The following is a 72,089-nucleotide window of genomic DNA, read 5'->3' on the forward strand; positions in this document are numbered from 1 at the left end:
TTCAATTAAGTGGGCAGCCAGAAGTAATTTTCGATCAAGTGTAATTTGACTAAAAGCAGTAGACCCATATATGTACATATATATATATATATATATATATATATATATATATATATATATATATATAAAACAACACAAAGACACACACACATACATACACACACATCACACACGCACACACTCACACACTCACACACACACACACATACACATACACACACACACACACACACACACACACACACACACACACACACACACACACACCTCGGCATTCCATAATGGGTTTAACTTTGAGGTTTATAAATATGTTTATACACACATTTACATGCTCTGTTAAAACAGCTTGAAGATAAATTAAATAAATTTAAATGTCTGCAATGGCAGCATCTTTATTTTGAAGCAGCAAGGCATTTTAAGGTTGTCCCGACGGGGTCTACGGATTCTCAAAATGGCCTTGCATGATGACAGCCTTTCAGAACTGGTTAAACATTGTCAAATGCTTAATTTACACCTCAGCTTTGATATATGTGCATACTTATTGAATATTTCCATCCAGAAGAAACAGTATTGTTTAAAGAGATTAATGCTAAATATACTTATATTAAGAAGAATTTCACAGTTGGGGTGTTTAATAAACTCTTAGATGAAATGTTTGGTGTCGTTATACATTTTGAACAGAGGCTTAGAACTGAAAAAAAACAAGAAGCTACAATGAGATTGGCATGACTTCCAACAGGGTTTTGTGTTTTCTTGGCCTCTAGGTACTGTTTTACAGAATAATAGGACCACTACAACTGAAACAGCACAACAACCAATGAGAGGATGTTCTGACATGACTAGTCCAATAGAAAACATCAACTTCACCTCCGGTGATGTCATTAATGCTAATTCAGGAAGTAACTCATCGTTACAGACTTCAGCAGCTGTGATGTGCATTCCAGGTAATGCAAATGTTACTGTTATCAACTCAAATCTCTCAGTGACAGCTTTACGAGTTAAGGAAACAGTTGGAATCCAATTTGATAATGTGAAAGTAATGGGGGGGTCTATATTAAATGATCGAACTTTCAAAAGTTCGACTGTCATATGGTTGACACCATATGATCAATTTTTGAAAGTTCAAACGTTTTAACGGAGATCTCCGTACAGTATAGAATGGGAAGATTTCCCTTTTCTGCACTGTAGTGCGATCTCAGAGTTGATATATTTAAAGAGCAGTGGGGCTTGTGGGGGGCGCAGACCCATATGTGAGGTGCCTCCCTGCTTAAAACATTCAGGTAGGTTATTTGTGTAGTTTATTTTTTTTTATTAGATTTTTGAACTTTTAAAAGTTCAGTGATATGGTATCAACCATATGACAGTCAAACTTTTGAAAGTTTGATTAACAAATATAGACTCTGGATTGGGAAATACCCCAAATATCTGTGGAACAGCTATACAAGCTAAAGAAACAATGGGAATGTGAACAAATGTGATCATTCATGAATATGCTTCAATGAGTTCTTCATTGACTGCTTCCACTGGCACAGGAGAATGAAAAATAGAACTTGATTCTGTCAGTACCTCTCAGTTTGGTAGAAAAGAGATCAGAATAGATGTGCAATCCACTTCTAAGGAATTATGACAAGTTGGCACACTGTTTTTATCTGAGCCCCTTCCAATTCACAAGGAACACAGGAAGGATCGTTCCCACAGCAGAATAAGGAGAGGAAAAAAGGCACAAACAGCCAAACGGAGTTGATGGGGTCATCCACTAAGAGCCGCAAACAGGTGAACTACTCTATAAATTGTGATCTTTTTCTTTAACAAAAGAACAAATTAATTTACTCAATAAAGCGTTATCCTTTGTACCGGCAACCAGAGCTGATTTGATTGAAACTGTTTTAGACTTAAAACTATTTGCCAGGCATACTATGATTAGCTTGTTATATCCGAATAAAACAGCAGGATTTAACTCTTTTAAGAAACCAAGTGTTTTCTCACCAGAATTGAAACCTGCATTGGATGCATTTGTTAATTTATGTGAGGATGATCTAAGATGATCCTTGAATGAGAAACATCAAGATAGCTTTTCAGAATTTGAGTTATAAGGAAGCTTTAAGTCAGTTAATTAAAGCCCCACAACTTGAGATACATCCGGCTGACCACGGGGATGGGATAGTAGCAATGGATAGATTAGTGTATCACAAGCAGATGCTTAATATGTTGGATGATGTTGATGTGTATGTTCACCTGTAAAAATTTCAGGTCACAGGACTTATTAATAGGGTGAATTTTTATTTATATGATCTATTAATGATGAACTTGATTGATTATGATCTGTTTAGTTATTTTACAGTAGAGTATCCTAAGATTTCAATAATATATGGCTTACCGAAGATACACAAAAATGTTAGGGATTCCCCCCCCCACTTTCAGCCTATAGTTTCTGGGAGAGGATGGCTCACTGAGCCACTCTCTATATACATTGAAAAATAGTTGTGGCTTGTTTTAGAAATTGTTTACACTGTGATAAAAGATACAAAACATTTCTTGAATTTTTTTACGTATGGTCAAAAGATATTCTATTAAGTGGTGATATGTTTGTGACACTTGATGTCAATTCTGTTTTCACTGTATTTCTCAATGATGATCAGACTGAGAATGTTAGACCTTTTTTAACTACAGGGGATGTTTTTTCTAACTCTAAATTTATGTTGATTTGTACGCTACTCCGACTAATTTTAGAAAATAATGTGTTTATCTATGGAAGACAGCACTTTTTACAGAAGGTTGCGGTGGCGGTGGGCATGGCATGTGCCAACTCGTATGCAAACTTTGTTTTAGCACAGTGGGAACAGCATTTGTTTTTTAATGATTTGAGCTTTATATCATATGCATTACTTTATAAATATTTTGTTGATGTTTTTTGGTATGGAAGGACTTCTATGAGGCTTTACTAGACATTGTGAAGTTCTTACATGAAATGATCACATTTTTGACGTTTAGTATGCAATCCTTTAATGTTACGATAGATTTCTTAGCTGTAACGGTTCACAAGTATATATTCAGGAAGCTGAATACAAGGATTTATTAAAAACCATGCAAGAAGAACAGTCTTTTACATAAGACTAGCATACATACAAGACACATTCCAAGGAATGTTTTGAAAAGTCAAATACTTAGAGTAATGACACTGCATACAGATGAGACACTGTTAGAAACAGCCCTTAATATCCTGAAATCAGATTTTATAAATAGAGGCTATAATAAGAGTGAGATGGAATGGTCTTTAGAAGAAGCATGTAGAAATAAGGATGTTGTGGCGAAACCACATTTCTCAGATTTTTCTGGTGACACATCTTTTTCTGGGCCAACTGTTGATAGTAATTCGATAAATAAAATCACACTTACCTCTTCCAGTGATGTTAATGTGATGTGTGATGTTATAAAGAAGAACTGCATGTCCTTATGATGGACCCAGAATGAAGCAAAGTACCGGGACCCTCAACTAAATGTGCTTTTAGGAATAATAGAACACTTAAACAGCGTCTGTGTTATAGAACACAGTCATCTGGTATGAGAGTGACTTCAGAATGTAAGGGCATCTATCCATGTTGGTCCTGTAGTGCTTGTTAGTATATATGGAGTGTAACCTCCATTAGCCATCCTAGATTGATGAAAACCATTGAGTTTGTTTTTTATGCAGACTGTGCTACTAAGAATATAGTTTACACGGCTATGTGTGTAGCATGTGAGGGGTTTTATGTTTGTAGAAATAGCCACACTTTAAAAGAGGATATTAGAGCATTACAATGATATTAAGAACTAGAAATCTAGTAATGCGATTGCACAGCATGTGTTAGATAGTGATGGTGCACATTCTTTCAAATTTTTGGTTTTAAGTATTGTTTGTGAAAATATAAGGGAAGGAGACTTATGTAATGAAACAGAGTTTTGTGAACTACATTGGATTTTAGACTTTAGAGATAACATTAGTCCAAGTCTTAATAATTATGTCTGCTTGAAACCTGCTTTGAAAAACAGATGTCTACATCACTAAGTTAATTGATCTGTTGTTGTCATGTGATCTGTACCTAGCTTTAATTGGCTGTAGCTGTATTTAAATATTTGTATGCACTGTTGTTTTAACATATCGTCTGAAGAAGTGGAGTATCCGCGAAAGCACTCACCAATTTTATTTTATTATTATTATTTTATTAAAGCTGCTCAGCTTTGTGGACATCTGTTTTCTGTTCATTCACTTTTATTTGGATATTGTCCTGGTCTTCTCTGTAATCGTTTTTTGCCTGACATGAGAAAAAAACACTCCATGCCAGAAAAAAAGTTGAGGGATTATAGCAGACCATGCCGAATATCTATTCAGCAGCTGACAATGAATTGCTGTAATCCCATTGAGGCTGTGAGCCTATAGGTGTCATTTAGAAACTCAGGCTATGTTGTTACCACCGAGGTGGATGAACAGCAGCTGTGGTTGACCGACATAGAAAATGATGCCACTGATAGTGGACCACAAATGGTCCCATCACATACTCAGGACACCTTTCCAAAATACTTGTAGAGAGACTGGGTCCAAACTTAAATTACCCTGCCAGAACAATTACCAAATGCTCCAGTAAAATGTACATCTTAGGTATCATTTTAGGAGCTACACAGTGGTGCAGCAAATAGCTTTGCCACCTAACAGTAAGAGGTTTCCTGGTTAATTCTCAGCTGGGGTGACTTCGGTGTGGAGTCTACATGTATTATCTGTGTTCATGTGGGATTCCTCCAGGTGGTCTTGTTTTTTCCAGACATTCCAAAGGCATGCAGTAGCTGGTTCGGTCATTCTAAATTGTCCATAGGTGTGAGTGTGTGTATGAGTGTAAGGTATGGAAAACAACCGAGGCAGGGCTAGCCACCCAGTGGTGTGAACCTTGGCAGCAGATGACTGTCACTGTTGAAGTAACACCCTGACCCATGTGCAAAAATGGAAAGAAGGGTCTATGGATAGTTCGATGTATGGAAATCACAATTTATCTCCCCATTTGGGCCTTTGTCCATTATAAGCCTCCCATCCTGTCTTCCTTATCAAAAGTAAAGATGTACCTCACTGAGAAGTCTATGTTTTTGCCACTTTATTCTCTTATCCTTCATAAACATTATGATTCCTTCTCCTTCTCTGACCTATTGCATCCATACCGCTCAACCTTTAAAAGCAAGACATCTGGACAAAGCCACAAATAATGGGGGGGACAAAGGCCAAAAAATAGGGACACTTTTTAAATATTGCTCTTACAAATTTAGGAAGTTGATAGAATAACAGGTTTTGCATTAGCATGAATTTCTGAAGTATATTAAATCTGAAAATCAAATGTCTGCCACAATTTTGACATCAGTCCTCGGCGACTTGACAGTGAATGGCCAGAAAACTGTAAGTTTATGAGAAAGAGACCAAAATTAAGAGTAAAAAATCTGGACAGTCTACAAAAAACCTGGACAGCCAAGAGCTATGATTGCATCTGCTCCTTTTACTGTTGATTTTGTATGTCAATTGAGAGAAGCATAGAAAAGAAAACAAACATATATAGTGAAACAATATTTGTCTGATGAGCATGCTGCAAAGTTCCAGCACTTATGTGACTTAACTAGCCGTGGAGGGTCTGATCCTGGAACTCCATGTTTCTAGGCAACTGGCTATGAGTATCATGTCTGTTATCTACCAGGATCTGATCTGTCTGAGTCTATATTAAGTATAATGTAATCTTGTCTGTCATTATTGAGAATTCATCTGACAACTGACAATGCTTCTTTCCTCCTACTGCAACAGAGAATTCACGACGTCCTCCTTTGGTTTAACACATTAGTACTTTCTTTCTCGATTTAGGGATCTACATATCTAGTGCTGTCCGATCTTCACTACTGTGATCCAAATACCAGCACTAGATAGTTAGATCCATTATTATTTGTCTTATCATTAAACTCCATTCTAAAACTACCACCTCGGATCAAGCTGCATTTCTTAGCGGCCATTTTTCTCAGCATATCCACAACACCCATGGAAAAACATTTTGGAAGGGACAGAGAGGTAATATCACATACCAAAGGATGGGCATTTGGAAGGTGAGAATGTAGTGAATTTTATATGTATAAAGAAGAATATTCCCAACCTGACCTTGATTTACCATGATGCGTTTTTTATTGTTAAAACCTTGGTAATCAGAGTCACTTTTTCGGGGAATGATACAAGTTTGAGGGTGTTTAGTAATGAAATGGAATTTCCCTCAGTCCTGTAAGAAATACAGCTAATTCTGGGTTACTACTTTTTGAAGAAGGAATTTTACAAAACCGTAAACAGAGACTAGTGGTGGCAGCAGTGTTTCCATGTCAGGACCCCCAGTGAAAGTTGCTTATCAAATATTAAATCTTAACTTCCAATAGGTGGAGCCTAAGTCTTTTGGCAGAAGCAAATCAAACAAATGTTCATATCTCTGGAACCATAGGGGTTTGGTAAGAAGTATAAAAGGCAAGCTCTTTAACACAAACTGTTTTTAATGTGGTAGCATTCTTTAGGTTCTAGGCCTTAAATCAAATTTTATATGTCACAGTAAACAGTAACTATTACACTTGTAATATTTTGTAAACAACTACAATATCTCAGCAACCACTCTAGTTACAAACATACTGTCAGCAGCATTTTATTCATCTATCCGAGAGCTTTGATATGAGGCTAAAGAATTCTGTCTGTGTTAGTTTGTTGTTGAGATATTTAGAAAAATGTGAAAATTATATGTATGCAAATTAATATTATAAAAACAACAGTTAATACCCATTTACCTGCACTAGATGGAGGACAAATATTAATGCAGTTGATTTTGCCAATGTTTGAGCTTTAACATGAAATATTTTAAAACCTTCTCTGTAGAATGGGTTTGGAATTATTGATGCAAGTATGAACAAGCAATATTTGCCACCTAGAGGCATCAATAGGAGTAATTAAGATGCACCTGGAGGCATCACTCGGATGTAATGAGTTAAGAGGCAATGAATACCAGCACAAAGGGAGCATCAGTATGGAAAAGTTATGTAGTCTCCAGCACACAAATATATGGCCACACACACACACACACACACACACACACACACACACACACACACACACACACACACACACACACGCACACACACACACACACACACACACACACACACACACACACACACACACGCATATACCCACACACGCACACACACTCGTATATATACACACCCATGCATGCGTAGCCACACACACACACACACACACACACACACACACACACACACACACACACACCTGCATACTCATATCATGTATTCATTTAGTAATAAAATTAAATAAAAAAATGGCTAGTAAACAATGGCTGCCTCTTATCTCCAGCCTCTAAACCCTGTTAAAGTTGGTTTCCTCTATAGAATGTGGATATAGCCTTAGAAGCCTGTATGAATAGACTTATGAAGTGTTGCTTTAATTTGTTTTATAAGGCTAATTAAAAGGATTTATAAAAATGAAAGGAAATAATTAAATGCCTCCTTTACACAAATTAACTGATAGAGGAAAGGAGCTATGTTTTCCTAAAAGTATTCTTAAATGATAGGAAGTACTGAACAGAAATGGTCATTAATACACTATTGTCTATTAACTGGAACTTCCTAAAAATCCTCCTCTTAGATGATGCTATAAATTAATTCAGTACAACTTTTCTAAATATCCTAAATAGAATAAAAACAAATAATGCAATCTGGCCATCCAAAACCAGTAGAATGCTAGTGCAGGATAGCAAAAAAGCATGGAAAGAAGGGCAAAAATATAAAACACCTTGTGACATCCATGCAGTGGCCCAGTAACCAAGGAGGTTCAGTCCTCACCACGAACAACAGTGAGGGGCATCCACATTGGGAAGGATAACAAGTACACACAGTACATTGGGAAGGATAACAAGTACACACACAGTAAAGTACAATTTCCCTTAAGAGCACACATACATCACAGTCAGTCTGGTGCTGGTTTCTCCCTTTCTCTCCAGATCCCAAATAAGACTCCCCACTTTCACAGCTATAGGGTACAGATCTCAGACTAGAGGTCAAGCTAAAACCGCCATCACTCTCTCTGTGCAAAAAGTGCTTCCTGTCCCTGCCTAAGTAGCTTACACACACACACACACACACACACACACACACACACACACACACACACACACACACACACACACACACACACACACATGAGAGCACACACACACACACACACACACACACACACACACACACACACACACACACACACACACACACACACACACACACACACACACACACACACACACACACACACACACACACACTTTAACATATGAGTTATATACAAACACGCATATACTCCTGGGGAAGGCTGGCACAGGTTTTCCAACTATACCCCTTTCTGCCAGTCTATAAGGTATTACCAGCTGCCACAAACCACTATCAGCTACTAATAAGACCTTTACCAAAGGGTGCTCAATTTTACTGTGCAGTATTATTATCCAATTAGTAAGTGTGGCCAGAACTTTTAAGGCTTATTGGAGTGGCCTTGTACAGTATCACTATATACATGCAATGTACTCTAGAGCTTAAATTATCTCTACACAAAACAGCCACAGTTGAAAGGTTTAAAAATATTTAATAATAAATAATAAATTACAAGACAAATTTCCTCAGTTCAACACAATGCTAGTCAAGAGTTTAGAGATAACAGGAAAATGCTTAAAATAATACTGAAGAATAATAAGACATAAATATAGAAAACAGCTAGACTAAACTTAATATTTTCAATTTCTAAGAGAGAAACTAAAGTCTAAGATCTTACTTACATACAGAGCAAAGGCAGAGTACTGGTGAGTTGATGTTCTTCAGACAAAATCCACAATGCTCTATCTTTCTGTCTGAGATCTCTTAAATTGGTAATACATCACTGCTGACTCATTTTAGATTACATCATTCTTCTCTGGTTCCCAAGCTAACAGAAACTCAGAGTTTTAACATTTATTTGATCTTGCATCTGGCCAGGAAACCACAGCAATAAAAGTCATTATATATGTTAAATCTAGTAATTAACTCTGGTCTCAAAACAATAGAAATAATTCCTTCATCCAGACATCCCATCTCTGAGCCCTGGATCAAACAGTCATAAAATGCTTTACTTTATCAGCTTTCTTCCAGCAGGGTACACTGTGGTTACATTTTGGAAGTTCAGAACATATAGCACTGTTTTTCTTTTTATATTTGTAAAACCAGCCTGTGGATTATATTAATATTTACAAATCACATAAAGTTATTTGCAAGACTGTATCTGGTTGGGCTGGCAGCCTTTCAGTTTTTCACATTTCTCCCCTCTCTGAGAACTCAAACTAGTTTTTTCAAGTGACCCTTGAGAAACGTTGCTTGAGAGGGTTAGGTCTATCTGAGGATACCTTACCCCATTCCCTGTCTTGATAGCCCATGTGAGTTAGCATTGCTAATCCCACTGCAGTGCTGCACTGACATATATGCTTGCAACCCTGGGCTCCATGTTAGCAACTTAGCATTTTGCTGGCTGGTTCGGTGTAACCATGTTAGGGGATTATGATCTGTAACTACAGTGAATTTTCTTCCATACAGATAAGGCTGAACTTTCTGCAGTGCCCACACAGCTGCATAGCATTCCTCCTTGGCTTGGAGCCTACAGCTGAGGTAAACCACTGGGTGCTCTTCTCCCTCTGAAGAAATCTTGCTAAGTACAGCTCCCACCACGTGGTTCAAAGCATCCACCTGCGCAACAAATTCTTTGCTGTTATCTTGACTGGCTAACACAGGGGGTCCCACTAAAGCTCCTTTAAGCTTCTGGAATGCCTGCTCACATGCTGTGGTCCGCACTACCTTATCTGTCCTGTTTCTCCTTGTCAGGTCTATGGTACTTTAACTGAGGATGAACTTTCTGTAGTACCCTGCTGTCCCTAAGAATGGCCTCACCTGCTTTTTGGTAACAGATGCAGGCCATGCCTGAATGGCTTCAACTTTGAGAGGTTCTGGCTTGATCTTACCACTCCCCATTTTATGTCCCAGGTAGGAGACCTCTGCCATACCCACCTGACATTTGCTCAGCTTAATAGTCAATCCTGCCCTTTGTAGTCTTCCCCAGCACCTCCCTGACACGTGGAAGGTGCTCTTGCCAGAAACTGCTGTAGATGGTAATATTGTCTGGATAAGCAAGAGCAAACCCTCCTGATCCTGTTAGCATATGACCTATCAGCCTCCGGAAAGTTGGTGGGGCATTCTTCATCCCAAAGGGCATCTTTGTGAACTCATACAAGCCAAAAGGAATCTCAGAGGCTGACCTCTCTCTAGCACTGGGAGTCAAGGGCACCTGCTAGTAACCCTTGGTAAGATTAGTGGTGGTAAGATACTTATACCCACCCAACTTCTCAAGGGTCTCATCTGTCCTAGGCATGGGGTAAGCATCTGACTTTGTGTGACTATTGAATTCCCTGTAGTCCACAGAAAACCTGTTGTTGCCATCCTTCTTTGGCACCAGCACCACTGGGGAGGCCCAGGGACTGTTGGACTCTTGAATTTCCCCTAGTTCCAACATATCCTGTATCTCCTCCCTCAGAGTCTGTTTGACTCTCTCAGGTACCCTATAAGGGGCCTGCCTAATAGGACTTTGGGGGTCTTGTATCCATGTGGTGCTGCACCAGGTGGGGTGCACCCTGGTTTCCCAATGAACATGTCCCCAAACTCCTGTAACATTGCTCAGATTTCTCAAACCTGGGTAGGAGATAGCTGCTGGGACAATGCTACCCCTTCCACTGAGGTGTCAGTCCGAGTCTCACTGAGGAGATCAGTCAACAGATCTCCCCCAGACTCCTCCTGCAATCAACTGCTAATACTCAGCATAAGGGCCTCCCTATCATGGTAAGGTTTCATCATGTTAACATGGTACAATTTGTGCTCCTGCCTCCTGCCTAGCAAATCTACCAGGTAGTTAAAATCATTTACCTTGCTTACCACCTTGTATGGTCCCTCCCAGGCTGCTTGCAGATTGTTGTGTCTGATAGGAATGAGAACCATTACCTGCTGCCCTACAGCATGCTTCTAGCTCAAGCATTCCTGTCATACCAGACCTTCTTCTGCTGTTGAGCCTCTACCAGGTTTTCCTGGGACAAGCCCATGAGTTCTCTGAGCCTTGTCCTGAGATGTAGGACATATGCCACAACAGAGCCCTTGTGAGATTCAGCCTCACCTTCCCACTCATCACAAATTAAATCTAGAGGCCTCCTCATCCTATGCCCATACAACAGCTCAAAGGGTGAACAACCTGTGGATTCTTGGGGAATGTTTCTGTAAGCAAACAACAGATGGGGCAAATATTTGTTCCACTCCCCCTTAAATTGATCTGAAAATGCCTGTATATAGTCTTTAGTGTAGAGATTAACCTCTCAATAAGACCATTAGTCTGGGGATGGAAGGGGGTGGTCTTTAGTTGCTTCACCCCACAGTACTTCCACAGACAAGCCAGCATATCTGACATGAAATTGGATCTGCTGTCAGTCAGTATTTCTTTCGGGAAACCTACCCTGCTGAAAATCTCTAACAAAGCATTTGCCACCTGTTCTGCCTCAATGGAGGACAAAGCTACTGCCTCAGGGTATCTTGTAGCATACTCTACTACCACTAGGATATACTTTTTCCTTATGGAATTTGGGGTAGTCAGAGGCCACACAATATCCATAGCTACCCTCTGAAATGGCTGCTCAGTCACAGGCAATGGCATCAAAGGAGCTCTCACCTTGTATCCTGCCTTGCCTACCTTTTGGCACTGCTCACAGGTCCTTCAGTACCCTGTTACATCTCTGGAAATTCCAAGCCAATAGAAGTTCTGCATAATACATCTCTTTGTACATTTTATGTCCATGTGACCTTCAAATGAAATATCATGGGCTATGACTATAAGCACCAGATGGTAGGCTCTAGGCACTCCCAACTGCTGTATTCTCTCACCTTCTAGCCCTCCCTTAGCGGTCCACTCTCTATACAGTAACCCTTTATCCTGGTATACAGATTCCCCTTTCCCTTGAGAATCAGGTGCCTCACTAGCTACCTGCCTCAGGCCTTGCAATGTAGGGTCTGAAAGCTGAGCCTATCTTAACTCTCTTTTTGTAACCCTTCCCAGCTCCCCTTCCACAGGAAGTCTGGCATCCTCTGACAGCGGAGTCTCACTGTTAGCCTTGGTACTTCTACTCACCTCTATCTTTGCAGTCACTCTGTCCAAGGGAGCATCACTAACCACAAGCAGGTGTTGCTCACCTTCAGTCTCACTGCTACAGAGTAGATCCATCCTTGAAGTAACCACCTCACTAGTTCTGGCTGCAAGTATGCAGTCTGTCTGGGTCTCCACCAGGCTACTAGACCCACATCCTTGTCTCAAAGCCTGACTGCGTGTAACTGCATAAACACATGGTACTGCCTCATCAAAATCTTTCCCTTTCAGGACATCTGCAGGATGGTAGTTTGGTACCACTATTATCTCAAGAAAACCTACTATTGGCATTTTGCCTTTCTCACATACTGGCTCCCTCACATTTTGTTCCCCACCCTGCCTCCATGGACATCTATATGCCACAAGGCCCCATTGGTTGGATTCAAAATATTTGATCCTACGTCCTGGACATGTAGCTGGACTAGTAGCTTCCCCTGCTACTGGCAGATTCTGTTGGGGCAGTCTGGGCTTCCCACCATGGGTTCCTTTAGACCCATGAACAGTACTGGGGGCCCTTTCCGGTGCAGGGATGCCCTGCTTGCTAGGTATAGGTCTCCCTTCTTCCCCAACTCATCTGAACTAGCACATTGTCTATCAGCTAACCAGATCCTCATGTCATCAGGCAAAGTGCTAAGGGCTTGTTCCCTCACCAAAAGGTCTGCCAGCCCCTCAAAAGTGGTGACCTGACATCCACTCACCCACCTATAAAAATAAGTGCTCAGTTCTGCAACATATTCATACACAATTTCTTTTGCCTTACATTTATGCTCACAAAACATTTTCCTATAAGTTTCAGGTGTTAGCTTAAAAAATTCTAACAGACAATTCTTAACAGCAGTATAATCAAAAAATTAATGATCAGGAAGTTTAGACAACACAGTTACAGCTTTACAATGGAGTAAGGGGGTCAGGAACCGTAACCAGAGCTTTGGTCAACATCATACTGTTTACATACCCTCTCAAACATATGAATGAAACTATCAAAATTATCCCCCCTCTATAAACTGCGGAAGAAATTTACTGACCTTTTGTGCTTCTGGGGTCAAGTTATTCCCTTCCCCATTATCTCCATGACTCTGGCAAAGAGCCAGCATCTCCTTTTATAGGTTCATAGGTGTGTACTAGGCTAAGGGCTCCAAAGCCTTTACAAGCCTAGCCCATAGGATTACCCTGGCATTGTGCCATCTGACCTTAGTTCCCAATGCCTCTGTTGAGAAGAGCCACCGGAGTGATCCCCAGGGTGAATTTTCTATTACCCATCCACTCATCAAGATTTCTCTTGAAGAGGGCTAGTGAGGTGCTATGTTTGACATGCATGGGAAGGCTATTCCACAGTATGGGTAGTCTCTGGGTTATGAACCTGACCCTCCAGCACATTCTATTGATTGTGATAATGAGGTTGAGGTCTCTGGAGCATTTGGTGTGGAGGGATTGGGATTTCTTTAGATGTAGCATTTCTAATAGAGCTGGCTTAGACACAGCTTTGTAAGTCAAGCAGAGATCGCCTCTAAGTAGGCGATAGACAGAGAATAGTTGTAGTTTTTTGAGTCTGTCCATATAGGACAAATGTTTAAGGCCTAGGATCCTCTTTGTGAGGTCCTTTTGCGGCCTCTCGAGTTATTGCAGGTGTCTAGTGAGGTACATGCCAAATGGGGCGTTGTACTTGATGATTGGCCTAATGAGGGAAGAGTAGAGGGAGACAATGACCTCCTTCTTCCTGGATGCAAAACCCTTAGTAATGAGATGTGCCACATAGAAGGACTTTCTAACCACTGTGGCAATGTGGTGGTCAAAAGAGAGGTTGCTTTCAGCCTGTGTTTCCAGCTCTCTTATAATGCCTTCTGTGTTCAGTGGGCTACCATCAATGTGGTAATTCATGGGAAATGTTTTCTTCCCAAAGGGGAAGACGACGCATTTGTTGGCATTGAGCTTAAGGCTATGGTTCTGACACGAGTCGTTAGTCTCAGTGAGGCCTTTCTGTAGGATGTCAACATCACTTGGGGAGTTAATAATGGCTCCCAACTTGCAATCATCTGGGAACTTTGTCAGCCAGGGTCCCTTCATGCTGGCCTGGACTGGTCGGCAGTCTGACTTGGAGTTAGCTACTTTCACACAGTGGGTTCTATCTGTGAGCGAGTTTGCAACCCACCTAATGATATAGGGGTTGATGCCTAGTTTAGTGAGTTTTTCTATGATTCCTGTGTGGGGAATGGTATCAAAGGCCTTGCCCAGATCAAGTGCTGTCTCTCCTTCTCCTCAGCTTCAAGGCATAGCAGTTTCTCATTCTCCTCAGCCTGTTGATGGCCCAGTCTCTCTACTGCTTCTCTTTCCAAATGTCTGGCCTCCAACTCAAGTCTGTTTAGCTCCAGATGGATTTTTAAGTCCTCTGTAGAAAAGTTGAGCTGTCCATTCTCGGAGTGTTGTACATTTCCACGGCCAGTCTGATTGTCTTCCTAACTGCTGTTTTCTGGTGCAGCTGTGACCAAAGCTACAATCATGTCTACCTTAGATAGTTTTCCATGCACCACTCCCTTAGGCTGACACATCTCAGCCAACTGGCTGCTTGTCAGCTTGCCATACTCCTCTGCTGACATGCTTGCCTGCTCACCCTAACTAACTAAGCTAACAAAAAAAATAAAACAGTTGTGAGCTGAACTCTGAATATTCACTGCATGGCTGATTTAGAGTACAAAAACACCTTCAGTGATCACTGTACACAAGCTACAGGAATTCACTATCCACACCACTACAAGCCAATTGCCAACCAATGAATATGTGGTATGGATATCCCACCACTGCCAACCAATTAATATGTGATGCCTGTACACTAGGCCAGTAATCAAGGAGCCTCAATCCTCATCACTACAACAGTGAGGGGCATCTACATTGGGAAGGATAACAAGTACACACACAGTAAAGTGCAGTTTGCCTTAAGAGCACACAGAGATTACAATCTGTCTGGTGCTGGTTTCTCCCTTTCTCTCCAGATCCCCAATAAGACTCCCCACTTGCACAGCTATAGGGTACAGATCTCAGCCTAGTGTTCAAGCTAAAATCTCCAGCAACCTCTCTGTCCAACCAATGCTTCATGTCCCTGCCCAAGTAGCTAACACACACACACACACACACACACACACACACACACACACACACACACACACACACACACACACACACACACACACACACACACACTTTAAGATATGAGTTATATACAAACACACAGACACTCCTGGGGAAGGCTGGCACAGGTTCTCCAGCTATGCCCCTTCCTGCCAGTCTATAAGGTAGTACCAGCTGCCACCAGCTGCTAATATCAGCTACTAATAAGGCCCTTACCAAATGGTGTCTAATTTTACTGTGCAATATTATTATTCAATTAGTAAGTGTGACCAAAACTTTCAAGGCTTATTGAAGAGGCTTTGTATAATATCACTATATACATGAAATGTACTCTAGAGCTTAAATTATCTCTACACAAAACAGCCACAGTTGAAAGGTTTAAAATATTTAATAATAATATAACACAAGACAAATCTCTTCAATTCAACACAGTGCTAGTCAAGAGTTCAGAGTTCACAAGAAAATGCTTAAAATGATACTGTAGAATAGTCTGACATAAATATAGAAAACAGCTAGATTAAGCTTACTATTTTCTATCTATTTCTAAGAGGGTCACTAAAGTCTAAGATCCTACTTACATACAAAGAAAATGCAAAGTACTGGTGAGTGAATGTTCTTAAGACAAAATCCACAATGCTCTGTCTTTCTGTCTGAGATCTCTTACATTGGTAATACATCACTGCTGACACATTTTAGATTACATCATTCTTCTCTGGTTCCCAGGCTAACAGAAACTCAGAGTTTTAACATTTATTTGATCTTGCACCTGGCCAGGAAACCACAGCAATAAAAGACATTATACATGTAAAATCTAGCAATTAACTCTGGTCTCAAAACAATAGAAATAATTCCTTCATCCAGCCATCCCGTCTCCGAGCCCTGAGATCAAGTAGTCATAAAATGCTTTACTTTATCAGCTATCTTCCAGCAGGGTGCACTGTGGTTACATTTTTGAAGTTCAGAGCATATAACACAGTTTTTCTTTTTATATTTGTAAAAACAGCCTGTGGATTATATTATTTACAAATCACATAAAATTATTTGCAAGATTCTATCTGGCTGGGCTGGCAGCCTTTCAGTTTTTCACACACCTCGGTATCTTGAAAACTTTAGAAAACTTCACAATTTGTACTAAAAATCAAATAACTTAAGACAAGAAACTATAACTTTCAGACTAATACTAAACCCAACCCTAAAACATTTTGGACATCTATTAAAGAAATCTTACATCCCAGCCAAAAATTCAACCCAAACTCCTCTCCTGATAACTCAACACTTGAAACTGTAATACAGTTCAATTCTTACTTTATAGATAATACAGCATCACTAACCAAGAACTCCTCAGCATTTAATACCAGCCCTGCCCAACATCCACATATCACCACATCAACATTTACCTTCAAACCTGTGTCCACATCCCATATAATATCACTCTTAAACAAACTTATAGCATGCTCTTCTTTATCTGATGACTTTCCAAGGAATTACCAAAAAATTGCAGCCAATAGCATTGCCTATCCTATCTCAATCCTTGTAAATAGGTCATCCCAGGAATCCCACATTCCATCACTCTGGAAAACTCACACATTATCCCTCTCCGCAAAGGATGAAATTCAACAGACATTAATAACTTTAGACCTACAACAATCTTATTTTCCCTCACTAAAATACTTAAAAGATGTAAAACAATTGCTAGACTATTTCATACAGGAAGAACTATTGTTCCCTATAAAACATGGCTTCCATCCTTCCCATAGTACTAGCACTGCCATTCTAACCTATATAGATACTGTCAATAAAGGTAGAGATTACGGCAAACTAGTCTCTTCCTTATTTCTAGACTTGTCTAAAGCCTTTCACAGTTTGTCACAGCAAACTTGTACTTCAAATGTCCTCACTAGGTCTCTCTCAGCCCACCCTTGTTGCTCAAAAGCTACCTGTCCAATAGGTATCAGTAAGTAAAATGTCACTCCACGCTCTCTCCATACTTCCCAGTCACCATTGGTGTACCACAGGTCTCCCTTCCTCTTTAAGATTTTCACCAAAAACCTCTATACATCCACACAACAAGCCACCCTAATATAGTACTCAGATGATTCTACTCTCATTTGCATATCTGACAATATGATACATCTCCAAAAAATTACTCAGGAATCTTTAACAACCACTGAAACTTGACTTTGTAACTCACAACTCATGCTCAACCCAAAAAGACCAAAATGCTACTTTTCCTAATATCTTCTTTCCCATGAAAAAAAAATTAAAGTCCTCTCTCTTGATAATACAACAATTGAAGTCACCTCTCATAGCAAGTTATTAGGGGTGGTAGTGGATGATAAGTTTACATTCGACCTGCATGTACAACACAGTGCAAGAAAAACTCATCAAAAACTAGGGATGCTTTACAGAGCCCAACATGTTCCCACCGACACAACTAAAACTGCACTTGCCACTACTTATCTCTTCCCCCACACTACTTTATGATGCGCCCATCCTTACTATACTCCAGGCTTCACAAAAATAAAAACTTGAACAATGCTATAACAAAGATGCTAAATTTGCAACAAATAATGCTTTCAATACCCACTACTGCATGGCAATAAAAAGCCTAATTTGGGTAGAACTGCCTCATCAACTAACATGTACACAGTTTCTTACCACCTATAAAATTATCCAACATCCGTCTACCTTTTTAGCACTAAAAACATTTTACACAACTATGTTCCCAGTGAGTCATTGGAATCCAGTGACTAATTCTGTCTGTCTATAAACCTATCAAATCTGCTGGGCATTGTCAGTACTTGTACAAGGTTACTAAGGCCTGGAACTCCTTACCTTTATCCAGTAAGTCAATACCCTCCCATCTTTCAAAACCACTCTGTAAGTCTTCCAAGCTAAAAATCTGGCTCTGCTCTTGCTCAAAACCAGGATAAACTATAACCCTAAATGTGAACAAATGCAGTGCCTTTTCATTCGTTATACCTCCTTACTCTCCCTTTTTGACTTACTTCCTTACTTCTATCTATTTGTCTTTCCTGTCTCTGTTTCTAAATATACCATAAGCCTGGTTTCCCTCAGTTCATATTGCAATTCCTGTTTGTATTAGGAAACCCGTGGTGGTGGTGCTGTGGTAGCGTTGTCGCCTCACAGTATGATGCTGTCCGGTTCGATTCTCAGATAGAGCGTCTTCTGTGTGGAGGCATGCGTGAATGGGCGTACCTTCATTGAAGGTTGTGCATCAGGCCTAGCAAGCTGGTACATACAAATCAACTGCCAATCATTAGCGGACCGGAGTTCCGCTGTGGTGACCCCTAACCGGGAAAAGCCAAAAGACACATTAGACTAACCTACCTTTAGTTTCTCTACAAACTGTCTAAAATTTCTATAAATATTAACTGATTGTCATATAACTTGTATTGAATCTTTACCATTGTTTTTATATTATTACTAATTTATTAAAGTTATTTAAACTCACAATGTTTTATTTTATTTTATTTTATTTTTGAAGATTGTATAAATATTGCTCTTGCAACATTTTGTAATAATTTATATCTTTTCTCCCTGGGCCTCCACTGAAAATGGGATTCTACCCATCAGACCTTCCCCATAATCACATATCAATAAAGAAGCGAACAAACAAATATTCATTCCTGGAGCAGTAAACGTAAAGACTCATATCAATAAACAAGCAAACAAACAAATAAGTAAATATTCATTCCTGGAGCAGTAAACTTAAAGACTAAGAAGATGGTAGACAGACTGTAATCAGAATTTGAAAGGAATGTTCTTAAGTGTTTACTTGTTTAGGAAACCACACAATTAAAGTTACATTTGCTTTGGACTTCTGAGACTCTCAATCTAACTTTTGAATATAATATGACTGTTGAGCAGCTTCAGAGCATCACAGCCATGAAAAAATACATTAAATAATTAGATTATTTGGCGACCGTTTCTCCACACAAATAGTCAACTCCTCCCTGGTTCGATCCGATCATAAGCTAATCACCTTGGAAATCCCCCCCCCCCCCAACAAAGGTAACCATCATGAAAAACTTCTCCAAAGCTACGTTTGGGCTCCTAAAAACAGAGGTGGCTAACTTCATGGCACCCATGCAAATAGAGAATAGTTGCATGACTGCCATATCATACACAAATGCACTGTACAAACATGTACACAAATACATAGATCTTGCCATACCCAGTAGAACTAAGATGCTCTCCTCAAAAAAAAAAAGGAACCCAATCTGGTGGTCCCCTGCCATAAACAAACTCTACAGCAGAAGGAGGAAACTGATGCGGAATAAGGTGAAGTCCCAAGACTGGAAAAACTCCCTTATCAGCCTCAGTAAAAGGTTGAGATCCCTCATCAAATCCTCTAAAGCTAGCTATGAAAAAATATTGCAGCAGATAGTATAGACAATCACAAGGCCTTCTATAGTTATATAAAGAATCTCCTTGGCAATACCCAGATTTGCTCTGAGCTACTGCACAATGGTATCTCCTATACCAAGCCAACAGATATTGCAAATATACTGGCGAACAGATTCATTGCTAACTTTACCCCTCTCACCCCCCAAAGGACTAATTACAATACCAGTAGATTGCCAGGCACCAAGTATTACTGCTGCACAGGTTAAAACAGCACTGTCCAAGGCCAAAAAAACACCTTCTATGGGACCTGAAAGTGTCCCTGGCTGTGTTCTACATGAACTACAGAGTGAACTAGCACCTCACCTCTGTGCCCTGTTCAATCACAGCCTCACCTCAGGCTTTGTTCCCACTGAATGGCGTACTGCTACAGTCATCCCTCTCCACAAAAGAGGAGTGACTACAGACCCCCGGAACTTTCGCCCCATAGTCATCCCATTTGGGAAAAAAAAACACCCATGAATTACCACATAGGTGGCAGCCCCCTTAATACCGAAGAGGTACTAAGAGATCTGTGGACCAAGGTAAATAGTAATCTCTCCTTTGACAATCATATAGCCAAAGTAGTTAGGAAATCCTTCTATGTAACCCATTTAATTACTAAAGGGTTCGCATCTAGAAATAAAGAGGGTATAGTGCTTCTCTACTCGTCACTCAACAGACCCATTATAGAGTACAATGCCCCATTTGGGATGTACCTCACAAAACACTTCCAACAGCTAAAAAAAACACAAAAGTACCTCATCAAGAGGATTACTGGCCTCAAACATATGTCCTATGCAGCCCGACTGGAAAAACTCCAGCTGTACTCAGTCGCATATCGCTTACTCAGAGGTGATCTCTACCTGACTTACAAAGCCATGTCCAACTCCAAATTGGTGGGCATGCTCCAACTAAAAAAATCCAAGTCACTGCGAGCCACTCACTCTAGTGAGCTAAACCACGCCACAACAATAAATAGACATGCTGGAGGGATAGATTCCTGTCCCATGCTTTGGAACAAAATTCCTAACTACATTAGGCAGAGCCCCTCACTAACACTCTTCAAGAGAAACCTTGACGAGTGGATGGGTAACAGAAAATACACCCCTGGGATCACTTCATTGGCTGTTCTTGACAGAGGCTCAGTTAATTAATCAATGGGGTGGCGAAAGCTGACACACTCTAGCTAGGCTTATAAATGCCCTCGGGCAGATAGCCTAGTACCTACCTATGAACCTATTAGTCTGACGAGTCTGATATGTAAAACTATAGAACGCATCATCATTGACCTAATAAACAAAGATATAGGGAATCTCCAAACTCTGGATCCTACACAGATTGGTTTTGTGAAGGATATATCATGCCTGCTCAACTTGGTTGACTTCTTTGAGTCAGTTGCCAGAGCTGTGGATAAAGGTAAGGTGGTTCATACAGCCTACCTTGATCTGGCCAAGGCCTTTGATACCATTCCCCACTTAGGAATCATAGAAAAACTTACTAAGCTAGGCATCAACCCCTATATCACTAGGTGGGTTACAAACTGGCTCACAGATAGAATCCACAGTGTGAAAGTAGCTGACACCAAGTCAGACTGCCAACCAGTCACTAGTGGAGTCCCACAGGGTTTGGTCATGGGTCCTCTCCTGTTTGGTATCTACTTCTCTGAAGTCCAGACCAACATGAAGGGACTCTGGCTGACAAAGTTTACAGATGATTGCAAGTTGGGAGCTATTATTAACTCCCCAAGTGATGTTGACATCCTACAGAAAGGCCTCAATGAGACCAACGACCAGTGTCAGAATCATGGCCTTAAGCTTAATGCCAAAAAACGTGTCTTTATCTCCTTTGGGAAAAACCCAGTTCCCTTGAATTAACACATTGATGGTAGTCCACTGAACACAGAAGGCGTTATAAGAGATCTGGGAACACAGGTTGACAGCAACCTCTCTTTTGACCACCATGTTGCCACTGTGGTCAGAAATACTTTCTATGTGGCACATCTCATTACTAAGGGTTTTGCATCCAGGAAGAAAGAGGTCATTGGCTCCCTCTACTTTTCCCTCATTAGGCCAATCATCGAGTACACTGCCCCATTTGGCATGTACCTTACTAGACACCTGCAACAACTGGAGAGGCTGCAAAAGTACCTCACAAAGAGGATCCTATGCCTTAAACATTTGTCCTGTATGGACAGACTCAAAAAAACTCCAACTATTTTTTGTCTCATATCACTTACTAGAGGTGATCTCTGCTTGACTTACAAAGCCATGTCTAACCCAGCTCTGTTAGAAATGCTTCATCTAAAGAAATCACAATCCCTCTGCACCACACGCTCCAGTGATCTCAACCTCACTACCAGAATCAACAGAGCAAGCTGGAGGGACAGGTTCATAACCCAGAGAGTGCCCATGCTATGGAATAGACTTCCCATACAAGTCTCACAGAGCACCTCACTGGCCCTCTTCAAGAGAAATCTTTATGAGTGGATGGGAAAAAGAAAATTCACTCCGGTGATCACTCCAGTGGCTCTACTTGACAGAGGCACTAGGAACTAAGGTTGGGTGGCATGATGCCAGGGTAATCCTATGGGCTAGGCTTGTAAAGGATAATACGATACAAAAGTGCAGGTCAACACCACGATGAGTAAAACGAACCTTTACCAAAAATATGAGTGCTTTCGCGTGCCCACAGCTGCACGCTTCTTCAGATGATTATAACATCATAGTGAAACCATTCACTATATATACAGAAAATATAATTGCTAAATATGTTTAGTCCAATTATTCAATTATTGTTCAATTATACTATTTGAAATGCCCATTCATTTAAAGCAGTAGAGCAGAATTTGACAAAAAATAATAAGAATAAACATGGTTGTTACACCATATCCCCGATCATTATATTAATCTCATCAAATGATCAGCAAACACCATAAGTAATGTTGAATGTCTATACATCTATCTAGATTACCCATATCTAATAAACTTTCAATTATTTAACAAAAGCCAGCATATGTAACATATCCAACATTTAGAAAAATATATATAAACGGGTTAGCAGCAGTATGAAAAAATATATATAAACGAGTTAGCAGCAGTATGAAAGAAATTTTTGATGTGTTAATTCCTATTCCACAAATAGATTTATATTAAAATTATTAAAACAAATATATATATATACAATTTTGTAAATAAATAAATATCCATAAATAATTAAATATATATATATATTACAATTCATAGCTATTAAGTAAATAATTCAATAAGAAAATAATTCAATATCCGTTTATTATAAAATTTTTTAAAAACATATATTTAAAACACAGATTGATAAACACTTATAGTTAATATTCATGCAGTGACGAATGTTTATAAATACTCATAAAATCATATAGGTGCTTTTATAGCTATACAAAATAATTTAATGGTCTATTGAAATGATTATCAGTGTATGAGACTTTATGTGAAATGACCATAATGATGTTAATCACCATGTAAATAACTAACCATATAATTATATAGTTAATAATAGAAGTAAAGTTAGTTCCTGCATATGTAAGCTGTATTCTCTTGTTGTAACAATACACTTATGTTATTAGAAAATAGATAAGTAACAAGATATATACCTATATATAAATATATTATTATTAATATCTTACTAAAAATATATTTATAAAAATATTTTTCATTATTGTTACATATTTTCTTCTATAATTTTAATAAATATAGACTATTTAGTTAATTGATATCTTATTATAAAGGACTGGAAATAAATATGTATCCAAAACATTTATATATATTCTATATTTCCTAAAATCAAATATATATATCAATTTGTTTATCAGGTTCACAAAATTAATGATATTTGCGCTTTTTCAAAAATGACCTAATACTAATATAACTGTTTAGGCCAGGATATTGCTGTGCCCGAAATCTAAAAATCCAATCCAATTCTAAATTTTCCAAATTATTAAAATTATCCCCTCTTCTATTATTTATCGGTCTTTTTTGTATCACCCTGAACCCAAATTTATGTGTTGGAAATTCTATGATATGTTTTGAAAGGGCATTTTTGGAATCTGCTTTCTTAATGGCATATAAATGCTCCTGTATCCTGTCTTTTAATTTCCTTGTCGTCATCCCAATATAGAAGGCAGGACACCTCTCACATGTGGCCAAGTATATTACATTATTGTCTTCACAATTGGCAGAACATTTAAATTCAAATGCAAATGATAATTCAGGATGCACAAAGTCTTTGTCTGTTGAAATCCATTGACAGGAACTGCATTTTCCACACGGATAGGTACCCGTAGATGTCCTACAATATATCGTATCATTTAACTTCTCATTGCATAGTATCCTTTTTAAATTTTTCATATTTTTATAAGTAAAAGTAGGTTTTTCACCTACTATTCTTTTGATTTCATTATTTGTAATCAGTATAGACCAATGCTTACTAATAATATTTGTTAGATATTTATTATCACTGGTATAACTAATTATGCATCTAACCTGTTTAGAATCTTGTTGTTCATATTGCTGTCCTTCTAATTTGGATCTATAAAATACTTTTGTAATCTGTTTCGATCCATTAATAAAATTCTCTTTTATAGTAGCCACTGTTCTTGGATTATATCCTCGATCTATAAATAATCGTTCTAATTTATCAAATTCATCACTACGTTCATTTTCATTTTGGCATATTCTATATAGCCTAGTGTATTGTCCTCTCACAATATTATTAAAAATAAATCTTGGATGCATACTTTCATGTTGTAGTAATGTATTTTTCCAACATTTTTTCCTATAAAGGGATGATGTTAATTTTCCTTTTCCATCTTTTTTAATATGCAAATCTAGAAAATTAATATTGGAGTACGAATATTCAATTGAAAACCTTAAGAAATCAGTTGTTTTTTCTAGATCATTAATGAAAGTTTTTAATTCATTTGGACTTCCATCCCATACTAGCAGTATGTCATCTACAAATCTATAATAGGCAATCACCTTACAATAATCAGGATGTGTGAATAGGTTAGTAATTTCCCATTTATAAACTGCCAAATTCGCATAAGTATTCACGCAGGGGGTGCCCATGGCCACCCCCCACTGTTGGATATAAAATTGGCCGTTAAACATCATTACATTATTTGTAAGAACTATTTCAAGTAAAGCATTTATTAAAATCTGTTCATGATTATTGTAAGAAGAAAGTCTATTCAATAAAAATCTTATTGCTTCAAGTCCAAACGTATTGGGTATAGCTGTAAATAAACTTTGAACGTCTAAAGTGACCAATAAATGTTTATCCTGAATTTTTCTTGATAAATTATTAAAATTGTTAAGTAGCTGATAAGAGTCTTTCAGGATGGTCGGAATTCCATTAACCAATGGTTTTAATTTTCTTTCAATAAAAATAGAAATATTTTCTGTAACCCATTGATGTCCAACTACTATGGGGCATAATGGTGGTGGTATGATGCCTTTGTGCATCTTGGGTAGTCCCTTAATATATGGTATAGTTGGATGTTCAATGAATAAGAACATATAAAAATCATAACTGACTTGTCTTGTTAACAATAAGTCATATATATTCTGATGGACCTCATATATTAACTTATCTACCACTTTAATATCTATTTGTTTATAAGTATTGTCATCTTGTAATAAAAGTCCCATGTAGTATATGTAATCTTTTGAGTTCAAAATAACCATCCCTCCCCCTTTATCAGCAGGTCTTATTACAATTTCTGAATTGTTAGCTAAAGCATTCATTGCAGCTCTCTCATCATTAGATACATTATAAAATAATGATAAAGATCCTTTTCTATATTCTGAATAATGTTTATACAAATCATTCTCACATGCCTTTAAAAAACAGTCTAAACAGGGATGCAAAGCAGGTGTAAATGCGCTTTTTCTTTTAAAGCATTCAAAAACATTCTGTGTATCACTGGCATTATTATCTTTCTGTGTAGTTGATTTAAAAAACATTTTCAAAGCAATACTACGTACAAACATTCGTAATTCAATTAATATACTGGATATGTTACCTATTTGTGCTGGTATAAAACTTAATCCCCTATCTAATAGTTTGTAGTCCGTTTCTGTTAACATGAGGTCAGATATATTAAATACTAAGCTATTCAGTCTCTTTGCCGACCCCTTTTGTTCAAGGGCTCTTCCGATGGTCTCCTTTTTCTTCTCCCCAGGCTCGTTGATCTTCCTCTTGTGTCCCTCCTTTGCCGAACCGGAAGCGGTAAAAAAGAATCTATGTTGGTTTGTTGTAACTTTGGTTTCGCTCCTAGCCCCAGGTGAGAGGCTAAAGCCATTTGATTAGGAGGCGGTGTATTGATGTCATCAGAAAAAAATGGTCTATGCCTATCAACTGATGGTTCCGTGCTGCGATCACTGGCTGTGGCTACATTTGTTACATTTGTTAAAGGGGAAATGTCAGACATTTCATTCATGAATTGTCTCTCATTCACATTCGCCATTTCGGCTCTTTCGGCTCTTTGTATTCCTTCTCCCCGGTTAAATCTGGACCATACAAAGACCTGGCCACTGGCAAAGTCTTTTTGGTCCCTTTGTAGTTTTCATAATTTAATGGCTTGTAGTCTCTCTCCATACGCACTGACTTGGCCAATAAGATTCTCAAGTTTACTAGAAAACATTTCCCCTTTAAATCTTTTAGTTAGATCTTTATATAGCACATCAGTCTTTTCACTCAGATCATTTTCTATAGGAAGAAAATAGTCGATCAATAATTTAATATAATTAAAGCTAAGCTCTAAGTTCATTTTTTGCCAGCTTTTAAGAAGTTCAGGATGGCTGTTGCCGTATGACGGCATGCAGAGGACCCTCATTCCTCTAGGGACCACTTTAAAATGAAGGCACGCCTCCAAATGACGGCGCTGCCAAATTAGCCTGAATTGTTTGTATAAGCTGTTTTCAAGTTCTCTGTACAGCGGGATAAAATCATTCAATAAATTGACAGTACCTGTTTCCACAACATTATTCTGTGCCAGTAAATCAGCATTAAGTAAAGGGTTAGCTTTTAGTTCCATCAGATTGTTCCATTTGGCATTCACCTGAGTTCTTTCGGGAATGTAGTCCAGTTCCAGTGAAGACCCTTCCATCGTGTAGAGAGCCGGTAAGCAGCGAAATAAGACCAACAGTAAGAAAAAATAGCAGACCTCTCCCTCGAAGTTAACCAGCATCCAAAGTCCAAAGGATAATACGATACAAAAGTGCAGGTCAACACCACGATGAGTAAAACAAACCTTTATTAACAAAAATATGAGCTTCGGCTCCACAGCTGCATGCTTCTTCAGATGATTATAACATCATAGTGAAACCATTCACTATATATACAGAAAATATAATTGCTAAATATGTTAATTAGTCCAATTATTCAATTATTGTTCAATTATACTATTTGAAATGCCCATTCATTTTAAGCAGTAGAGCAGAATTTGACAAAAAATAATAAGAATAAACATGGTTGTTACACCATATCCCCGATCATTATATTAATCTCATCAAATGATCAGCGAACACCATAAGTAATGTTGAATGTCTATACATCTATCTAGATTACCCATATCTAATAAACTTTCAATTATTTAACAAAAACCAGCATATGTAACATATCCAACATTTAGAAAAATATATATAAACGGGTTAGCAGCAGTATGAAAAAATATATATAAACGAGTTAGCAGCAGTATGAAAGAAATTTTTGATGTGTTAATTCCTATTCCACAAATAGATTTATATTAAAATTATTAAAACAAATATATATATATATATACAATTTTGTAAATAAATAAATATCCATAAATAATTAAATATATATATATTACAATTCATAGCTATTAAGTAAATAATTCAATAAGAAAATAATTCAATATCCGTTTATTATAAAATTTTTTAAAAACATATATTTAAAACACAGATTGATAAACACTTATAGTTAATATTCATGCAGTGACGAATGTTTATAAATACTCATAAAATCATATAGGTGCTTTTATAGCTATACAAAATCATTTAATGGTCTATTGAAATGATTATCAGTGTATGAGACTTTATGTGAAATGACCATAATGATGTTAATCACCATGTAAATAACTAACCATATAATTATATAGTTAATAATAGAAGTAAAGTTAGTACTTATGTTATTAGAAAATAGATAAGTAACAAGATATATGCCTATATATAAATATATTATTATTAATATCTTACTAAAAATATATTTATAAAAATATTTTTCATTATTGTTACATATTTTCTTCTATAATTTTAATAAATATAGACTAGTTAATTGATATCTTATTATAAAGGACTGGAAATAAATATGTATCCAAAACATTTATATATATTCTATATTTCCTAAAATCAAATATATATATCAATTTGTTTATCAGGTTCACAAAATTAATGATATTTGCGCTTTTTCAAAAATGACCTAATACTAGTATAACTGTTTAGGCCAGGATATTGCTGTGCCCGAAATCTAAAAATCCAATCTAATTCTAAATTTTCCAAATTATTAAAATTATCCCCTCTTCTATTATTTATCGGTCATTTTTGTATCACCCTGAACCCAAATTTATGTGTTGGAAATTCTATGATATGTTTTGAAAGGGCATTTTTGGAATCTGCTTTCTTAATGGCATATAAATGCTCCTGTATCCTGTCTTTTAATTTCCTTGTCGTCATCCCAATATAGAAGGCAGGACACCTCTCACATGTGGCCAAGTATATTACATTATTGTCTTCACAATTGGCAGAACATTTAAATTCAAATGCAAATGATAATTCAGGATGCACAAAGTCTTTGTCTGTTGAAATCCATTGACAGGAACTGCATTTTCCACACGGATAGGTACCCGTAGACTTGTAAAGGCTCCAGGGCCATTAGCCTAGTACACACCTATGAACCTATGAAAAAGAATTGAGCAGAAAGTGCATCTCCTGTATTTTATTGTCAACAGGGATGACATCTCAGATTCACCAATGTAATGAGGGATCGTGGTTCACCATTCAAATTTGATATACTTTCTGCTGTGCTATCACCTTGTGGGTGGAAATTTTATACGGCATGCTTACCAACCAGCTCAGCTGCAAAAATAGAGCTTAATCAGCAAAGGAAAATTGACATTATCTGTAGCTTTGTGGGAGGGTATTTATTATGTCATATTCAGTTAGATGACTGCTGGATCCAAGGTACATATGGATGAAACTCTGTGACTCAGGCAACATGGAATGGATTATCAGTCTGAAAACTGCTGTAGCCTGTCAATGTGGGATTAGCAGTGAGTGGCTAGTACTGGGTTACCTGTCCTGGAGGAAGGAAAGTTTCGTAACCAGAAGTTCTGCTGGCATCTATCAGTGAGCAGTTGAATGCACCAGATATGCTAAGAGATCAGACAACAACATTCTGAACTGTAACTGGGGTGATGTGTGGGGTAACATCTGCCTATGAGTGGTGTCAGCACTGTACTTTATACTTCTGTGGAGTAGAACAATGAACAGGAGACTGGAAAAAAAATGAAGACAGGGACATAATGCTGAAAGCCCTGACCGTTGCTTGAATGATGACCTCTCCAAAGAGCTGGAAAATGAGAAAACATGGGATAAAAGGCATCGAAGAGAACACTTACAAAGAAATCTATATAAAAATTTAAAAGAAAATAACATGATAATCAGTAACATTAAATAAAGTTAAAAATGAGGCATACTTTTATCAATAGGAGTTAGGGTAAAGCCAGCATTTAGCTTTATTTAAAGATGTCATTGGTGATAACACAACACCTTTTGTTGCATTCCGTTAACAATGCAAGGCCTTGAACACACAGACTGATACAACATGCTGATGGTGTTCAATGAAACACCCTCTTAGATTCAACATGGCAGAAATGAGGCAGAAAAACAGGGGGCTGTACCTGATTTGGGGGGGCCAACAGACATTTTCTTTTCATTTAATAACTAGCATATGATTAAAAAATAAAGCATTGATATAGCAGTATTTTACTCAACATATTCTGCCAATATAGTCCAGATATAAGAATACAAATAAATAGATAAATAGATAGATAGATAGATAGATAGATAGATAGACAGATAGATAGATAGATAGATAGATAGATAGATAGATAGATAGACAGAGAGATAGATAGATAGATAGATAGATAGATAGATAGATAGATAGACAGACAGACAGACAGACAGACAGACAGGCAGGCAGACAGATAGACAGACAGATAGATAGATAGATAGATAGATAGATAGATAGATAGATAGATAGATAGATAGATAGATAGATAGATATGAAATCATTTTCATTTTTTACATCTCTTACAGCTTTGCCAAGTATGAGTCTGTAAGAGAGGAAGACAGGCTAAGGTTCTTCTTGGGCCTCACTTGCACTCAGAAAAGCATCCATTTCATCTCTTTAGATCCTCATAACCCAAGTCAGTTCTCATCCCTAGTTTATAGCACATGCAGGTTGTAACACTGAGATGAAAGTGCACCATTCGTATCGCTATATACAAGTAGATGGTGACAATGAATCTAAAGTACTTTTTCTACCATATCATAAAGCACATGAAAATGGTAAAAATGAGATGAAAGTCCTCTAATCATGGCCAATAATTTGCATGAGCTTTCCATGAGAATCTTCCACAGTAGTAGAATTTGTAGTCATACACAACATCACCTGGATAATCACAGACACCTGCAAAATTGTGTGTCAGTTTGTGTACAGTGTAAATAGTTTTAAATTTAAAACTAATCAGAAATGTAAATAGCTTTCCATTATGGCCCATTTGATTATTTGGCCATTGCACTGAATGCAGCAGCTAATAATGAAAATCCATTTGTGTTGTGTAACAACTTTATGTACTAGTTGTCGGAAAGCATTCCCTCAAGTGACTCCATTCAGTGATTTTTATGAAAAAATAAATAAATTAGTGGTTTAGTGCTCTCCAAAATAAAAGCACAGTAAAGGTCATGCATCTCTTAATTTACCTTCTTGGATGATGTGTTTGGCAAAATTGATGCTATTGTTCGCATTTGAGCTTTCCCTTATAATTTTATAATCATAATTTTATCTCACAGAATTGTTATGTAGATTGTAACAGGACAGATAGTCTTTTACATGATATTGATGGTGCAGTAGATGCAGGAACAGAAAATAATTATAACTGCAATTATTAGTTCAGGACAAAACAGGAACACTGACCATTCTGGTGAAAATACATTATATTTATATGGACTATACATAGAGTCTACTTTGTAATACATTAAATATTGGTCTTTTATTGTGACTTAGAGAGAAGTAGAGAAAGCATTCACTATAGTGAAAAATATTTAATTTATCATGCAGGCAGACACATAGATACAGTATATCATTGTTTCTGACTATGGATTTATTATTTTGGTTCTTTTTCACTGGGATGTTATAATTTGTTTAGTCATCTTTGGACTAAGACATTTTCTATTTTTTTTATCTTTTTATAAATGTCCTGTCGTGAGAGTGGTCTTGCATTCCTGATCTGAGGTTTTTATGTAAATTTGATTAGTTGGTTATGCTGTGATTTTATTGTTTGGTAAATTTAAATTTGTTCATCCTAATGGCGCTGCATTTTATTTCTGTGTCATTGATTTATGAGGCTGCAATTATCTTTAATGGATTCTGCATTTTTCTGCTTGCAGTATGGAAAGTCTGTTCCATGTGTGTCTACATGTGTATATGTGCGTTGTGAATGAGGCTGAGTTAAGGAGGCTGTATATGAGGTTAGAATGCTAAAGAATACAAAATGACCCACAAACTTTTGCTAAACAAAAATGTATATTTATTTTGTACCTGAGCACCTTTTCATCATATCACATTTTCCACATGCACAAACATTGAAGCACACAAACTCACACACATATCTGGTTGGAATCATCCGGCTTTTTTCAGACATAATAACAACAGTTACAAAAAATCTATACTGAACAAGTCTGTTCAAAACAAAGTAGTAGTCACAACGCGTATATATACACCAATCACAATTAGCCCCATTTACCAGCTTGACAGTGCAATGTGGTAGCAACATATCCACAACAGTAAGGCAGCAATTTGTCTATGTAATGCTAGAGGAACACTGAGACTCTACTTGGAAAGATAAATAAGATTTTATTTGTTCTTAACCTATTTTAGTGTTTACGCGTCACATGTGAATTTAAGGTCCAGCGCAAGAAAAATCATAATTGGTGCAAGATAAGTGTGTGCGTGTGCGTGTGTGTGCATATGTATGATATTACATACTACAGTTTAAAGTGGCAATAAGTCCCCACACCAGTGAGCGTGTGTGCATATGTATAAAATCCCATACTATAGTTTAAAGTGGCAATAAGTCCCCACAGCACAGACAGTAAACTTAACATTTGAACTATTTTATATGTCTGAAGTCTGTTCACAGACGTCTGCCCTACAAACGGTGATTCGATTTTCATCCACTGATAATAACCTGATCCCAGTGCTCAGATCGCTCTTTTCCTTGTGACTGCATTTGTAATACTGTAAATGAAATGTGGAAAACACAGAATATTTCCAAGCATGTTCTTTTTTCTGCACATTGTATTGCTTCAGGTGTACGGGTTTCATCTTTTTAGGATCAGTGCATCTCCTATCAGCAATTTAACTCACAATTCTTCAGAGTGGAATGCACAGTATAAAGGATAAAGTAAGGTAACCTATGAATTTTTTTCCAGAAAAGAATCACACTAGCGATATTTCTATTGTCAAGTGACTGTGTGATGAAAGTAGCTGGAGTAGAACTAAAACATGTTTTCTTAAACAAAGGATGTTGAAGAGTACACCCCTGGTTTTGAATAGTGGGAGTTGGCATAATTGTTAAGGTATTTACCTCACTGACAGGAAGTATAGGGTTTGATCCTCACCTTCTATGTATTAACAGTGCATGAAACCTGTACTATACATATGCATTCAATAAATATCAGATAAAATCATATCAGAAATTGTATGGAACCGAGAAAGTAAAAACTGATGCATGCACTAATACTTATATTCTACTGAATGCAGTCTTTTCTCTGTATTGTGACATGTCTTTTTGTGACTAGAATCTTACAATGGAATCGCAGGGTAGATTATTTTACTGTGGCCAACTTATCTTCTGTTTAACAGGTGGGAGTTGCATAATTGAGGGATATTGAGCAGGAGGATTGGGAAATCAGAACTCTACAAGTAATAATATCAAGATATGCTTACCTTTTACATATGAAAGTTGATTTGTTTATTTCACAAAAGTAATGTCACCTGGACCTGCATGACATAGGTTATAAAACTGGATCCAATTACCACTTACATTGTCAACATTATAAAAGCAATGAAGATGACATCATGTAGAACCTAGTAAAATGTTTTTATGGACAGAACCCACATGGTTAGAATTGCTGGAGCCATGTCAGACTCCAAACCAGTTACAAGTGGCATCCCACAAGGCTCAGTCCTGGGACCTCTCTTGTTCTGTATATATTTCTCAGTGGTACAGGCCAACACGGAAGGACTGTGGCTGACCAAGTACGCAGATGACTGCAAACTGGGCACCATAATCAATTCTCCAGCCGACACAAGCATCCTCCAAAAGGGCCTCATAGAAACAGACAACTGGTGCCAGAGCCATGGCCTCAAGCTAAACGCCAAAAAGTGTATAGTCATCCCCTTTGGCAAAAACAAAGTGCCCACAAATTACCACATAGGTGGTAATCCATTAAGTACAGAAGAAGTCATTAGGGAACTGGGGACCCAAGTTGATAGCAATCTCTCATTTGATAACCACGTGGCCAAAGTGGTTAGTAAAACATTTTATATAGCCCACCTAATCATGAAGGGGTTCACATCTAGATCAGGGGAGGTCATCGTGCCTCTTTACTCATCCCTCATCAGGCCCATAATTGAGTACAATGCCCCTTTTGGGATGTACCTTACCAGACACCTGCAGCAACTGGAAAGACCCCAAAAGTACCTCACCAAGAGGATCAAAGGGCTCAAACAGATGCCATATGCTGCCCGGTTAAAGAAACTCCAGCTCTACTCAGTGGCATACTGCCTGCTCAGAGGTGATCTGTGCCTGACGTATAAAGCCATGTCCAACCTGAAATTAATGGACATGCTGTACCTCAGAAAATCCAAATCCCATCGAGCTACGCGCTCGAGAGACTTGAACCTCAGCACTGAAATAAATAGGACATGCTGGAGGGGCAGATTCATAACCCAGAGGCTCCCTTCACTCTGGAATAAAATCCCAGTCCAGGTTAGGCAGAGTCCCACATTGACTCTCTTCAAGAGGAATCTTGATGAGTGGATGGGAGATCGTAGGTTTACCCTGGCTATCACTTCTGTGTCACTGTTAGACAGAGGCACAGTATACTAACCTCGAAAAAAGGCACAGCAAAATTAATTTAAAATGGGTGGCGTAAGCCAAACACACTCTGGCTAGGCTTATAAATGCCCTAGGGCAGATAGCCTAGTATGAACCTATGAACCTATGAGGTTTGGCAACTCATCGAATGGCTTCATACTGTCTTGTAACTTGTGTGTAATCACAAGGTTGCTTTCACCTTCCATTTTTTTCTGATTTCTTTTAACTGGCTATGGAATGCATTCAAGTTGCAAAAGAAAAAGTACATATCTGCAGCCGCTTATAAAATAGAAGTCAGTATGTAAAGCAGACATGAATCTCTTTATCCAGTAACTTCTGGAAAATGAAAATGAAGCATTTTTGTCAACAGTGTTTGTGCAATGAAAATACAGTGCAGCTTTTAAGGACAGGTTGTTCGGCAATAACTGACTCCTTAACTGCATTCCCTCAGCTTGTTCTGTAAGTTCTTTTACTTATTTACCTGTTTTGTTCTGCTCTTCTCCCTAAAGCTGCATGTGTAATTAATCCTTCCTAATATGGTCCATGAAATAACCCCTAAAGGACTTCCATTACGGGACACTACCACAACCTTCTAAGGAACTTCCTAACTATAACCCCATCAAGATAAAATATAAAGTATATGTACTGCAGTCTTTTACTAGTGCTCACCACCATGGTGCCTGTGCTTTACCCTATGCTTGCCAAGCAGCCTACAGCGGTCCTTAACTCCCTTACCTCCTATGCTACCTCATATATATTTTTACCACTAGGTGGTACTGCTTTCCCACTTACTGATTAAGATCTCCTAAATCTGTTTTCCTTCTCTCCCAAGCTATCCCCCTCTCCCATTCATACTTGCCCCACTGGCCTGATCGAGTTGACTTGAGACTTATTTCACCACCTTACTCCCCTCAGCCTCATTTTTCCCCTGCTGTCCCTGTACTTCATTCACAAAGCATACTTTTCTGCTTCAGCTGGCTGATTCGTTTCAGTCAGCCACCTTCTCTTTAGCTCTTTCTGCTCCATTTGCCCTACGGGCTCACTCCGCTCCCCTACCCTGCCCCCAATTTCCACCCACCCCAGTACTCCTACCTTTATTGGAACCCTAAACCCCTCCCTCTCTTTATCAATCACCTCCTCCACAGCCCCTCCCCCTTTTCTCTCTATCAGCCAATCACTTCCTTCACAGCTGCACCCCCTTTTTCTCTCTATCAACCAGTCACCTCTTCCAAAGCCCCACCCTCCTTTTCTATCAATCAATCAAATCCTCTACAGCCCTCACTCCCCTTTTCCTCCACCTGCCTATCTCCATCACTCCTCTTCCACCTAACTCCCTAATTCATCTCCCACTACTATATCTTTACACTTACCCACCATGCCTGGACTCCTACCTCAAACCCTTCTCACCCCAACTTTCTGCATTTTAGTCTTACTCCCTTTATATCTCATTACCTCCTACTCCCACCACCTACTCCACCCACCTTTCCTATCCTATCCCCCACACCCAACCTCCTTTCTTATCACTCAAAAACACACTTCCACAACATATCCGCTTCACTAGTTCAACCCAACCCACTCCACTACTTCAAAATAAAATTATTTCCCTCCTCAACTAAGTACTACACTCCTAAGCTAATACTTTACTTCCCACAACTACTAAACACCAAATCAAAAATACTACTACCCTTCCTCAACTACCTCTGCTTAGCTGGAGACATACATCACAATCCTGGACCAAACACTACCTGTACTGCTAATTTCCCCAACTCAAACTATAAAGCTAACCATAAAAACTTCAAATTCTTCACCATTAATGCACAAAGTTTAAGAGATAAAGTAATCCAATTCCATGCCTGGGTGAACTACAACCAACCTGACATTGTAGCCATTTCAGAAGCATGGCTAAAACCTCACATTAGTTACTCTGAAATCCTTCCTCCTGGATTCCAATTCCTCAGACATGACCGCCCCTACAGAAAAGGTGCTGGGGTAGTCTTAATCTACTCTAACCTACTATCTGTCACTCCATACTCTAATCCTATCCCCACATTCAATAATGCAGAATTAGTAACAGGCCTGCTAAAAGTAAATAACCACAAAAGCATTTGTATCCTTACTCTCTATATCCCCCTGGTAACAACACCACTGCTTTGGAGGACATACTCCTCTGGACCTCGACTCTATATCCCCCCTGGTAACAACACCACTGCTCTGGAGGACATACTCCTCTGGGCCTTGACTCTATATCCCCCTGGTAACAACACCACTGCTCTGGAGGACAGAGTCCTCTGGACCTCGACTCTATATCCCCCCTAGTAACAACACCACTGCTCTGGAGGACATACTCCTCTGGACCTCGACTCTATATCCCCCCTGGTAACAACACCACTGCTCTGGAGGACATACTCCTCTGGACCTCGACCAATATTAAGCAGGAGACCTATATACCTGGAGACATAAACATCAACTGGAATAAAATCAATAACCCCAATCCCACCATATCCATCAATCTATTTAACTATACACAAATTACTAACTCCGTCACCAGGCCCAATAAAACAACCCCTCCCAGGTACCACACTAGACTGGATCCTAGCTTCCCATCCCAATAAAATCTTAAATTCTGGCATCACACCCGACCCTATAGGAGACCACTTGCCAGCATTTATCTACCAAGCTATCTACTCCTCTCCTCTCCTCACCTACACTAAGTCATCCACACATGTAACCTCATATTTTTCAGAATGTAATCAAATAATACTCTGAATAAGGCTTTCAAACACAGTTTGCATTATTATGTTTCATTTCTATCTTACTCAGTTTTGGACTGATTTGTAGAACTAAACTGCAAGGTCTTAAGATAAGAGAATTGGTTTCCCTGAGAAAAAATTTGCTGATCCATTCCTTTGAAATTTTGTGGTTTTATGTATTTGGGTTCGCTAATAGATTGTTTGCTATTTCGATCATATAATATGAACCCAAAGCATGGATATGGATGGTGCAGAGCAAATTATTTTTTGCATATACACACATATATATATATATATATATATATATATATATATATATATATATATATATATACACACACACACACACACACATATATATATATATATATATATATATATATATACACACACACACACACACACACACACACACACACACACACACACGTATGGATTCACTTCAGAAGCTCGAAATTCAAAACCTGGAATACTGGAGGTTTTGAATTTTGCACTTCTCGCTGTTGGTATGTATTCAGGTAAGTGTGTGTGTGTGTGTGTGTGTGTGTGTGTGTGTGTGTGTGTGTGTTAAGGGTTTTGGGTAGGCGCTGTGGTGTGTGTCAGTGTGTTTTGTTGCTATGATATGTGTGTGTGCGAGGAGAATGTAGCTTGTGTGGTGGTGTTTTTTGTGTGTTTGTATGTAGTGCGACCTCAGAGTGAGAATATTTAAGTAGGGGGGGTTGTGAGGGGGTTTAGGGGGTTTTGCCCCCTTGCTTTCATGTAGTAGGGAGATTGTGTGTGCTTGTGGGGAGAATGATGTGAGTGTGTGTGTGTGTGCAGTAGTACCGCAAAATTCAAAACCTCAGGTATTTAAGGTTTTGAGTTTTCGCGGTTCTGTGGATTCGACTTCTTGGGGCTCGAGACACTGAAATTCGATATTTCAGTATTTTGAGCTTCTGAAGTGAATATATATATATATATATATATATATATATATATATATATATATATATATATATATAGTTGTGTGTTGACTATGGCTTACGTTTCATGCTTGGAGTGTTTTGGTATCATACCCAGGGGAGTTGATCACAAAGCAAGATGATCATTTTAGTTTATTATACTGCATCAGCATTCCATAATGGGTTTAACTTTGAGGTTTATAAATATGTTTATAGACACATTTACATGCTTTGCCAGGGTCTGTCTAGCTGGATCCTTTATGCATCTGTTTAGAACTTTTATCTACTTGTTTTCTTTCTTAAATGCTAATTTTCTTGCTGAAGATTAAAAAAAAAATATTTGCACTACACAAGCCAATGGTATGAGGACACAAACTCGCTTGTATTTATTGTATAGTAGTTGCCTGTGGTATATATATATTTTTTTCAGTTAACCTTGTGTTTTACCTATATGTTTTTGGGACTTTTGAGCTATTAGGTTCATGCATTTGTACTTTACAGGTATAACCATAGGGTCATAGGCAAGTACCAGGCTAGTTGTCCTTGAGGGCCATTTTAAGCCTACCCAATTTCCCTTTCAAAGGTGAAAAATCAAACCCTGTTCCTTGTGTCTATGAGGTAAACACATCAAACATCATAGCAACCCTTAACCCAAAGAGTTTCTCTTCAGCATTGCAGTACATATTTTAAATTGTTTTTCCACTCCATGAGCTATCTATACACTAATTTATCTTGGTATTTTATAGGTTCATAGCTAAATGCTAGGTTAACTACCCTTGGGGGCGGGGGCATTTAAATCTTCCCAATTTCTCTTCCAAAGGTGATAATTAAACTCTGTACCTTGCGTCTGTGAGGCAAACACCTTAGCCATTATATCAACTCTCCATCCCATTTGATACATCTAGATATTTATGAATGATTTAACTGTGATGAATGCATTTCTTTGTAATGGCCTAGTATTCATAGGAGGCTGAGTGGGTTGGGGGAAGAAAGTTTATAACATAGAAGAAATGTCATATAAAAATATATAGCATATCACTTGTACCATTTAGAAGCCTTACATTATCTACAATAAAACACTGCAGCATGAGTTGCCCCATGACCCGCTTCACTCAAAGATCCCAAAGTCCATAGCCAGTGTGACCATTTTATTAAAACAGAATAACTGCTTCAATGGTCATATAATAAACAAGCTAAGTGATAAACACAATGGAACCAAACTGAATCTCCATACAGTAGACAGTTAAGGCCATGTAGTATGACAATTTGCCCCACAATTGTTGAGTCCCCCCAAATACTCCTTCACCCCATAACATTACTAAAGATGTAGTGTAATGACCACTCACTCACATCAACAAGGATACTGACCCAATGCCTAGGGAGGGCAGAGGCTGACCCACAGCTGCCCAGACCAGCCATGGAAGAAGGGCAGTGTGGATTCACTACTGTTCTGCCAGGGATGACTGTTCTGTTGTGCACTGGGTTATGCCTCCTTGCCATCTCATGGTGACTTAGACAACTGAACTATGAATGAAGGGCAATTGGCCCCATTACTTGCTCCCCAAAAAGTCTACAAACTCCATAGCCCATGTGATCATTTTATTAAAATACAGTGACTGTTACACTGGTCAAATAATGCACAAACCAACAGATAATCATAATATAACCAAATCAAATCTCCATATTGCACATCACTAAGACAAGTTGGAGTGCCCATTACCCACCTCAAACAGGATAGCCCACTAAAGTGTCCCTCCATGCCACACAATCACCAAATGGGCAGCATAACGGCTGCTTGCTTGCACCAAGAGGGATAGTAGTCCAGTGGCCCCAAGAAAAACACAAACCTGTTTACCCCTGATATTGTCTGTCCGTAGCTTGCAAAGGTGAGCCCGTCAAACTAAATTAGCCCTCCCAGGGTAATTAACAAATGTCCCAATAAAATGGACAACCTAGGCATCAAGTTAAAATGACAGTTAAGTTGTCTGATATAGCTGAGGAAGGTGGAAGATGACCAAAACCCCTTTCTCTTAATAATTTTTATAGATCGCCCTCCTCTAGCTAGGTCTGATGCCCTGCCTTTATAGAAAGTTTTCTGACTCTTGCTGTGTCATCTGCTGTCCTGAAGGAAGTTTAAAAAAAAATAACTCATGGCTAACATTGCCTGCCAGCCTTCATTATATAAATGCCCATCACTCTGGGCAAAGAATGGGATATTTAGTCATGCCCAGCACCACCTACTGACCTGTCTCTGACTGATTAGTTTTGTATCTGACCAACCATATTAGCAAATCAACATCTGAAAAAGACAGCCCCCTTGACAATTTTTCTGGAAGGTCTGTAATTCTAAATGCACTCCAGTATGTCCTACATAGCAGTGTAGCCCAAACCACATATGAATGATAATCGTGCAGAATGGAATTAATTCCTTTAATCACACTGCACGGTAGTTTCTACTGATAGGCCTCTTGCAGTCTCTGGATGTACTCTATATTACCTTAACCTCAACCTGGAAATTACCCAAGATTTGGATACATCTGGGACTCTTAATACCTTAGTCCACAGGCTAATACATGCTAAATGAATGCATACAGTTTTGCAGCCTTATTCCAAGCACACCAAGAAACCTGGTAATGGCAGTTAAGAAGTGGGAACCAAACCCTGTCTCATGTTGGTAAACCCTGACAGAACTACAGAAAGGAACATACAGGTACCCTGTAAGTTTTTATGATCTTATCTGTGCATGCATTAATGACTGGCTGATGCATTATTCTCCTCTAATCATCCATAGGTGTCATGAGATGAGTGAGGGGAGTTCCTCTGCATCTATGGCCCATCTGCAAAATCTAGTAATCTCAAGGTGCAATAGACTGTCAGCTATGTTGTGGCAATTCCTCTCAACACAGATACCTGTACAAGAAAAGTTAATATGTCAACTATATAGAACCAACAATCTCTTAATTTATTGGACCCAGCTTAGTGTAAAAGTTCTCTTGCACAAAACCTGCAAAGCAGCCTGGTTTTCCGAGTGAGATATCACCCTATTGTTACAAAACTATTTGTGCCTCACTATTGTGGCCACCCAGATGAGGTCAATGAATGTGACATCCTTCGTCAGTTTTGTGGACCATGAGGATTGCCAGGAGGACAAAAATAAAGTGGCTGTGTAAGTAGGCCCCTATTCCATGGCGCACGCGCACACACACACACACACACACACACACACACACACACACACACACACACACACACACACACACACACACACACACACACACACACACACACGCACGCCTGAGAAGACATGGAGCCAGTGCAGGGCTCCAGTCATCTTGTAAAAAGGAAATGGCATTCTAGAAAGAAAGAAAAAGGTGCTAAATGTTGAACTCTACTATAGCCCTTCCTGTGACTCTAATCTTGTAATACTTGTGTGGCTGCCTTTCAGCTGATTAGCAAGGGCTCTGGTAAAGGTACTGTTTGCTGTCACTGCTCTGCAAGCAACGTTAAAGAGCCCTAAAAGCTGCAAGACCTCCCCAAGTCTGAGTTTCTCAGCAGGAATGAAGCTTACAAAACCATCACTCAGATAAGTTAATTTATCTGCCAGTAGCCTGATCGTAGTTAAAGAAACATTGATTTAGAAACTCAGAAATACAAAACTGTAACAGGACATTTAAATGTCTCTTCTACCAGCCAGACCACCTGTTCTTTGCCCAGTGGCATAAATTATTGCATGTCATCCCTGGCACCATTCTCTCCATCATCCCTGATTAAGAAATCCTCCAAATAATGGATGGCTGCTTGGTGTGGGGCCCTCCACTGTCAGCACCAATAACTGGCTGAAATGAGTTTCTCAAATGAAGAAGATGCCACTGTGCAGCCCTTGGACATGGATGTTTAAATTCACCTGGGAAAGCAAATGCCTGTTATTGGCCAATCTGCTTGGCAAACAAGGAGCAGGTGAAATGTAAATTCAGCGTAATGCTTTACTACCCAGGGGTCCTTGAAATGCTTAGTAATCATGATAGTATCATCTGCAGGGTAGTACTAAACCTGCACAACTTATTGAGCAGTAGCATCACTTACCGATGTCCCTTGCAGAGGCAAAGGAGGCGAATGAGTCTGAACTGACCCTCCTCCTTCCCAGCTAGCTGCCTGAAGTAGGAAACTCTAAAAGACAGGAAGGGAGGGACTTCAAAAGGCATTATAGTTCTGTCCATCCATCTGTCTGTGACAGTAAGCATCTGTACTGTGTGCTCTTTACCTGCATCTGACTTTAAGTTGTAATACAATTTAGGGTGGCCTAATGGTTAAGGTGTTTGCCTTATACTAGGCTTAAAATGGCTCACAGGGGCAGTTAGCCTAGTACTAATCTATGAATCTATGAACCTATAAATGTTGGGATGATGTTGGATATTATAAAAAACCTGAGCTAATTCCTGACAAAATTTCCTTCTTTGCAGTGAGGTCAGAATAACAAGCGATTTTTTAGGGGTGAATGCAAAGGGCTACTTGGGAGGTCTCAAAAGGAATAATTTCCCCTTGAGCCATAAAAGGAAAATAACACCCCTACTATTAGGGGCTATCATTGAAGGGTGTTGGCCCAAGTCTCTGGAGACAGAGACCTGCTGTGAAGTTGCTATGTTTAGCTGTACTTCACAGCAAAGATTGGACCTTTCCACAGTATGAGCAGAGGTGTTCAAAATGCATGAAGGCCATATGCAAGATTCACTATTAAAGGCCCAGCATGCCTTAATCCTGCATCTCTGTTCCTCCCTACTTTTGGGAAATGCAAACATAGTTATTTCCCTTTTGACTCCAAGATATATATCAACATGTCACTCTTCCCATCTGAGGGACTTTTTTCACTGCCTTATGCTTCATAAATTTCTGATCGTACTACAGCCACAAATGTCCTCTTCTAAATCTAGAAGGAGCAGTGAAGACTGGGGAGGGGGCTGAGCTCTGCATGAGGTAATGTATATACTTACCTTGCAAAAAGAAATACCATTTGTATGTTTGCCAGCAATACACTGAAAATGCATTGGCCAACCTCTATATAGCTACATAAACAAAAGGGCATCCACCAGGACACAAACCCCAAATGTCCCCCTGGGAGACTAAAACCCTATCCACCTGGCTATTAAAACTTGTCTGTGATATTAGGAAACCTGCCCTAATAGCACTATAGAAATTGCTGCTCTATACCCCTCCCTTTTTTTTTTCATAAGTCTGAGGCCTGACGCCACAGGAGGAGGGTCTCTACACCCCTGGAAGGGCATTATTTCTACAGTAACAAACACCCTGGAGGGCATTATTATGCTCAGATAATGGGCTGTTTGTTAAATTGTTTTTGTATTTGTTTTTTTTTTTTTATTATTATTATATATATTCTTCAATATTTTTGATGTAAACTATTTCCTCCACCTAATGTTTTAGACTTGCTGTAGTATATTAACGCTTGTTGGGGAAGTACTTTACATCCAAAATATAAGTTTGGTTAAGTATTTAATGTCTACATACACTCTCTCTTTCTCTTTCTCTCTCTGACACACACACAGACATGCACACAAGTACCTTTAAAACATAAGATTGCAGCCATTATGAGTTTCTACCCAAACCTCTCAACTGTACAGATTTTTGCAGAAAGTCAATATTTTTTCGCCTCATTTTTTTGGCATCTTCCTCATAAAATTTGGGGTTTGCAAGTTAAGAGTTTGAGAGGTATGCACACCTATTAATTTTAAATAACTTGCATCCACTGCTCGATTGATCTCTCTCTCATACACAAACACACACACACACACACACACACACACACACACACACACACACACACACACACACACACACACACACACACACACAAATAGCTTTCATACACGCAAGTACCCATACACTCACATACATTGCACAGACAGAAAAATAAACACACATGCTTGCACACTTTTCTGTGTTTTTTTTTTTTAATTATACATTTGTTTTCATTTTGCACTCATTTTTGGTGACGTTATTCACCATTTCTTTGTGTAAAATATGATCCGTCTCACTCTCACTTTTGCACACACACACACACACACACACACACACACACATACACACACACACACACACACACACACACACACACACACACACACACACACACACACACACACACACACTCACACACACACACACACACACACTCATGGACAAATACACACACACACACACACACACACACACACACACACACACACACACACACACACACACACACACACACACACACACACACACACACACATGCTTTTTTAATTTTTTTTTTATTTTACAGTTGGTAAACAGCAGAAGCGCTGCTTAATGTGCGTAAAATAATGACACCTATAAGCTTTCTTTCAATCCATACTCCATTGCAGCTTAATATGCTGCCATGAAGCAGCAGACTCATTTTTCATCAGGTGTTATCTATAGATTAACACCTTCCTGGAGAATGTTCATTCTCCAATCAGAGTGCCGATATACAGGTCATCCATTCTCTAACATAATGTAAGGAACTCTTGAAGGACAAGGCTGGAAACATATAACCTGCTCAAACTGCTTGAGGTAAACTACCTCAGCAGGTGCATGTGATTACAGCTGAGAACACAGCTGCAAAAGCTTTGCCTAAAAGTAACATCTGGTACCATGACAGTTTAGCCAGTGAAACACTGTCTCTTCTGTAGGACTGCTTCTTTCCCACCACACTGATATAAATTCTATGGTGGATCAAGTCTTGCTAAACAAAAACTAAAGTTAACATTCTCCCAGAACATCTTTACATAAACAGGCTGCTGTCATAATCTAAACATGGTTTTAGAAAAAACTTATGCTATAGAAGTAATACTGAAAAAGAGATGCAGCATTTATTGAATCTAAGGATGTCATGCAAAGAAGAGAACCATTGTCAGATGTAAGTGGGAAAAGCACTTTAATATGACCAAAAATAAATCTGCAACCATTAAGGGTAAATGCTTTTATGTAGACCTAAATGCCTTTATTTAGAACATAATGTCAACATTAACTTCAAAATAGGCAAAAGAGAACACAGTGTAAAAGTGATCAGTCAACAGGAACACAATGTTTACGAACATTTGTATATTTAAAAATCAGACTTTGAAAAGCAAAACAAACAAAAAAGAAACAGCGGTATGAAAACAGTAGCTACAATAGGAAAAGGGACAAGTAAAATGTAGATTAGTTCTTGTATTTTCTTAATTTGAAAACCTTATTGAAATGTAAGTGGTTATTCAGAACTGAGGAGAAGACATGCCTTTCTGCCTCTTCTTAACATCTGGCAGCTGCCCAACTTCCACCTTTTATGATTTTCAATTATTCTTTTAGCAAAGCCTCTCTGATCAGAGCCAGCCAAAGAGTACTTCAAATCTCTGTGTTTAAACTACAACTAACAGCTCAGTGTTCTTATCAATTAAAGTAATGAGCCAGAATTCCCTGTGATAGTCATGTCTTGCTCCTGGTCATGCTGTGGAATTAAAGCTATCAATTTCCTAACCTTGTTGTAGACTTTACACAAGTCCGTAATGTACTATTTATCTATTACAGAGTTTCCCTTTGACTTCAGCCTCCCTCAGAGCCCCACCATCCTCTTCAGTGCATAAACAACCTCCTCACTTCACTATGCCATAGCTCCCTATTCGCCACCCTGTTCGAGCTCCTAAGGAATCTTAATAGATTTTGCTACACATATCCTCAATAACATTTTAAAATTCTTCTCTATCTAGAAAGATAGTCCCTCTTTCATACCTTAAATCTAAGGAATGGCTATTTCCCCTCTCTTCCTTCAACTTTCATGCATGAAATATACCCATGGTCTTCTCACGGACCCCCAAATCCTGATGATCTATTAAGTCCTTCTCCACCTCTAATATACGTAATTCTACATTTCTAGTTTTCAAGCTCTGTATTTCAAAATCATTTATCCTATTTCCTCTATAATGTCTTAGAATCTATTCACAAATTTTTTTTTCAAGGTCTGTTTTATTGTCATCCAGTACTTCTCATGGGCCATGAATTTTGCTATCAATATGCACTCTTTTGCATCCCACCACCTATGTTTTCCATTGGAATCCCTATTTACTTTCATTTCTGTATAATACCATTGTCCTTTGTAAGGCAAGTTTTTGCTGCCCATGACCAAGGTTTCGATCAATAAACTTGCACTATAAATGTAATGTGTGCATGGTACAAAATATATCAGCTCTAACAGTATTTACCCCCTCAATGAAGGCATCATGTCTGTTCTATTGGTAAAACCCCCTTAACAAGCGGGTATCATGCCTGTTCAATTGCACTATATAATTCCCTGGATGGTATCTATTCAAAGCATCTATCCATTCATCTTTCTTTTCCCAGCTTTGTAAAATAGTCCTTCCTTTCCTATGTGTCTCTGTCTTTGCAAATGTATGATCAAAAAACTAATTCACTGCAGCAAATACCTCTTTTGCCAACTTGGGAATTTGCCATTGACAATTCTCATTAACATTTCTGAAGAAATTGGAATTCTCAAAAATTGGGCCACAGACACAACCAAAGTTGTAGAAATTTCTTTCACACTCCTTATTAAAACTCAGAACGGGATGATAGTTCTTTCTGGCCATCACTTACATCTCTCTTTCTCTGCCCACCTCTAACTGAACTAATGCATATTACAGACCAAAATGTACCCACCATTTAGAGTATTTCTGACTTTCCTAGCTTCACCTGTTGAGGAAAGTGGCATCTCGCTTTTATCTAAACATTTACTGAAGTACTCTTTCTTCAGTTTGGAATGGTACACCCTTCCAACATTTTAAGAGAGCAATATCATTTTCCACTCCCCTTCAAGTTCCCCAGTTTTCAACCTCATCTATCATCCTCCTACTACTGGGTAAGTCTTCCACACCTGTGTACCTTAAAAGGTATACACAAGCTCAAAAATCCATGAATGGATCGCACAATTTATAGAACTTATGAATCACACATATTTCCTTCCATAGCTGCAACCCAAAACAGTCTAGTTGTACATCACAGCTAGTACATTTTCCTGTCTGCCACTTCTTCAACATAATGTCACTCGCCTCCCTTTTAGTTTTATTCTTGCCCTGCATTATAGTCCCACAATTTGCAATTCTCCTTTATACACAAAAACTACAGATTGAGGTCAGAACAGCAAGCTCTACAGTGTCAGAAACATTTATATCCCAATTAAGTACACACACAAATTTCAGCCATCTTTTGTGTGCTAAAGGGATTAATTGCCTGATTATTAATCTTGGAAAAATCAGTGCCATGGTCTTTATTCTTTAGTAAATTTAAAGCATCTCGGCTACTATTATGTTAAAACTAGCAACTACAATAATATAGACTCAGCAATACCAATTATAAGATACAGTGGTGCCTATCTTTAAAAGAGACACCACACAACAGTCAGAATCAACTGAGGCTTTGTCTGAAAATTCCTAGAAACCAAACATTTTCAAGACCAATATCACCCACCAAACTTTCTCCCAGTCCAATAAGAGATGTAAACTAGGCACTTTCAGCAGTCTACATTATAAACACATATATAAGAAATGCTAATGATTCTTTCTTTAACTCACAGCAGTGTAAAACGACTGAAAGAAAATGGAATGTATCCATGCGTATTAATTAAAAGACCCCATCAACAACATAACTAAAATACATCGCAGTTATATTTACCTGTCTCCCTGACCTTTGCAATCATAAATTACTAAAACTAATTTGTACCACTGTAAAACCATTTACAATATTTTCACATTTTCAGAACTCCGTAAAGAAGTAGCAGTTTAACACTAGAGATAGGATGACTCCACTTAGTCTAAAAATTAACTCATTTTTCTGTTGTATAGGAAATGGGCCAGTGCCTTATAAAGATTTAGTTAAACCTAGACAATAACAGTAAGTCATGCCTGTAGTCACAATGTGAACTATTCCTTTTCAAAATATAGATAGGTAGGCATATATGCTAGAAAAAGGATAACTGAAGACACCCTTCTAACCAGATCCCGAAATGGTATCCTAGTAATACATCATTCAAACAGAAGAGGAGGAAAAAAGAAACCATTCTAACACAATGTATTACATCTCCAGATAGGAGTCCCTCAAAAACGCAGTAGAGTGCCTTACTTCCTAGACAAATGGGGTAAGATCAGTAGAGGAAAGACAAAAATATACAGCACACAACCCCCCCACCCAAAAATTTAATTTATTTTTTAATTTATTTTATTTATATTGCATGGAAAATATGAAGATCTCTCCAAACACCATTATATTGGGCGACTTCAACTACCCTAACATAGACTGGGAGCATTACTCTAGCTCCAACACCCTAGCCCAAAGGTTCCTAGAATTTATAAACTCAAATGCTATGGAACAACTTGTTGCCACTCCCACAAGAGGGGAAAACATACTGGACCTGATCAACACCAACATGGGGACTCTATGCTCCAGACCAGAAGTGTATCCCTCACTGCTAAGATCAGACCATAAACTAATCTCACTAGATATTCACATCCCGACCCTAGCCCCTGCCCAGAAAACCACAGTGAAAAACTTCTCTAAAGCAAATTTTACACTCTTCAAAATCAAGGTGGAATCCATCAAAGCCCCCGGGCCTGTGAAAAATACGGCCCAGACCGCAGAATCCTTTATAAATGCATTCTATGAACACCTTCAGGAATGCATGGATCATGCAATCCCAAATACAACAAAGACCCAATCCTCCAAAGTTAGGCGTCCTGTCTGGTAGACCCCAGCCATAAACAAACTATACAATAGAAGAAGGAAGCTACTACATGATAGAGCAAAATCCCAAAAAGGGAAGGCATCTCTGATCAGTATTAGCAAAAAACTTCGGGCACTCATAAAATTGTCTAAGGCCAGCTTCGAGAGAAAAATTGCACAGGACACTAAGGATAAACACAAGGCTTTCTTTAGATATGTTAAGAACCTGGGTGGGAATTCCCAGATATGCTCAGAATTAGTCCAAAATGACAAAAAATACACCGAACCCACAGACATTGCCAACATCCTAGCTGACAGGTTCAGCACAAACTTCTCCCCCCTTCCCCACCAAAAGGGCAAATATCTATCCCAGCAGAGTGCTTCCCCCCTGACATCTCAGATGCTCAGGTAAGAGTCGCCCTCTCCAAAGCAAAAAATACAGCATCAATGGGACCAGACGGTGTCCTGGGCTGTGTCCTACATGAACTCCAAGAACTAAACCCAAACATAAAACTACTGTTCAGTCTCAGCCTTACTACAAGATATGTACCCAAAGAGTGGCGTACAGCAACAGTGGCCCCTCTCCACAAAGGTGGTGACTCAGTGGATCCTGGAAACTATCACCCCATAAGCTTGACTAGCTTGGTCTGCAAAGCTATGGAAAGGATCATCATGGACCTCATAAATAAAGATATTGCGGACCTACAGACACTGGATCCTACCCAGTTCGGCTTTGTTAAGGGCAGATCCTGCCTCTTAAACCTGGTTGATTTCTTTGAAACAGTCACCAAGGCCATTGACGAGGGGAAGGTGGTCCACACAGCCTACCTGGACCTTGCAAAAGCCTTCAATACAATACCCCACTTGGGCATTATAGATAAGCTCACCAGCTTAAATATAAACCTCTATGTCACTAGATGGGTTGCAAACTGGCTCAAGGACAGAACCCACATGGTTAGAATTGCTGGAGCCATGTCAGACTCCAAACCAGTTACAAGTGGCGTCCCACAAGGCTCAGTCCTGGGACATCTCTTCTTCGGTATATATTTCTCGGAGGTACAGGCTAACATGGAACGACTGTGGCTGACCAAGTTTGCAGATGACTGCAAACTGGGCGCCATAATCGACTCTCCAGCTGACACAAGCATCCTACAAAAGGGCCTCATAGAAACAAACAACTGGTGCCAGAGCCATGGCCTCAAGCTAAATGCCAAAAAGTGTATAGTCATCCCCTTTGGCAAAAACAAAGTGCCCACAAGTTACCACATAGGTGGTAATCCATTAAGCATGGAAGAAGTAATTAGGGACCTGGGGACCCAAGTTGATAGCAATCTCTCATTTGACAACCATGTGCCAAAGTGGTTAGAAAAACATTTTATATAGCCCACCAAATCATGAAGGGATTCACATCTAGATCAGGGGAGGTCATCGTGCCTCTTTACTCATCCCTCATCAGGCCCATAATTGAGTACAATGCCCCTTTTGGGATGTACCTTACCAGACACCTGCAGCAACTGGAAAGACCCCAAATGTATCTCACCAAGAGGATCAAAGGGCTCAAACAGATGCCATGTGCTGCCCTGTTAAAGAAACTCCAGCTCTACTCAGTGGCATACCGCCTGCTCAGAGGTGATCTGTGTCTGACATATAAAGCCATGTCCAACCCGGAATTAATGGACATGCTGCACCTCAGAAAATCCAAATCCCATCGAGCTACGTGCTCAAGAGACTTGAATCTCAGCACTGAAATAAATAGGACATGCTGGAGGGACAGATTCATTACCCAGAGGCTCCCTTCACTCTGGAATAAAATCCCAGTCCAGGTTAGGCAGAGTCCCTCATTGACTCTCTTCAAAAGGAATCTTGATGAGTGGATGGGAGATAGTAGGTTTACCCCGGGTATCACTTCCGTGTCACTGTTAGACAGAAGCACAGTATAATAACCTCGAAAAAGGGCATAGCAAAATTCATTTAAAATGGGTGGCAAAAGCCAAACACAGTCTGGCTAGACTTATAAATGACCTAGGGCAGATAGCCTAGTATGAACCTATTTATTGACCCGGAAAGTCCAACTGGATATATGTCCATCTTCAGCGGAGGCCCAGAGAGAAAAGCTCCAACAATACAGACAATAAAATTACAATTAAAACGTAATACTTGGCTTACAAACTATAGTAGATAATAATATACGGTCAACATCCCAGTACATTAATAAGGTGCAATTGAACAGTAAGTCTTGGTTTATAGGCTCTGGTAGATAACATACAGAGACTAGGGAGACAAAAGTGCTACAGTCTATCCTGGATAATATGACATATAGTGTAATTCACTATTGTATACAGTACTTCCTGGATAATATGGCATATAGTGTAATTCAGTATTGTATACAGTACTTCATGGATAATATGGCATATAGTGTAATTCAGTATTGTATACAGTACTTCATGGATATTATGGCATATAGTGTAATTCAGTATTGTATACAGTACTTCCTGGATAATATGGCATATAGTGTAATTCAGTATTGTATATACAGTACTTTCTGGATAATATGGCATATAGTGTAATTCAGTATTGTATACAGTACTTCCTGGATAATATGGCATATAGTGTAATTCAGTATTGTATACAGTACTTCCTGGATAATATGGCATATAGTGTAATTCAGTATTGTATACAGTCTATCCTGGATAATATGACATATAGTGTAATTCAGTATTGTATATGGTACTTCCTGGATAATATGGCATATAGTGTAATTCAGTATTGTATACAGTACTTCCTGGATAATATGGCATATAGTGTAATTCAGTATTGTATACAGTACTGTTCAAAGTAAAAGTAAAAAGTATCAAAAGGTCACTTATCTCAATAGCTCTTATTTAAATCCCTTTAGCTTTGACCTGATTTTTAACCTTGAAGGACCCCTTTGACAGGTAGGAGTGCAACCATTCTTGTATGAGCCCATACTGTTAAGGTCCACCCAATTTCTTGAAGAAGGTTCCTCGCTGCTTCTGTGTCACAATTGTATGATACTTCAAAAGCTGTTTCATTGCTGTCTTTATTAGGCTAAGAAATTTCAAATGAAGCTTGTATTATCTGTTATAAGACATTATCTTTCAGCCAATATGAACAGCCTTTTCATTAGGTTATTGTCCCTGAACAGCCAGAAAAAAAATGTCCTGTCAGCCTATGTATGCTTATGGACAGTCCAGTCTGAGTGCTCACAACACCAAACACCAAACAAGATCATTCAAATTCAGCATTATTCAACATGCTGTGTCCCCTGCACCTTACACAACAGGGTCTGGTTGTCAGTAGTATGAACATACTGCAGAATACTGAACTGTACATTTTTGCAAGGAGGCTGTGCCCCCACCCCCCCTGCAAATGATATATTCCAACTCCAAGATCACACTGGGGAAAATGGTAAATTTCCCGATTCGCACTGTACCGCAATCTCTTAAAATAAGGGTGACCACATTCACTGAACTGGGGATTCACACACACGAATGTTCAGCAACATGGATTCAGCCAACAGTAATTTGACATCCCATTGTTGTAGAACTTTCACTCATAATTTTGATGGTAAACCTTTCCAACCTGCATATTGCATGTTTACATTCCATTAAAACAGTGAAAATACAAAAGCATGTTTGCAGTCCTTAACAGTTTGCAGAAGTACTAAACATTTCTGAATGCACCCTCCCTTTTGTGTTCATGATATCTAGCCTCTTTCTTAGGCTTGTCCTAATAATTAGTTTTGTTATACAGTATAGTCCAGCTATTATATACCAGTTTATTAAAGTTTCCTGCTCCAATACTTTTTAATTAATACAGAAGTCAGTTTGTTCAACAGAAAAAAAGTTGATAGAGCATGAACATTTATGGTTAGAAATGCTTTAGCATAAAAGTTTATTGGCACAGAAAAATGTATACAAGTTGTGCTGATTTTTTCTTTACCAAAAGATGTTTCATTAAATGTAATCATGTATATAGTGTTTATTATGTTTTATCTATTTATGCTGAAATGTGTACTATTTATTATTATAAAAAAAATGAAAGATCTATAAATAAATTCAAAATGACATATGTTTCTGGGAATTTTCTGTGGCTAGACATTCACTTATTACACAAAATTCATTTATGTCACTTTTTTTCTTTTCCATGACGAGAAAAATTAACAATGATCAGTATGAAGAATCTTTCCTGGCCGCGCATCTCAGTAAGTTAGTTCCAGGACTGAATGTAAAATTAAAATGAATCCCATGGCCAAAAGCTGCATTCTTTGTAGCCTACACTCTTATAGTGGCATCTCCAGAGCATTGGGATGCTGTTATAAATATTTTAATGTATAAAAATATCTCTGAAAGCCTTACAAGTTGCATATTCTCCATGTTGGAGAACATGTAGCTTTGTATACTGCTGAAGAGTTCAATCTCCTTTATTATTCATTAGAAGCTACTTGTGGCTTGTGCTGTCATTTAGCAATCTGATGAGTCACTGTGTGGTTAATGACACAACATTAATATTTTATGACATTTGTGTTCATTTGCTAGCCCCCATGATCTAGAATCTAGCAGAAATGTTAGCAGATAAAGATTTTTTTATTATAATTATTGACTGAGGTAGTCTGTTAAGAAAGCTATATACTCTCAAATATGCACTAATGACTTTTTTTCTGGTTTTGCATCAGTAACCATAGACTTACCATTTTAATAGGCTATGGCATAGATAGCTACATATATACATTACCACAATGACTGTGCTCATCAGTTTTTCTGCAAGAATTAATCATTTGTTTCAATTTAAACAGAATTATATTCACAATTTCATAGGTGTTTACTAGGCTAATAACTACTGGGACCCTATTAAGCCTAGACCAAGCATCCCAAATCTCTAACAAGGTTTGGTACCCTTGGTAGTGTAAACAGAGGCTTGGGAGATGAAATATTTAAAACATGGGCCTAGGAGACAAACCATTTAAAGGCTGTCTGTTGCCTTTAGAGACATAGGTGTGAAACCAGGGGTAAATGTCTAGTTCCCCATTAAGCTGTCTAATTAACACTTGACTTGGGTTACAAAGGGACTGCTTCATATAGATGTGGAGCCTGTTCCAAACAAGGGATTGTTTCTGGGATACATACCTGTCTCTCCAGCAGGTCATTTTTATATCATATAAGGTTTAAATCTTTAGAACAGATAATTCTGGTGCTGTTTCTTTTGCGGATATGCAGGAGCATCATCTGACATTATCTTGTATGCCAATCATAGGGCTGCATGCATGCTATTCCAGGTTCATAAAATTAATCAGAAGCATATTAATCTTACCTGTATCCATCTAACCTCTACAACTACAACTGAATTATTGACAAGCTTGTAGGCACTGGTCTAACCAAAGGGGCTATTCATCCTACTGAATCAGTTTCACAGTAACCCCTCCCAGTGAACACTTTGGGTTGACAAAGGCTGGCTTCCTTAGTGGAGAAACCAAGCTCCACTTTCTCTTGTCCACTTCTTAGCAGCCCTTAGTGTCAGAGTAAAACAGAAATTCTTTCCATACCACGAAGCAGACCAAGTTACACTAATTAAGTACCTGACTGTTATCTCAGGTTGGCCAGTGTTATTCTACTATTTATATATATGGTGAAGATGGCCTAAATGGCTTTAATTCTTGACCACTTCCATTTCTATGAAAAAAAAAAAAAAAAAAAAAGCAATGTGCAAAAAACTGTTTCTGTACTGCTTTCTCCTCCAGCACTGAAGTGCCTCATACCCATAGCTAGTACTTCAGAAGTCAAGTCTGAAAGAGTGGCACACACAGATGAGTTGAGAATATCTTCAGGGTAACCTAGACTCTTTCTACCCAGAAGGATATAGGCCTCTTTCTGGTATTTCTCTCCCACCATTTAGCTAGGACCTCTGAATCCAAGAACTACTAATCAGTCCTTGGTTGCCTGGGATGGACTTTGGTCTTTATCATTCACCAACAGCAAACGAAGCTCACTGCACATATTTGGCATAATAGATGCATTTGATTTAAATATCTGTGTTTTTATATGCATCAGTTAATTCTAAGGAACATAGTAATATATTCTTGGTGTATGTTTCATTATGAATTTTAATTAGAAATCTTTTCCTGTTCATTGTGTCTTGCTACTTACTTCACTTTTCTTCTTTCTTTAGGTTTCAGGAATACGGAAAGGAATTCATAGCTAGCAGCGTAATCTAAGATACACAGATAAGTCAAGTTGTTCTCATCCTCAACTATAAAATGAAAACCAAAAAGAAAAAGGTCACACAGACAAACCAATTAGTAAAAACTACAGAAAAAAAATGAGCCAAGCCAGAGTTTTCACTGTGTGGTACCTTAAACCACCTGTAATCGAGTTCCATGGGATATATGCAAAAGACTCCTTAAGCACATCAAGCATTTCAGATTTATGGCTTTTGTATGTCTACGACATTTTAATTTTTCGTTTTAAGTCTTTGTGGATACATTCAGGCCAATAAAATCAAAGCCCCAATAGCTGTAGACGTGCATGTTTTGGCATTCTTATCACCTCATGAGCATTGCATAAGTGGACTATTTCATTATACTTTATAAACACAGGGTATTTACACACACCTGATGCCCATAACCATTAAGATGTCTGCAAAATATTCCAGCTAACATACAAACCAAAAATTAAAAAGGTCACACAGACAAAGCTATTGCTAAAAACTACAAAAAAAAACCTAGACAAGCTAGAGTTTTCACTAAGTGATACCTTAAATCTCCTGTAATAGAGGCCCACAGGATATATGCAAATGACCACTTAACTATTAAATGATTCATAGACATGCATATTCCCTTTAGAGCTACATTTACATAAAAGTCAATTTACACATCTATGAATCATTTAGCTGAGCAGCTTGAACGCCCACTGAACCAACTGTTGCTTTGTAGTACAAGCACCTAAGACCAGCAGCCAAAACAAGGGCACCCTCAACCATCTCTCACATGGATACACAAACAGCCATAAAGACACACAAACACATATACATGCACCACATCAGAGTAGCACAGTGACACAGACACTCCACAATAATATGTGAGTAGGCACACATGAATACTACTTACCTTGATTGGCAGCCTGACAAGAAAAATATCCCTCCACTTTATCTGGTGCAGATTCTCATGCAATGAACTGCATAGAGATATGGAGCTAAACGGCTTCATACTTGTAGATATTTTGTGCATAGTAATTATCTAGTATTGATGTCAGTGAATCACCATTTAGGCAATTTCCCTTTTAGAGCAATTCACTGTACTTCTCATCTGCTTCATTACCATAAAGTCCACCTCCAGATATCACATTTACATGCAGCATAATATTTCTCACTGCAATGTAAAGTAGAACTGTGCTATTTAAGATGTGACGGAGGACTATTGAGACTGCTCTACCTGATATGCAGGATACTTTATGCAGCTCTACATACTAGACAAGATGTCTACGATACCCTGTTGTCATTACAGTTATTAAGCAGAGCAGATATCACACTACTCCTTATGATGACATCATGCTTATTCAGCATAGATGGATTCATGCATTTATTAAAATAATTTCTAAGAGCAAAAAGCATATTCCTAGTTGACCAAGAGAGTTTATAGAAACTCTTTTAATAAAACTTTTTCTCTTTTGCAGGGGATGACAGGCCTGAAAGATATGGGTACCCCAAATAAACCTAGGGCTTCTGTCCTATAAACGTTTCTTAATGTATGTAAAAAAGATCATGTGATACATGACAGAAACAGATGAAAAGTCAGTTAGCTATAAACTGCACTCTTTTCCTCTCCTAAACATAAGTTACCATTGCAAAACACTTTGTGCACTAGCTCTTTCCTGTAGCACAAGGTTCCAGTGGAATGCTAGCTTCCCATTTGCACTTTTTGCCACCCATTATTTCATTGTCTGTTATAGTACACATTCTATACCATATGTCATAAGAATTGGTCATTGAATTAAGTAAGCATTATAGCTTTGGATCTGAAAGTAAGATAAGGAGCAAAAGATTAAGACTGAGATCTTAACACGGTGTTTTCCTCAAAACCAGGTTCTGGTTCAGTCTGGCCCCATTTGTGTTCTTTTGACTATGAGTAAGATACTAAACCGGAAAATGCTCTCTGATTACCCCAAAAAAGGCCAAGTTGTATCCAGTGGGCTTGCTTGGTTATAAATAAATAATTAACTAGAAACATCATCTTTGTAAATAACAATAAAGCTGATGCTTCATTAAAAAATAATGAAAAAGACGATCAATAAAAAGGCTATGCGGAATTAGGGATTAGAGCTGAGGGTCACTTTAAAGTAATGCAAAGTAATACTGTTAGATCATAACAATCTTGATATGATTTCTCATTTTAGAAGTATAGAATGAATGTCAACACAGGCTGCACCAACGTTATCGCCTCACAGCAAGGGGCTCTCCTGTTCGATTCTCAGCTGGAGTGCTTTCTGTGTGGAGTTCTGCATGTCCTCCCCATGGTCGAGTGACATTTAAAGACATGCAGGTAGGTGCATGCGTGAATGGGTGTACCTTCTTTGAAGGTTTGTCATCGGACTGGCAACTTGGCACCATAAAAATCCACTGCCAATCATTAGCAGACTGGAGTTCTGCTGTGGCGACCCCTAAAATAAGCCGAAAGACATTACGTAGAATGAATGTCAACACAACAAGAAAAAGATCTAGGTGCCTTCTTCATAGGGCATAGGACAGGTGTTGCAGAGAGTGCAGGTGACTTGCAAAGGACTCTGTCTGTTATAAGCAACTTAAAAAAGTGGCAGTTTACCTGCTGTCATTAAAACTCATAATGATTTACTTCAATGAGAACTTCTGATTTGTCAATCTGTTGCCTTATTTCAAATGCAGAAAAGATTTCCATGTAACTGCATAATGCAATAACTTAATAACTTGTTACTACAATTAGAAAAACAAATGGATAGCAGTTTGCAAGCTGCCTTTAAATAATTGTGAGATACAAGATGGGAGTACCACCATGGTGGATTTTCTGGAGCATGAAACTGCCTCAGTTTCATTGCAACCATCAGGGGCCAAGTGAGGTGATACGTGACAATAGCAAATAATTTGTTAGGGTGTATAATTAGAGAAATTTATTTAAGATGTAAGGAAACATGCCCCTACTATAGAATTCACAAGTAATAAGACCACAACCTGAGTATTTTGTGCAGATGTGCAGAGTGTTTGTGCAGAATGGATCCAGACACAGATCATGTCCCATCTCATCCAAAACAACCTCTTATCTCCATCTCAACATGGCTTTTGACCTGGTCACTGTACCACTACTACCCTTATATCACAATTAACAGAGCCTGCAACTCTGGAAAAACTAATGCACTCATACTCCTAGGCCTCTCAAGAGCCATCAATACTGTCTCCTACCCTATGCTATTATCACAACTCTTTAACTTCTATCTCTCCTCCACCACCATAAACTGGTTCTTGAACTATCTTTCAGACAGGCAGCAAGCCATCAAATGGCAAAACTCTATCTCACCCTACTTGAATACCCCTACCGGAGTTCTGCAATGCTCCATACTTAGCCCCCTTATTATTCAATATCTTTATTAATAATTTAATCTCCTTAGTCTCTAATGCCAATATAATTCAATACATGGATGATTTAACTATAGTCTACTCTGCTGACTCATTTCCTGATCTATTACTTAAAATGCAAACTGTTTTCTCCACCACTGAATCCTGGATGTTCAAACTCTATAGCCAAGATACATCTCTAATAGAAATCGTCCCATACACAATACTACTCAGAGTAGACATAGATGAACAACTAAAATTCTATGCCCATGTACAACAAAAGATTAAAAAAAAGCATCAAAACCTTTGATTGCTTTACAGATGCAATCAATACCTAACCCCATCAACTAGAAAAACCCTCATGCCAACCTCCTTCTTCCCTCTCTCATGTATGGCTCCCATCTACTTATCAACCTCCAAGCCTCCCTAAAAGCCAAGCTGGAAGGCTGCTACAGCAAGATATCTAAATTTGCAACAAATTCCAAGTACTCCTCCACAACTGTAATGCACTTCGATCACTAAATCGGCTGGAACTACAAAGTTACCTTGAATACTTACAACTTACTACCTCTCACAAACTCATCTTCAAACCCTCTGATTGCCCATCCCTTAATTCCATCTTCACCTCCTACCTCCCTTATAGACCCCTTAGGTCTGAAAACAAGAATATACTCCTAGTTCACAAGCCTAAATGACCTCCTGGACAACTTATTGTCTTTTTCTCCCTGGCCAAAAAATGGAATGCTCTCCCATTATCTGTCAGAACTATTCATAACCCTGTCAATTTTAAATCTTCTCTATACTCTTAGCTCTCTACTACCTGGAACTGTACTTGCTCCTAATCCTCTACAACCCCCCCCCCCCCATGAAACTCCTTATCTCTTCTCTATACTTGCCTCTTCACTCAATATATATGTCTCAACTCCTATCTAGCATCCACTAAATATATATGCCTCAAATCATTTCTAGCATCCAGTAAAAAAAAAAAAAAGAAAAAAAAACATGGTCTATATATGCTGATTAAAAATGTTTATGAACGGCTAATGTCTAAATCTGATCTGTAAATTTACTTATTTTATTTTTTTCCTTGGGATAATTAATGACAGATTATTTGCTTAGCTCTTCTGTATTTACTTGGTTTGGGGCTGCTGAAATCTGTATTAACAGGCAGTGAACCTAAGTACTGAAAAGGAGGATTATTTTCAAATATTACAATCCTAAAGAGACTGAAATTGAGGTGTGCACCAGCTTGGATATACACCCTTTTGTTATTTGTTAGCACTTTGTTGATTAAACTGATGTTTTAGAAAAGAGTGCTGAGTTAGAGATAATTTTTTTTTCATTAAACTTAGAAAAGGGAGGTCATTACATTTGGGTCATCACTGAATCAATTGACCCCTTCCATCAAATCTTTTAAGAATCTTCACAACAGATGGACAAAATAGTACATCCTTGTCAAGGCGAAATGCTAAAATCTCAGTTTTAACATCATCTGATAAGTTTAGAGAACGCAACCAAGCAAATCTGTTCACAATTGACCCCATATCAGCAGATCTGGAGACAGTATCAGCAGAACCATGACAATACTTTAAAGAATGTTTGGTTACATGAGAATTGGATACAATTAAGGCAATAAATGCATTATTTACCTCAGAAGAGGGGGGGTTTGAAGTTAGGTTTCTTGTGTTCTTATAAGAAACCAATAAAAATTTTAGCATGTGAGCCTGGCAGTTCAAAATTCTGAAAGTTAAAATAGAAGAATAAATTTTCTCTCCAAAGCAATCAAAAGTTTCCCATCATTGTTAGAGGAAACTGAGCTAGCATTAACAAAATGTTTATCAGCAGAAATGTTAGTTTAGGAAAGAACAGCATTTTTTTAAACAAGAAGCATCTTTATTTATGACAAAGAGAATCATACATTTATAAAAATTAAAACAAACCATATTGACATATTTTTAGTTTGAAACATTATACATCACTTATAATCTATCCAGTTATTGTCAAACATTACCTAGCTCCTTTAAATCCTGTCTTTTTTAAACCTCATTCCGCCTCCAAAATATTATTCTGTATGTATTGTTCCCATAATTCATATTTTCCTGTGGTTTTTAAGATTAGAAAACAGATATTTATGAGTCTGAAGTACTTTGTCTTACCTATCAGACATTTTAGGAGTAGGAGGTTGACTGTTAGTCATAATGCAAACTTTTAAGAAAACATCCTCAAAACTGAAAAAACAGGAGGGACAGCAACAAACTGTGAAATACCCAACTGGAACAATTCATGATACTTTTGCTGGGAATAGGGACTTCATTCTATTCCCACTGAAGTATTTCTATTATTTTAGCTAAGGTGTCAGGGAAAAAAGAAAGCTTGTTTCAAGAGAAAACCTGAAGTAACATTTTAATAATAACAATAAGAATGCCCATTTGTTAAAGAGGGAGGACCCCTGGGCACAAAGTCCAATTTGATTGGCAATGTCAGGTTAAGCTACTTGCTCAATCTCACATCGCAGGCAAATGAAGGAATCAAACCTACCACAGAATATACAACTCACAGCCTTAGCCTTCTGCACCAACTGCCAGACAAGTACCAACTGCCAGATTTTCCTGAGAATCAGAATCTTGAACGTATGAAGTGCATTCCTCATCTATTTCCTGTTCAGTTAACTGAGAGTCAGTGTCAGAATGGGAGGGAACTCTTTTTCTTTTTCAATTTTAAATAAGAAAAGAAAGAGAATCTGAAACATTAAAAGTGAAATGTATTACTTAGCAAATCCTGACAAGTCATCTCTGTCCATAGTAATAGAAAAAAGAGAACAGTTTTGTTTTCTTTTTTCCTGAGAGACTTCCTGGAAAAAAGATCGACTTAAGGCAGAAATACTATCCTTCGGATCAGGCACCCCAGCCCAGTTTTGTGGTAAAGCATCATCCCCTTTTTCCCCCAAAACTGACAAGAGTCATTCTCTCTGGAACAGTGTGGGCAACTCTACAACTGCAGAGGGTATGTCTAACTCCTGGTCCTTCACCAGAGGAACTAAAATCCAGCCAAAGCAGAGTTATCCAGAAGTAACTGAGTCCATGAATGAGCAAATCTGACATCCAAAGACTCCATAGCAATTTTCGTCTTCTTCTTCTTCTTCGTCTTCTTGTGTACAGGGGAAGGAATAGCACATGACAATGGTAATTGCAGCAGAATAGGCATGCAGAAGGTTATGCCATGGGGGTGCAGCGGTAGCATTGTCGCCTCACAGCAAGAGGTTCTCCCGTTCGATTCTCGGCTGGAGCGCCCTCTGTATGGAGTCTGCATGTCGTCCCCGTGGTTGAGTGGCAATCGAAAGACATGCGTGAATGGGCATGCCTTTGTTGAAGGTTGGGTGTCAGACTGGCACCTTGGCACCGTAAAAACTACTGCCAATCATTAACGGACTGGAGTTCCGCTGTGGTGACCCCTAACCGGGAAAAGCCGAAAGAAGACAAGGCATGCAGAAGGTGTCCTGATGCTTTGAAAGCTGCTCAGGATATAACCCAAATAGCTTAAGCTACTGCAACAGTGATTAAATGTTGAACATCTAACAGCTGCATCTAATCAAAAGCATACAATGAAATTTTAAAATGGTTTTGGAGACAATGCCGAAGTGCAAACCATAGGGAATTGATCCTGAGATGTTGAGTTATGAGTTAATGCTTTCACTGTACAGGACACTGGTAATGTCCTACCTGAACGTATGAAGAAATGAATAAAAGGGAAACTTTACAAAGCTCTGGAAGAAGTCAGAGCAATTGAAATTAGACTCTTAGGAAACACGCAGATCACAGCTGTCAAAATATTGAAGGGAATATGTTTGTTTTCTGTTTGTTTGTTATTGTTTATAATGTGATGTAATTCTTGTCATGAATCTTATGTTATTCATTTATAAAATTAATAAAAACATTTAGAAAAAAAATGTTGAAGGGAATGGAAGTTCTGAAGTGTGATGAGTGCCTAGAAGATGGGGCACACATTTATAGGAAAAGACCATACCATACCATTAAGATGCACAATGTTTTACATACCAAGCAAAACAGGCGGTGCTAATACAGGCATCAGAATAGAAGGCAGGAAGAATGGTATCTCCTGGGGGGGGGGCAGTTATGGTAGACTTGTAGTTGCACAAAATATCTAGAAGTAGACAAGAAGACATTTGTAGTTGGGGTGGGGGTGGGTACACCTTCAGCCACTGCACAGTTGCTGCAATTCTTGGGATAGATTAAGGAAATTAATACAGCAAAAAGGAATATGAGTGGACACTCTGTACTACATAAAGGAGACGTATCCTTGTGAGCTAGCACAAAAGGCCTTATTTGCTGTAGAAAGAAATGCCAGCATTTGAAAGAATGTTGCATAAGGGACTCACATGTTGACATGTTAAAATGTTACCTGAATGATGGCCTAACTAAGGAGACATGGTGGAAGAGTTATTTATCCATGCAATATGCTGTTGGAAAGACTAAATCCTGAGTAGTAATGGACTTGAAATGTCTTTTGAAGACAAAGTAATTTTATTTTGTTCTTCCTCGCCCTTTGTTCTCTTATTGTTCATAGAAATAAACTGCTAAATACAAATTTTTATGGCATAAAGATTACCCCACTGTTTCTCTGAATCATAAATGCTACATCCTGGACAAGAACTTTAGGTGTGGGATTTTACAGACGAATGGAATGAAACTGTCAGATGAGAGGAACTCTATTGCAAATTACCTTCAAGGCCCCCAGTCAGCCATAAGATTATATCAGCACCTCAGTCATTGCTGTATCTGGTTTTAATTAGGCAGTCGTTTACTTTTTTAATTAGGCAGTCGTTTACTTTGAGTATCATACTTATGTATGCAATTATAAGTACTGACTGTTGTGATCATTGTTGTATTCTTTGATTCAACATTCTACCATTAATAATTAACAGCATTGTTTATAAACCATAAATACAACAGATGTCATTCATCCTTTGATGACTGTGTTTCTGCATTAGTCTAATTCTGCTTAAACCCAGCATAGATCAGACTTGTTGAAGTACAGCAGGTTATAGTCACAAATTATTTTCTAATCGTATAATTGTTTATCTTGTTAAATGATTTATCTCTTTCTAATCATATAATTATTTAACTTGTTAAATGGTTTATCGCAATGTTTATTCTAAGGCAAAGGTATTTTAAAATTAGTCTAAGTTATTTTATCATCTTTCAACACATCCATGTCTGTGTCAGTAACTAAAAACATACAGCTGTATTTCATTGTGTTTTTTCTTCGTCTCTTAATGGAACACCAGAATACAGCCTGTATCTTTTTTCCATCATATCTGAACTTTATTCTCAATAGATTTTTTTTTAACATTTTCTTGTTTCTATTTTCCCCTCTGTATGACACTCTCTTTCTCTAATTTACTCTGTATTTGATGAACAGCGTATTCTCATGGAAAGCTATTTCACTTTATGTTTGTGGATACTTTATCAACTCTAATACCCCTTACTAAAATATAAACTTTCAGTCGTAACAAATAATTTCCTAGAACTGAGATAACATTATGTGCACCAGTTTAAAAGTAAGACATAAAGACAGAATTGTTTAAAGTATGACTGCAAAATGTGTAATGCTATGCATTTGTCTACCAAAGTAACACATAGCCAACATGGAATATGCCCCACCAGGCTAACCTACAGTGTATATTAAGTGTAGAAATAATTGTTTTATCTGGTAATTAATATTCAGTATCTTTAGTGTTGCAGAAAGTTGAAAAGACATACACACTTTTTTTTGTTTGGTTTAGAAAGCACTAAATGTACATTAGGTTCTGTAAAACAAATATCACCTAAAGCAAATATTGAAACTTACATAATATTTCTCCTTGCATTTTTGATTCAAAAATGGATGTGCTGAATCACAAACCATGTATGTTCTGCCAAAACAACCAGACATATTTATAGTTTGATAAGTGTAACTGAAATCTTTCGTTCAGTAAAATACATGTTACTCAATAACGGATGTATGAAAAGGCAAGGAAGAATAACTAACTCGCGTAAGCGTACCGACTGCCTGAAAGTTTGGGATATCATTTTTAAGCACTTAACTGAAAATTAAGCACACATATACTACATTCTCACTTTTATATGTAGGTTAAATTCCTTCCTCTCTTCATTTCCCCTCACCCTTAAAGTACGATGGCCCAAAATAAGTACTATGGCTCTTCCTCTATTTGCTCTATAAGTCTCAACTATGGCAATTATTTTGTGCTCACTTGCAACATCCACCTTTTTGTATTTAGATTTTACACTATGATTACTGGTAGGGGGTTACTGATTCTTATGCAGCACTGTACACATTGTATATAGTTAGGTGTCATATATTCTCTTCTGTATTATTGTTCATTGTTATCAGCATTTATTTGTGATATATATGTATCGTAAAATCAATAAAATTTCTATTTGAAAAAAAAAGAAAAGGCAAGGAACACGGGCAGAATGTGACAGTGTTGAGCAGTGCTGCTGGATCAACTCACAGCATGTTTTTTGATCATATTAATAACCACATTTTTGCATTAGTATGCACATAAAACAGTGATTGCATATATTATGTTTATATAGGCGAATATAACATATGGGATATGATTCTGTGTCACTAAAACAATTAAAGTCCTTAACTATTGCATTCACAAGTGAGCCACAGAACCCAGTTGTTCACATACCCCACACATGTTGGGGGTAAACACCTTGTACACCAAGCATGCATCAAGACCTCACAGTGCAATGGTAACAGGCCTGACTCCAGATCAAAAGGCAGCATGTTTAAATTGCATCGGGGTCAAATTCTTTGGAGGTTGGCATAATGGTTAAATTATTTACCTTTCAAACACAAGGCACAGGATTTAATTCTTAATTGGAATAACTGGCTAGGCTTAAAATTACCCATAATGAAAGTTAGCCTAGTACTGCTCTATGAACCTATAAATATCACATCCCAGTCTTAATGCACTTATGCCAAGGCTGCACAACGTCTGGGGAAAGACAAAAGGGAAAACTTCAACATAAAAACCTATTTTCCCTCTTCTTTATGTCCTACACATTATAGCATCTTTCACGGTAACTAAAGGAAGTCAGACTTCCTTCTATAGTGAAATTGTAAGGCTTACACATCGTGAGGGACAAAGTATAGAATTTCTGAATATATAGGTAAGAGATAAAATACATTATATCTGGTATTCTTAATTTGGGAAGATCTGTGGTGACTGGCAAAGAGAGTTCCCATAGCCTAGAGTACCATGATTATCAACAACCCCCTTTCTTCCCAATTTTTACATGGGGTTGGGGTGTTATTTCAACTGTCGCCATCTCTCCCGATTCACTGCCACTTCCCTACCTTCTTCTGCAGTCATGCACGACTGTTTCAGATTGTCTCGCACAATCCATCGACCTCTTTGCTGGATGCCCTCATTTTCTCTTGTCTTCTTTGTGTCTGTCCCAAATCATCTTCACCAGATTATTTTCTACTTCCTTGCACATGTGCACAAATAACCGCAATCTATTCTCTTTGACCTTCTCTACATTTGGAGCTACTTGGGACTCTGTTCTGACATGCTGATTTCTTCAGCTGTCCCACAGCATGCATCCTACCACCCAACTTGGGCACTTCATCTCCATCACTTCTAGCTTCCTCAACTCATCAGCCTTCACTGCACAGGTTTCTCTACCTTACAGTAATACTCTTCACACCACTGTTTTGTACACCTTACTTTTTAGCTTTGTTGACATTCTTCTGTCAATGTTTCCGGGACTAAGAACCATTCCAGGACTGCCCACCTCTTTATATGTTTTCTCCAAGTCTAGGAATGCTGAGGTGGACTCTTTTTCTCATCTCTAGTTTCTTCTCAACTATCTGTCTTACGGCAAACATCAGGTCAGTTATGCTGCATCCAGAGTGGGATGTAACACAATGCTCTCTAGGCAGCTGCCAAAGGCCTGGTGTTAAGTTGGACGTTCTAGCAATGCCACTTGACCCATCATTCAAGTGAACATTAAAACATTTTGTTAAACTGATGCACCATCACTGTCACAATCACAGTCACAAAGCTCCATGATAGTGTACTAGTAAATTCATAATTCATTTGTGAAGTAAAAAAGGTTCCCCATGCATTACAAACTTTTGAGCTTCTTCCTCTCACAAAGGATTTTAAAGACTTTTTTTTTTTTGAGGAGGTGGTGGGGGGTGTGTATCTACCAGGAAGTATGACTAGATCCATCAGGCCAGCTGAGAAATAGCAAGAGGGCCAAGAAACAAAAGCACATGTATGGAGGAGACAGGGAGACAGTGTGAACAGAGATTTAAGTAAACTTTTAAAGAAAATAAATTAAGTAGTTCAAAAATATGTAAGTGTACCTAGTCTACTATTAAACGTTGTTAGCCCTCAGTACCATAAGAAACTGGTGAGACAAGAAGTAAGTATAGCTATAACTCATGTGCCATGCAAGTTTGTAACTGCAGTGTGTGGCACAACTTTGAAGTAAGAAGAACAGAGCAGAAGCCTAAAGCAATAAGAAGTCTCAAGGTTTGCATTTCTGTAGTGAAGGCTTTGTACTTTGTACTTGACTAAGTGCAACTTACATGATAACATTCATATCTAGTTTTGATGTATGTCTAGCATGACTAATATCGTTCAAACCTTTAACACCTTTTCTGATCAATTACTTTTAATGCCCCTACCTCTTTATCACATTTTGATATTTTTTAAGCTGGCTTTTTCATGTGACTTACAAATCAATTGCAGATATAAGCAATTCCAAGGTGACAAGTGTAAGTAATAAAATGAACCAAGACTTGTTTTTCTGAGATGTTCTGCTGTCAGAAATGTAAGAAAGAACTGAGCAGGGTGTGGTAGTTAAAGGTTGCTATCTGACTGGATGAACCATTCGACAATATATTCATTAATGCTTACTATTTTCATTTAAACAGTTGCCACCCTTTAAATGAATTGAAATAATTGCTGAAATGTTATAATATTTGTATTTTGCCTCTGAGCATCAGTCTGGGGAACTGCACAGAAAGTCCATTAAGTTAGCTACTGTTCTGCCTGCAGTAGAGCTGATGATGAATGTTGTCATTTGTACTTATGTATTTATATTCATATTTTCATAATTAAGACAGCTACATATTGGATATTAATCTCTGCATGTCAGTTATTCTTATATATTTTTTGTTGTATTTGTTTTCATACTCTAATAACTTAAAAAGTGCTACATATTATTGGGGGGCATGATATAAAATGTCTTGGGGGAGAAAATAAAATGTATTGCCACTGTCAGTGGCACTAAGCGATTGGAAATACTGTTGATACTGCTAGCTGGTTTGCTAGAAATTATGTAGATTGAACTGTTTTCATATCATATCATATTATATCATATCATATAATTTCCAAAAATTGAACTATTACAGGTGACACTTTTATGATGTTGAAGAAAACTGGAATTGATATTTACAATATAAGTTACACAACTTGCGAGATACACAATGATATTAACATGGTTAATTATACAAATGGGCAGAATATTTCTTATTTCTGTAAATGTCCCAGTAGAGACGCACTGAGAAAGGGATGTCCAATTATTGATGTCAAAGCTCAAGTTTGGCTAAATAAAAATGATCTGATAGTATGACTGGTGAAGTTTTCAAGATATAAAATGTTATTTGTGACACTTTAGGGAAACTATAATCTTAGGTATGTGTGCATTACAATATAATACTATACTGATAAAGTAATATAATACTATACAGATAAAGTAATATAATACTATACTGATAAAGTTATATAATACTTTACAGATAAAGTAATATAATACTATACTGATAAAGTAATATAATACTATACAGATAAAGTAATATAATACTATACTGATAAAGTAATATAATACTACACAGATAAAGTACTATAATACTATACTGATAAAGTAATATAATACTATACTGATAAAGTTATATAATACTTTACAGATAAAGTAATATAATACTATACAGATAAAGTAATATAATACTATACTGATAAAGTAATATAATACTACACAGATAAAGTACTATAATACTATACTGATAAAGTAATGTAATACTATACTGATAAAGTAACTGTGCACATGCTCATTGTTTTGACTTCAAGGAATTTTTTTTTCTTTTTTTTACTATTAATGTTGTGTCTTTAATACCATTTACTGTTAAAAATAAGTTTGCATTTCTTTGGCACATGCTTTTTAACCTGTTTTTTCAGAAACACTATGGAGTTTAAGGATGTATACAAAGTGTGACATTCTGTGACTCAGAGGTGCCAGTGAGTAAAATTGCCCTCGTGACCAAACCACGCCAACCGTGGGTAAATCCAGCATTACCCACACCCAGGCGTGGGTTATTGCTATAATAACTACGTATAAATCTATATCATGATGACTACATATTTATTTCTATTGGGCTAAGCAGTAGAATATCCCATTAAGCACATAAGATTATAACTCTTGAAAAATCTAATTATTTTAGTTGGTGCTTTTGTGTTACAGATCTTAAGTTCTCATTCCAATGCAGTTTCACGGTTTCCTTCTTCCCAGCCAAGTGCCACAGATTGCCTAGTATTGCATTTTGCTAGACTTGCCCAGTAATGTGTTGAATGACAATACTAAAAATGCCCATTTTGTTAACCAGGAAGGCTCACAGGACACACATCCCTTTCCAGGGACAACCTGTGAGTAATATCTGGTCAGGTGACTTACTCAAGTTCACACAAGTAAGCAAGTGAGGGCTTTGGAAATTAATCCCTTTACCACGGAAACTACAGTTTAAAGCCGTAAGCATCTGCACCTACTGCAATCCCATTTTGTTGGGAAAAATGTAAAAGAGAAGCAAATGTTGATCCAGATCATAGTTTGGCAGGGCTGGGATTGGGACACTCTGCTTTGATCATATTTAATAGTGATTAATAAAACAGCATCTTCAGTGACTGTTAAATTACATGGCAACAGAAGCTTCTCTTTTATGTGAAATGGTTAGAATGCAACTGTAACTGAAATAATTCCATGATTTACTATGTTATGATTTTTAACTATAGCTGAAATATTCCCATGACCATAATAATTGTTTCGTTCTCCGGTGGCTATTTTGAGATGGGCTTTCAAACTTATTATTATGTGTAGACATTGACTCCTCAAGATTTGTTTTGAATGATATTTTCATTTTGAAATTCAGATTGAGTCCTTCTGTTCTTTAAATGTAGTTTGACATATAATATGTCCTTCACAGACTGTTATTATTATTTGGACCAAAAAAACAGAACAAAAGTGCAACCTTAAAAAAGGGAAACCAGTAAAATCCAAAAGTACTTGTGAAGCAGTATGTCCAGTGCAAAATAAACAATTTATTAAAAGGCCTGCAAAAAACATAATGCTTTAACTGAACCATCGTGCTTTGGTTACAAGAATTCTTCAGATAAAATTCCACATACAATTGTTGCCTTTATATATCATAAAACTCCACCTATCAATTATACTTCATCCAATAATAGTCAAACACTCATTAAAACAAGTTACAGATTTAAAAAATAATTTTAGTACTTCTGTATAAAAGATGATACAGATAAGTAAATGCTGCATTCTATATATGAAATAAAAAGCTGGTAAATTTATAAATGTTAAAAACTGATACATATAAAAAATGTTATATAAGTAAATTAAGAACTTTAAACATTTCTTAATTTATAACAACAAAATATTAATCTCTCTTTACTATCATCAGGTGGCCAAAGCACAAAAATGCACGTGGACATAAATAGAAAAAAAAAGTAACAGAAATCTTATCCTGTACCAAATAATTAAGCAATAACCCACGCCTGGGTTTGGGTAATGCTGGATTTGCCCACAGTTGGTGTGGTTTGGTCATGAGGGCGAAGCCCAAGTGACCAAACAAAGACAACTGTGGGTAAATCCAGCATTACCCACATCCAGGCATGGGTTATTGCTATTATACAATGACATTATTTAAGAAAAAAAATACTTACTTTTCTTAAATAATGGCATTGTATAATGCCTCTGTGCTGCCCTTCTGCAGCTGTCCGGTATCCTGGGGCAGTTCTGATGTACTGCACATGCATATGCTTACGGAGTATATCAGAGCTGTGTGTAGAGGAAGCAACGGAAAAAGGAAGATCTCCGTTCCCTTTTTTAAAGCTGTTTTGCTATGTTAAATGAGTTTAACATAGTGAGACATCTTTAAAAAAAGTAACGGAGAAAGGAAGACTTTTGTTGCTTTTTTTTAAGATATCTCACTATGTTAAACTCGTTTAACATAGCAAGATTACAGCAATGGAGCTCTTCTGTTCTCCGTTGCTACTTAACACACACACAAAAAAAAAAATCAAGACTTATACTAATGGAAGAAGTCCGGTCACTGGACCTTTTTCTATTAGTATAAGTTGGATTTACAATGGCCACACTGGTTGGGCTGGCCAATCAGCGTGCACATTTCAGAATGCTAATAGGCAGTCGTATAAGTCACAATCTTGGGGCTTTCATTTTTAACACTGAACTTATACTTAAATTCTCATTAAGTCCTGGGCTTCTGCTAGCTTCCAGGAGTAATTGCCAGTACTATTCATGATACTCAATTTTGTTCTTGCAAGAACCCTACTTAAAGTCAAAAGGAACTACTTCTGTCACAATAAAACTTACTGTTGCATTGGGGCAACTTTTCAAATGCTTATATAAACTATTTTCTTATTCTTAGTTTTTATATCATAGTAATGTTTATATATTCGTCTCCTTAACTTTTTTTTTGTTTTACCAATATGGAATGCATTACAGCATTCACAAGTAACTAGATATACTAAACCCTGACTATCACAATTAGAAAAGGAAGTTCCTCTAATAAATTTGTTCTTACTTGTCAGAAAAACATTTTCTTTGTGGACAGTGTAGGCAGTATAAAAACTAAGGATGAGAAAAATAGTTTATTTAAGCATTTGAAAGGTTGCCCCAATGCAGAATATAAGATTTTTTTGTGAGAGAAGTAGTTCTTTGGGGGGGGAGAACAAAATGATTTGATAAACAGATTTACTGTCAAATTAAAAGTGTTGTGATGGGTACCCTAGTTGCTAACACCTATGCAAATATTTCATTATTAGTGCAGGAAGAAGAATATATTTTTTAATAATAAAAATGAATATTTTGACTATATAATTTTATAGACATTTTGTTGATGATATTTTTAGGATTTGAGATGGTGATTTGCAGAACTTGAATAATATCATTGCATTCAAAAATTCTATTATTCTACTAAATCATTTCTAAGATTTAAAATGATGATATCAACTACAGATACAAATTTTCTAGATTTAAATGTACATACAGGATGGAAAAATTGGTATGAAGATTCATAGAAAGGATGTGCAGGCATCCTGTTATCTACATGCTAATTATGCATGAAGATCACATATATAATGGTATAGCTTGTAACCAGTTCCTTAGAGCTAGTAGATTAAATACAAAATATGGTGATTGCTTAGTATAACTTATTTAAATATGCTCTGAATTTGAAAATAGAGGATATAAATATGAGCTTTAGACTCAAATAGAAATACAGTCCTAAGGGAAAGAAACACTTTAGCTAGACTTTACTTTTCAAAACAGCAAGTAGTACATAATCATTTTGATCATTTGACTTTATTCAGGCTTAGACATCAGACTAAACCACACATACCAACAAAAATACTATTAAAG

This window comes from Protopterus annectens, chromosome 9.part0, assembly GCF_019279795.1.
Source record: "Protopterus annectens isolate FY-2018-M chromosome 9.part0, PAN1.0, whole genome shotgun sequence".
In the NCBI taxonomy this organism is placed as follows: domain Eukaryota; kingdom Metazoa; phylum Chordata; order Ceratodontiformes; family Protopteridae; genus Protopterus; species Protopterus annectens.